Below are 72,089 nucleotides of genomic sequence, written 5' to 3'. Positions count from 1 at the left end.
CTCCTGATCCTGCAAACTACTGTATCTTCATGTAAAGCAGGTTGCAGGTTCAGGGCATTCCTTGCCATGTCAAATAATCATTAGCTTTTCAACAATATCAAGGGAATCTTTTTTTTTTTTTTTTTTTTTTTTTTTCCTGCTTGCTTTTGCGCACTGTAGGGCACTTGGATGCTCATTAACATACATGTCCCTTCCAATTTCACTCTCATTTGCACTATGTTAACAGCTACTTTTTCATCTTTGCTGAGACAAACGATGGCCTTTGTAACCAGGAATAAAATTAGTCGTAAATGAAAACCTGTTTTAATGAGGCCAAATTGTTATTTAACTCCAAATATGTACAATATTTTTTCTCTAAATCTCTTTAATTCCTCCCTAGTATTAATTATATCTTGTCATAAACAGGCCTCAGAAATGCTCTCTCCTCCAGCAGAATTCAAAATAGAACCTTATGGCAGAGCACCATATTAATAAGGTAAAAAAAAGGCAGGGGGGAAACTCCTTTTGTCTAATTTTTCCAAAACTTCTCATTAAAATATGAGATCACTGGGATTGATATTGGCAAATTTGGCAGCTCCTCTATATTTACTGAAACTATGACATAAATCAAAACTGAGACTCTCCAAGAATGTGTTATTTGTTATCAGAGTAAGTATGTGTTGGTGACTCACACATGAATAAGGTACTCCTGTTACAGCTGTTTATTAGAGAGTTTTCTTGGCTTCAATTTCTTGCTCTGCCACTGCCTTGATTCATAACCTTAGGGAAGTCTCCGTGTTTTGATTAATTCAAATGATGTGCATATGTATATATCTGTTTGTACATATATAACTATGTATATAGTCATTTCCTGCTAAAATGCTGTAAAAGATGAAATGAAGATGACCTAGAGACTCTGTTTGTTAGCATGCCTTCTTTATTTAACTGTACACGTAAGCCAGAGCTACTCAAGCAAAATCCAGGCAGGTACAGAGTTACCATCCATGGGTCAACCCAAGTTTTTAGGTGAAGGTAGGTCGGAAGCAGCAACCATCTATCATATCTCTCCCTCTCACCACCACCCCAAAACTAGTTATTCACAATAATAACAAGAAGGTATTGTTTCTTAATTAACCCAGCAGTTCTTGCCCAGTTACGGAAAGAATTTGGAAAACTATGTGTTGTTATAGTGCCATCTGGTGATTCCCCTACACAAGTGGGTGAAGGTCTCTCATCAGGCACTCCAGCAGCATTATTACTGTTCTGCATTACTTAGCATACTTCCTTAGGTATCTCGGCATGTGTGATTTTTTTTTTTTAAACTTTTTAGCATTTTAAAGCAGAGGAAACTTCAACAAACAGCAATCAAAACATTTTCCAAATGTACTCTTAATCAAGTTTATTAGTAGCAGTTTGATTTTAAGAAATGGAAGGCAAAGCAGTACTAAAAGCAGTGTTTCCTAATCATTCATAATTCATCAGGAGCCTGACTGTGCTGGTGCTGCAGCCGTGCACAAGGGTGTGTGCTCTTCTTGGTACACAGAAAGTGCTATAGGTATGTTGTTGGTATCCCGTATGCATTTGTGTGGCACCTGGCTTTTTCAAGGTGGCAAGCAAAAATTATCAGCTGCCGCTCCTCGTGAGTTACGGAAGCCTTGTCGCCCATGTTACTTATGGGAAAATGGGTTGGAGATGCTTGTTTGAGATGAGTTTTAAACAGAACTGGGATTAGAGACGTGGATGCCAGTTTCTCTTCTCTTGTCTGAGAGCAAGATGTGTTGCCCCTCAGGATGTGCCTGTTTGTGGCACAATGTGGTGGTATGATGCTGCTTTGGGGCTTGGCATGCCTCTGTCGTTGGCTTTTCTGGTCACTTTGCCTATTTCCCTCTCCCCAGACTGGGAAGGATGATTACTTTGTTCCTCTGTAAGAGTATTTGTGTATCATTTTGCTTAACAGAGTTAAGGGTTTCCCTGACCTGGGGTTTTTCTGAGACTGGTCTTACATGCAGTGTTTAGTCCTCATGCTAGTGTGGAGTAGCTGCTATTAAAATGTAGGACTAAATGAGCTTCTGAAGCTTCAGATCCTTGTCTGGGGTGTTCACATAACCGCAATAACTGTTTCCTCCACTTCTAGAATAGATCAAAACAAAAAATCCTGTTGTAGGCAGAAGACCAGTTTGCCCTCTAAAAACATAGTGTGTGTGTGTGTTTTATTAATTGAGGTAGAGACATATAAAATTCCAAAGGTTGGATTTAATTAATTATTGAAAACCAGTAACAAATTCCTTGTTTCCCTTCCATCTTTTGGTAATCTATAGGGGAAGGAGGCCATTTCTCTCTCTCACTTGCTCGCTTATCCCAGAGGAAGTGCAGTTCCCTCTTCTACCATTCAGGTGTTAGCCTTTGTCTCCTCTGAAAAGTAACTGCTCTGTCTGTCCTAGATGTCTGCAGCGCCAGCTTCTTTCCTTGTGTTCAGCTCAGTTCCAGCCTGCTGCGAATGGGGATTTGAGGCAAGAGGTGTTTCTGGTCTTTTCCCAAATCCTTCTGAAAAGTCAATCAATGTCCACTTTTTAAAGAGTCTACAGGTGAAGGTATTGCAGCTCAGGGTGACAATTCCCACTGTTCCAGGGAAATGGCATACAGTTGAAAACACTGTTCATATAGTTGCAATCGGTATTAACCACACGGCATTTTTAGAAACACATTCCCAAGAGCTAATAAAAATATATGGTATATATGCTTCAAAAAGTGAAGAAAGCAGTCAGAAGCAAAGAAAGTGTGATATCTGCAGGCAGGGCCAACTCCGAGAAGAGTTTGCTGTTTAATTGGCCAAGTTAAACAAGATACAATTAGGTCTAACCTGGTCCCCTAGGATTCATAAAGCCTTACTTGGAAGTTTTGGGGAGATGGTGGGGAAGCAGTGGCTTTAACTGTATCTTGTTTAACTTGGCCACTCTAATCACACTTCTCTGACTTGGCTTCTTTCATAGATGTCACACCTTTGAACAGCTGACTAGCCTTTCTTTTTTTCCCTAATGTAACTTTTTCTGTATATTAACTGCTCTGAATCAGATAGAAACCATATTTGTACAGGGAGGAAGATTTAAAATTTATTATATAACCAGATATGAACAATATTTTAAAGATAATGGCTCAGATTCTCTGCAGTTTAAATTCTGGAGAACAAAATGCTGGTCAACACCAGCCAAGAAGCAGCTCCACTGATCACGTGGAGACTCATTGCATGCTTCTGCTTTGCCCAGGGGCAAAAGCCGCTCAAGTCAGCTGGTAATCGAAATTACTGATGCATTCACTTTTCCACCAGCAGAAGAATGTGGCAATCCATATGTGTGATAGAAGGTGAGCGCTATGGACTTATTACTACATGTGTGTCTACCTGTTAGATATGGCTGAGACAGCTAACACTAGAAAAGCAGAGCTGGGTGTCAAAATGCAAAAATATTTAGGCCAGTCCTCCAAATGCACTTCACTGCAGCTGCTTTGCCACACTCTGAATTTCTCCATGTGCCTGTGCTGCTGAAGGTCTTTGACTATCCAGAGGTACAAGGTCTTCCGCAGTGCTCTTCAGAGATTTCCTGATTCAACCAGCTCCTGTCTCTACACAGCAACTGGATATATTTTGGGAGATGTCGTCTGAAACAGCTTAAGCCGTGGGGGAGAATGGAAGCATGAGACTTTTGGCTAACCTTCTCCTAGGGCAACGTCCTCACCATAGGAGGCCAGAGAACTGTTTGTCAGGAAAGACTCTGAGCACAGCTGATCCTGCCTCAGGGCAGGGCTCTGGACTAGGGTCTCTTGAGCGCCATGAAAAACTGTGGTTTTAAGATTTCTGGGTAGAAGTATTTTGACTTGTGACTTTTTTTGTCCAGTCTTTCCTTTCAAAGGAAAACTGATAAATTCAATCTTTCTTTGTAAGGAAATTAGTCATAGGAAAACTTCAATGTTTCTAACTGGTGCTGTTTTATAAGGGAATAATAAATCTCATTGCAAGACCAGGGATCAAGATCATAAATTCCTCATGCCAGACACCTGGTTTGGGGCCTTTTAAGGCTTAGGGTGTCATTTAAGGCTATAGCTAAGCTGAACTAATCACCTATGAGCTGCTCAAAGGGGCAGTGTTACTCCTCCCTTACCTCTCTTGACCCTGGCTACCCATGCCCTCCTATCTGTCTGAGCCTACAGTGAGACACCTCGGAGGGCTGAACCAACACTGACTGCCTCTCTTCTTGTGACACAGTTAGTTTTCTCCCAGCTGAGCCCCTTAAACCAGCTCACCGTGAGGTCAAAAGAAAGAAGAGCCAGCAGCCTGCAGACATGAGCAGCCGGGAGGACAGAGAGGAGAATGCAACTCCATGGACTGCTGTAACATAAAATAGGGCACTTCATTAAGACTGTTAGATAAATTGGGCCCCGACCATTTGGCAAAATCTGTGTGCAAAGGTCTCAGTCCTTCAGGGCATAAAGCAAGGCTAGGCTGTCTCCTCCCAGTCTCAGTGAATGCCCATCCATTTATTGCCAGCAGTGGCACAAGCTGTAGGAATGAGGCAGTTTGGGACTGAAAAAAGTGGTGTGTTTGTTCTCCTCTCAAGAGTGTCTTTTTTGTAACATGCCGCACGTTGGTCATGTGAGCCAAATAGCCAAAGGTAAAAGAATTTACAAGCGCTGCTGATAGAACTGCGTTTATAAAAACAGAGTGTCTCTGGATTTTTCATTTTCTCGTCTTTTTTTCCTTGGGGGGAAAAAAAGAGGTAGAAGGAATTTAAATATAAAGCCATAGAGATTGTGAAATTTAGCACTCAAAAGTGTTCTGAAAGTTAAGGTTTCTCCTGCAATGGTAAATTGGCCATGTGATACCCAGTGAGTATTTTCTATTGTTTCCTTGGGTTTTGATGGACAGGTATAGTTTTGGATAGATTTGTCATTCCCAACAGTCTTGCTAGATGGTTGTGTGTGGGTAGATGTGTTGCAATGAAAATGAAAGGCCAATATGCTTACAATGTATGTACACAATGCCCACCTCTCCACTAAGCCTCCTAGTAAAACAGGGTTTCATGAAATTCTCCTAGATGTGCCTAGATAATTCAAGCCTGTATTTTCATACCATGCTTATTCTCGGGAAGGGAAGCACTTGGTGGCAGGCCCCATTTTTGTTGGACTCAATGCTGCAGCTCCCAGCTCCTTCTATTGTTCCTCTTGTCAGTGGCAAACTTTGGGACCTCGACTTAGAAAAGAGAAGAAAAGCACTCAGCTGAAAGCTCCTACTCAGTGGCTGGGAAGGGGGGAGGAGAGGGCTTTTGAGTTGCCTTTTTTTTTTTTTTTTTTTTTTTTTTTTTTTGTTTTGTTTTGTTCTTCTGGTTCAGTGTAGCATGAAGCGGGACGAAGGGAGAGGTGACGGGAAAGCGGCAGAGGGGTGCGGGGGTCACAGAAGCATCCTTCCAGTGCACCATTGCCGCCTGCTCCGGAAGAGCCTTATCTCACCGGCCCGGATCAATTTGACTAATCTATTTTATCTCGCCATCTAATCTATCTGTTTCTGCTGAGCTATCCATCTGCCTCATGGTATTGATCCCAACAGTTTTGTAATTGTATTTATAAAATGCCCTTTCACCCTCATGGGAAAGGGGGATTTCGTGTAAAGGCAGATGGGGGGGCAAGGGCTGGAAATCGCACACTCCATTGCTCCTGATGGCAAAGCCCCTGGCACCTGCTACAAGCCCTCCATCCCTTCATTTCTTCCTCCTCATGCAGCCCTTCCTCATCCCCCCATCATCAAAGCACTGGAGATGAACAGGTTATCAGGCCAGGGGAGTGCAGGGCAGTGTGCAATGGTGGAGGAATGACTGCCAGGAGCAAGGCCATTTGCAGAAAATGGAACAGTGTCCATCTCCAGCCTGTTGCAGAGGAGCTTGTTCCAAGCTGAAATACATTTATTTCCAGCAGTTAGCTAGAGCAGGCTGAGACTGACAGATCATCTGAGGGGAAAAAAACAGGGTGAGGGACGAAAGTAGGATATTTGTGATTTGGAAGGAAAAGGCTTTTTTTCCCCACACAAAGTCAAATTTAATCCAGAGATGAGCAATGACAACTTCCAAGTGTAAACAGATCCTTAGAGATACTCACGCACATCCTCTGGATAAATATCTGCACAGCAACAGAGCCGCCTCCTGACTGCGGGAACCGGCTGCCACGTGAAGTCCTCAGCAGTTTGATGTGATTGGCTTTGTTTGTTCCTATTTAGGCAGGAACCCATTCTCTGAACGGGGTTGGACATCTTCTCAACTATGTCTTATTTAGAAATCAAGACATATTTCAGTCTCAAATTTACCTACACTGGCCTCTACACTTTAATAATAATCAAAACTGCTATATACCAACAAAGTTTCCTGCATGATGAATGTGTGTGCGTGTCTATGTCTATGTTGTCTTCTTATTTTCCATCTCTGGAACATATCACGTCTCACCTCCGAGATATGCAGGCAGAGTAAAGGACACTGGGGTCACACTGGTCTCTGTTTACAGACTTCCTTCCAACTTCTACATAATCAGGAAGTGGTTTGTGATTAGCCTCATTTTTTTTCATATCAGTGTAATGCTTTTATCATATATTTATTGTGCATGACAGTTTATAGTGCTGAACAGTGAAGACCTATCCTTTCTACTCAATAGTATTTCCCTGGGTGAAACACAGTAACTTCTGAATTGCACAACGGAGAGATGTCAGGATTGCAGGGAACGCTGCAGGCATTGGTGAGCATAACCCAAATGGTTCCCAGTTTGGAGCGCTGGGAAAGGCTGGTTCACAGGGATGCAAGAGCACCAGGCTGCCTTGTGCAGCACAGCATGTTTGCCACCCTCTGCTGCTGCTTGCTTACTAGCAGAGGAAAAAGCTGTTAGGAGATAGCCTTTGAATCTAGGCTGCAGCCAGGCAGTGTCTACATGAGACTCTGCTGAGCAACATAACTGCTAGTTTGGGATCTGAAATATCTTAAGTTATTGCAGCAAGGGATCCTGAGCAAGCTAAAAACACTTTCAGTGACCATAACACCTAAAAGCCCCTTTTAAGTGCTGTCAAATCCCTTTGCTCATAGAAAGATTATACACCCATTAAGGAGGCTGTTACCCCTCTCCCAGCTCTCAGCAGAGCCACAGAAGCTAGCAGTGAGTGCAAAGCCAGACCTCCTGACTACAGGTTGGGGGGATGGTGCTAAAGGGCTATCTCCAGCCCCGTAGAAGATGCTCACATCTCTATCTTTTTATGACTTGGTCCATCCTCAGTTATCTGCCTTTCATTAGCAAGGGTAAGACTACATTTAAAAACATTATTAAAATGTACTTGTTGCCTAAAACTGGCATTTATAATGTAATTTCATTAAGTTTTATATTGACAGTGTGACATTTTAAAAGGCCCTTTCTGATTAACAAGGTTCAGAATTGCTCCCCTGGTTATTGTTTTAAGAGTGAGAATAAAATACTATGGATCTTGAAACAGCCAAAATCATAATTTTCCAATATTATCAGCGGCCTTGTTCTAAAGAAGTGGAGGCTGTGATCAGCAGACCCCTCTTGTCTTCCCCTGGTGACTCAGCAAAGACTGACAGCTGTTTGAGTCTGGAGGGGGGTACAGCTGACAGGGTGGGACCACGGCCAAATTACACTTTGGCTGTTCCTGCTTTCATCTGAGCTGCAGGGGCTGTGGCAGTGCCAGGCCCCTGCCTAAGCCATGTCCCACATTCCTACCTTTGCTGTCTCCAAGAAGTTCAGAAACTTCCATTGAGATGGGAATTAGTGTTTGCATTCCTGCACCCATGGGCACCTGTGCCTTTTACTCCCTTTCAGTTCTCACTATCTCTCTAGGCAAAACCAGATTGGATGTGCTGTATTTTCACTGAAGACCTCTCCTTGCCCCACGTTCTGGCAATTCACCCACAAACAGCAATGTGAGACCCTCAGGATGCCTGAGTGAAACTCAAGCTCTCCAAGCAGCAGCATAACAGTGAAATAACAGATTTACTGGCCAAGTGGAAGAGCAGACACAGGCAAAAAACCTCATTCTGTGGGCTGTGCAATGGACTTGGTGACATTGACACTGAGCTCTTGTCAGAATTGCTTCTGTGAGTGATGTGAATCACGCCCATGCAGGCACATCCTGGAAAAGGAGATTATTTCTGATTTTGTTAGAGGTGGATGGCATATCTTTATCCAAATCACACTCTTTTCTGTGCCACACATAGCAAAAACTGGCAGGAACACTGTAAGTCCTCTCACTGTCATAGCCATGTATTTACGTATATTTTAATTGCAGATTTCTTATCTGTTTTGCCTGAAGTTGATTTTACTGGTTTGGTTCACCTGACCATCATCACCATGTTCCTTAGGGACTAGCAGCATATCATCACGATCACGCTGGCTCACCTGGAGGAAGGCTTTGGGAGCAGGGCACTGAAATACATAAAGCAGTGTCTGCTCTTTTACTTAGGCAATAAATCTATTGCTTTATTATTGCTGCTGGGAAACTCAGAGCCAAATTCTTTGCTGGCAAAACATTGACTTCAGTGGAGTTTGGCCAGCAGAGAGTTTAGCTTCCTGTTTTTGTTCCAATTCAAAGAGTGTGCTCAGCCCGACTGTTGTTGTTGTTTTGCTTTTTAGCTGTTTTAATTTAAAATAATTATGTGTTGTGGGTTGTTGGGTTTTGGGTTGGGTTGGTTTTTTTTTTCAGCAATTTCTTCTTCATACATCACGTTGTTTGTAGCAGTTAGAAACAAAAAAATGATGATATTGCTACATATCCTCTCCTTTGTTCAGGACTTATGAAACTCAAGATCTCGTCCAAAGGCAAGGCTTAGCCCAGGCTAAGCACAGCTTGGTGTGACCTGCTGCCCAGGTCAGTGGCAGCACTGCCAGTGGGTGTCTTCAGCCCGGGGACCTGGAGATGTGTCTGCAGCTGGTTCTTGCAGGAGACTTTGGGCACTCATCTGTTTTTTCTAATACCACAGCAGCTCCCCAGTAACCCTCATCTCAGCCCTTCAAAGAGTGGCAGAAATGTAACCTGTGACTTGTTGGGGCAAGTCAGGTACCTGGCATTAAGACACTAAATTGTTTGTTCTGAGGGCTATTATTAACTCGCCCTTTGTACAGGGATTGGCACCAGAGGGCCCTAGCTTAGTTGGGCCCTGTAGCTATTCCTGCAGTATAAATGTTATTTATACAGTGCAATTAAGCTGAGGTTTGATGTAAACTGCTGCCAGTACTAGGGTATGTACCAAAGTGAAAGGAAGTCTTGTGAGACATTTTGGAGAACCAAAAGCACAAAGTTTTAAATGCCTGTTAAACAAAGAGACAGCTTTCTGGGAGAAGTGCAGCATTCCAAATAGCAAACGATCTGGTTTCAAGAAATAGCTCTTTTCTGAGCAAACTAATTAAATGCAGGTGTAAGTCAGAGACAGGAGCATGGCTGTCTTGTCTTGTCTGGTGTTCTCTTAGCTGGTGGCAATGCTGCAGGCTCCTCTCTTCCTAATCCTGGTATAACGGACTTAGAACAACTCCTGTGTTCTAGCACACCAAAATCAACGTAGTCAGCAGTCTGTAAATGCATGTCAGAGAAGGACTAAAGCAAAAGCACATGTATATTACACCTTGCTATTTGCACAGTTCTTGGGCTGGATTCCCCTGGGGCTTTCACCACTCCCCCTGCCCAGTGAAAAGACTCAAAGGAGCAGGCTTGTCCCCCATGAAGGCGCTGAGCACCAGCTAACCTGCTGGGCTTCTTCATCTTCTCATCTTCTGGAAAAAAGCACACAGCTGGAATCCCATGACACAGGCCACATGAAATTTTGGAGTATGTTTTCACTGGTGCAGCATTGATTTTAGCTGGATCAATATAAATATTACTTTAGCTTGTAACTGCTAATTATATCAACATAAACGTAATTTATAGTGATGATCAGAGTCCTAATGCTGTGCTGCTGCCAACCCTCACCACTGATGCTTTGAGACATCATGTAAACCTAGCCATTAGCAATCAAGTAAATGCTCCCATTACACATTAGTGATACTGGCTAAAGAACTTTTTAATTGACTTCTTACAATTTATGGCAGATGGTGCAGACTGTGTGCTTAAATTCAGAATTCTTTTTCCTGTTTTCTATCTGCTGCTGCTTAGATAAATGCCAGTCTTATACTATATCATGTAACGTTACATGCTTGACATTGAAAAGACTGTGGTTGTTTCACTTGGAAAGAAGATAAACAAGAGGGCTCAAGATAAAAGTCTATGGAAGAATGAACAGTATAGAAAAAGTTGAATGGGAGCACCTCTTTCCTATCTGCTAAAATAAAAATGCTGAAATAGTCATTGAAACCAAAAGGTCGTAAATTCAAAAGTGGTAAAAGGTTTTTTCCCTATAAACAGGATGTGAAATCTTGATTACCAGAGAAAATCACTAAGGCTGAGAATTCAGCAACTTTCAGATAGGAGTTGCACATTTGTATGCAAAAGACTATCAAGAGAGGTTATACTTAAAGATAATGCTCCCAGGAAGGAATATAAAGCTTTAAGGCCCTGTGGCTTAAACTGCTTTTGAACAAGCAGGAGTTAGCATGACATCTTCACAGAGGCTGGATTAGACAATAAGGGTTTCCTTGTCCCTTTCCACTGAAGCATCTAGCTATAAGGAGAATAATAATTTTTTTTTTTTTTTTTTTTTTTTTTTTTTAAAAAAAAGAGTAATCTAATGGCTTTTTAGTCCTGGATGGTTTTAGGTTTGAGAAACATACTGGCATTTCAGATGTTCCACTGCTGAATGAAAGCTAAGGAAAGTTTCCTGTATGGGGGATTTCCAGCACTCCTGTCCACAAAGAAACTCCTGGAAATATCTATGAAATAGGGTTCTTGAGTTGCAGGGAGAATATGGCAGTAAGCCACAAGGCAAATTATTGTTATAAACTTGGGATTTGAACATTAGGGGGACAGTAAAATAGTGCCTAGGCTACTGTGGGTTAGAGGCAGCACTGAAGAGTGGGTAGAGCAGGGCAAAATCCCACTGGATGAGACAACATTTCTAAATATTGTGTAACTCTGAAGTAGGGGAGCAGAGGTAGGTAACATCTTCCTGTGAGATAAGCACAGGGGAGGACTCTGCCCCCACCAGGGATCTCCGTGCAGAACTCATCTTTCCCTTTTATAAAAGGATGTTATAAATTGTACCCTTAAAAAAGAAGCGATGAGTATGAAAGCATCCTTGCTAAAGAGCCCTCTCAGATTAGTATAAATCTTGATTCCCTGATAAGATTTATTTCACCAGTTTATAGGGTGTTTATTGATCTGTATTTGTTTTGTAGAGGACTCTGCTAACCATGGTTTCATCTACAGTTGAGGATTCAGATGAATTGATTAGAAATGTACCCAGATGAAGCTGTTCGCTTTCTATGGTTTTGTCTGCATCCCTGTCACACAAAATAGTCTGTGTGCTAAATGGCAGCTAGATCTTGAGATGGCTCTGTTTTGGCAGATTTTCAAAAAGGTTTCTGTGTTTTGCCTACCTGATTTGCCATCTGTTGAATCTGATGACATTTGTTAGCGTGCAGCTGGTGGAGTGAAAAAAAGTGCAGATTACAACTATGTGTGCTGTTCTCAGGTGGTTGCAAGTGTGTGTGTGTGTATGCTGCAGATACAAGTCAAATTCCTCCAGAAGTGTTTGTCCCGGTCTTGCTGACTGGGACACTCAAGTACGTAAGCACATATGATTTACTCCCAGTTTAATTGTACTCGCATTGGTGTTCAGATAGTATTCTGTGCTCGGGTTTAGAGCTGAAGATTGCTGCTGTGAATAGGGCAGGTTCACAAATGCAATCATTTTCTGCATAGCAGGATGAACTTTATGCTTCAATTATCTGATTTCCAGGTTCCAGCACCTGTTGTTTTTTAGGTCTAAATACCCTCTCCTGGCAAACAAGAGTTCAAACAAGAAGGAAGTAATCATTGTAACGAATCATAGTAAGCAACATAGGGATTTTAACTCCTTCTGAGTAAGTTTAGCAACATTCAACAGTCCATGTAATGGCATAAGACATTTGCCATTATAGTGAATTTCTTGTTCTGCAGATATAAATCTCCACTTGCAGCAAAGTGACAAGGTTAAAGAGCCCTTTAGATCATTTTGCATTAAGCATACGCTGGCAAGCGGATTAGAAGTATCATGCATGCAAAGACTAAGACAATAGTGTTGAGAAGAAAATATTGTTTTTAAGTCAGATCACAGGTATCTTAGCCCTTCCTAACACCCAGCCTACAAACCCACAGTTTTGTGCAACTTAGGGGGTTTCCCCTGGAAATAAGAGTGGTAACCATATTTTGATTAAGTTTGAAAGGAATCCAACACTTACTTTTTCATCATCTTTGTGCTTCTTGATCTATCTAATGACCTTCCTCAAAGCTAAAGCTGTAAAATCGTGTTGCAGCCCCTAGTTGTGCTTGGCCGTTGCTTGGATAAGAAAGTGTAATGGACGTAAATGTCCCTCCTGCTAGGCAGCCACTTCAGAGTAATTTGGGCTACAGATTTACTCTGTGCAACTGAATGATTAAATTATGAGTGAGACATTCTGTTACAAAAAAGAGTGGCACCCTCAAGGCCTTAGGCTGATACATTCACCATAGAAACACGAAGAGAGAAAAATATTTATTTCATTAAAATTAAGACTGTTTTTCACCATGACATAACCTTAAAGTGGAGAAATTCACTCGTTAAAATAGAACAATTTAAGAACAGTTAGTTCCACAGCATGATGCACCCCACAATATTATGCGAAATTATAGGTTAAGAAATGTTGCAATTGAAATGGCTTAAAAAGCTTTAGCATAAAGATTAATTCCTGACTTTCCTTGTCTTCATTCAGAAGCTCTGAAAGGTTACAGCTGAGTCAAACAAAGACCTTAGATGCAGGATAATACAGATGCAATAGAATACTAAGATAGTGTGACAAGAAGATATCATCTCCAAACTGGCTTATTCTTTTATTTTCTTTTTTTTTTTTTTTCCCCATAACCTACAAAAATTGAATTGAACTGCAGTTGAATTGATCTGGAAATTAAAGAGAAAATTTCAAGTGTCCAGTGGACCTGCAGCCAGTGTGAAAAAGTATTTCTAGTATTCGTAAGGAAATACTGAAAGTAGAGTCTACAAACTGCAAAGCCTTTCTCTTCTCATCCAACAGTGATTCTCATGCACACTGAATCTGGAGGAACAGAGTAGGTTCTCAAATGACTTTCAGTGGAGTGACCACAACACTGTTCTGGTATTAAATGAGCCATCCCACGATTTAACCAATTCATACTGAATTTTCATGGGAGAGGATCTGAAGACTTGTGGGATGATGAGAACTAAAAGACATTGGGAGAGGCATTCACTGGAGTCACTCACACAGACTCACCAGACTCGTGAGTTCATGAGACAGAGGTCATCTTAGGTTGACTGCTCCTCCTTCTTTCCTGCAGTTTTTACTGACCTGAAGTTCCTCCTAGCAATAAAGAGACTGAGAGCCTGGAAATGAACTGGGGTTCATTAGCACCATGTGATCTGTAGGCTCCTCAGACCCAATGGCCTGCAGGCCATGACTTGGGACTTGCAAGGGAACCAGAGGGAAAGGAAGCCAAAGCTTTGTTTATACAAAAAACTTCCACCACTTTCAAGAAATCAGTTTAACATGGATCTAGTTAAACCAGTACAAACATCTTGATTAGATGCACACAAACCGATGTAATCCTTTGCTTAAATCAGTTTACAGTGATTTATCAATGCAAGCTAAATACAGTGTGTGTAAGGATTACACTGGTTGAAATGTCTGCATTAAAGGTATGCACCAATTTAATTAGATTGATTTTAAATAGATTTGATTATGTAAATTCAACCTTCCGTAATTTCATTGGTTTATTGATATCGTAGTTAATTAAGCAGGAAAGGTAGGTAGAAAGAAAGAAAGATCTTGTTTTAGAGTAAAAAGACATTCATGAATAATTTATTCTGTTTATAGATATTTGATAGAAATACTATTTTGATTTTACAACTTCTTTTCTTTACAAATCTAATGAAATTGTTTTCATGCCAGTTAGACACATCATACCAATATTAAGGGCAGGCCTTGTGTTTTTATGTCAATGTGGTTAATTTGAGACAGCTATCACAATGTAAATACCTAGAGGTATTTACACACAAGGAGCCAAGGTCAGTTTGAGTGCAGACAAAAAATTGCCACAGTCCTGACAAGCTCACAGTATAAGTACAAGATGAGGCAGAAGCAGGCAGATGCTAGAGCCCGCACAAACCATTGTATGGTATCGGTCAGCAAGGTAGGCAGAGATCTCAACTGTAGTCTAACAGTTACCAGGTTTTGCATAAATGTCATGATAAGGGTTGTAAATATTAGAATGGGGCCAATGAGATGTCAGTGTGGATTTTTTACTGGAGAAGGAACTCCTGGAAGGAGTGCTGGTTTGAAAATTTACAGTCTTTTGATACTAAGCATGAGACATTAGTGTGAGGACAGTCAGCTCGAACACAGCCAGCCCATATTCTGTACAATAGAGAAATGGAAAACAGTGGAGGAAAAAGAGATTAGATCAAAATAATGGTCAAGGATTGTTGGCTCTCTAGGAACATCCTGAGTGAATAAGAGTGAGGAGGCCAGATAAAAGGATGTTGCAACGATGCAGATGCAGGAGAAGAATTGTAGCAGCATGGCGTGACACAGAGATACCATGCAGAGACAATGTACGTGCCTCGGCCATAGGCAGGAAACAAGAATATAGAGAGATGCAGGCTGAACACAATGCCCAGGTAGCGGTATACAGGTCTGAGCAGAGGCTAACATGGCAATCACTACAGTGAACAAAAAGGAATTTTTTTTTTTTAATCAGTTGATTTTGAAATGATAGCTGAGAGGTGTGAGCAACAGGGTGGCTATGGTTGTGAGGGTGACAGACTGGGACAAGAAATAATGACCTGTGAATTGCCCTCAATCATGTGATTTATGGATGGCTTATGGGTCAAGGAAGCTCAAAATGGAGCAGCTCCCCGACCTTTGGCCAAGAGGAAGGTGTTAGAAACTCTGGCAAGAAATATTTCTCCCGAGTGCAAGGCAGGGAGAGCATCCAAGATGCAATTAGAATAAAACAGCTGCAGACAGTGGTTGGCTGGATGCATAGGTGATTGTATTTGGAGCAGGGCAGGAGGAGAGAGGGCCCCTACTCAAAGAGGCAGAGCAATCAAAAGTCAGGGTGCTTCCTAAGGTGGGGTTACTAGACATCTTTCTTCGGGGAGAGGAAAGAGACAGACAACAGTGAGAAGATGGCTAGAGGGGAGAATGAAACACTCCTGTGTTTTAGAAGGACAAGAGGTTGCAGAGGAGGAGGCAGAAGGGAAGGTCAGATGGTTGAAAAGTCACTCTGTTTTCACCACTTTCCTCCAGGGAGGCTGGGGTGAGATGCTGAATGGCAAGGAAAGGGCAAGAAGGAGGAAGGGAGAGTTTGAGACCTGGGTCAAGAAGTGAGGTGAAGAAGCAGCTGACACCGCACATCATCCAGTCAAGCTAAAGTAGTGGAGTGATTTCACTGGGATGATCACTGATGTTAAGAGTTGGGAGGCTGTGCAGATTTCTTCGGGGAGAGATGTGGCAGAGTCACCTAGAAGGGAGTTTGGGGCAGCAGGAGGGGGCAACAGCAGGGGTACAAGCAGTAGCCAGGGACAGCAGATGGCCATGGGATGGGGGGGTGCTAAATCTGGACTTGACACAAATGGGGAGGAAGGCACGTATAGATACTGTGAGTTTGCAGTGGCAGGAGGGTATGGGGAGAAGCACATGGTGGGTTTGTGGGATCTGCTGGTGGGTCAGGGTGAGGGGGGCTCTGCCAAAATGAGGATTGACATGTGGACAAGGCTGCGAGGAAAGCAGTCACAGATCTGAAGCTGATGTCTGTGGCTATGAATCTTTCCTCTCCCCTGCCTGCATGGAGATGCTAACCCAGTGTGATTAAATTATCTCAGATTTCCCTGATTTGGAGGCAGTTTCCTCTTCCTCGGCAACAGTGTGCACAGTCATCCCTCTAATTACAGCAGGAGGGCTGTCATACTCTGCAGGCACAGAGCTTGCACCCTTTTGAAACACGACACTCCAAAATCAAAGCTTGCAAGGGTCCTTTTTAATTAGTATCACTTCATACTTTGGAGGTCTATCTCCACATCTTTAGCTTCAACGAGTTGTAAATAAACACCTTGGAAACTTAAATTAGGTGTAAACATGATTATTCTGCGAAACAAAAGGTCTGAGAGGTGTGAACTGCTTTATATGCTCCTGGGAGTGGCTAAACCCGACACTTAAAATGGCAGTGTAGAAGTCAGCCTTGGTACGGGCCAGAGCTGATTTTAGCTGAAGGCTTCGGTTAAAGCATGTGCCCCGCGGCTACACGCTGCCACCCCAGAAGATAAAGACCCCCTATTTAATGCCTCCAGTGCCGCTGCCACAACCTCCATCTTCTTCCCAGCTGCTCAGGCACGCACAGCCCATCCTGATGCCTGTGGCACACTGAAAACTGGGTGACAGCAGAGTCCGGTACCAAGCAGAGGGGCAGAGAGAGCATTGAACCGGTGGCGTTTCACAGGTGAAGGCCGGCAGCGGTCAAAGCGGTGTGGGGGTCCGGGGGAGATGCGCAGGGGAGCCTTGGCTGTGCCTGCCTCCCTGCACTGGGGTCGGGCTGGACCCCTGGTAGGAACAGGGCAGAGCAGTGGCACCTGCTGCTGAGCTGCGGGCAGCGGCTTGTTTGTTTTCAACGGGAGTTTCATTTTCCTTCTTTGCTCCTCTTTCCTCCTTGTGTTTAGACTCTGTTTTTCAAATGTGTCTCTGTTAAGGCTATATTTAGGGCTTATTTGCTAAGCTGGCACTGTTTAGGCTCCCTCGGATAGATCTTCCTGGGGTTTTTTATTTTTATTTTAAGCCTTTGATACCTTTAAACGTGTAAATATCTGGCCTAATTGGAATGCCTAAAGAGTCATTTCCCAAACTGCCAACATGTTAAAATCTGTTGATGTGTGCAGTCCCGAAGTTACCATGGCGACCACCTCCATCGCCAGGCAGACATGCCAGATCCCCTTCAGCTTGTGGAGGGCATCCCTCGACCCCAAACTTTAGGGAGTATATTTATTTCTAGCTCCTGACGCCTAGCTTGCGGGACTATATCTGTCTTCTGCTGGTGATCAGGAAGGGAAAGGAGCCCTGGCTGGCTCCCGGGCTGGGAAGAATGCTCATACCCTCAGGTCCCACTGTACAGGTGGCTCAATCTGAGCAGTCCTAGAATGGCATTACCATCCATTACCCTGGCTGGGACAGGACACAAGCATGAGTCTCATGGGATAATAAGATGTATCTGAATTTTGGTCACAAATGGATGGGAACCACCTTGAGTAACTGAGAATGTCGGTTCCTGTGTGTTAGTGGGTGCTGGACAATGGCACTGTGCGATGGGGAGAGTCTCTAATTGCTGTCTGGGAGGTGCTGTGTTCATCACCACCACTGCTGCCAGGGTGTCTGCAAAGTGTCGCAGGGTATGCCTCCCCATGGCTGGTCCACCTTTGGTGTGAAAGGACAATCCTCTGAAAAGCCTGAGTGTATTGTGGAAGAGACACCGTTAATAAATACCTCTTTCTAACAAGCAGTGATCACCTTTTTATCCTTCAGTTTGTTCTTCAAGGCAGCTCTTTCTAGAGCAATTTCCACAAGTCTGTTTTTCTTTGCCCCACAAACTATAGTTACATACTACAATAAGGGTGTATGTGTGGGGTTTCTATTTTTTTCCTTTTGTGGTAAAGCATCATGTAAGGAAGATGATATTTGCAGTTACTTTCTCACATCCTTTTCTCCTTCTTTAGTCTCAGTGTTTCTACCCCCAAAGGGTCCACAACTCTATTGCAAGAAAACATTTAGAAAGGGGCTCAAGCATGTGCTGAGAGTTTTCTGGACTGAGGCTTCCATTGGAAATACACAGGGATGGACTCAGAGCTGACATCCACAGTTTGCTGCAGTTTCCAGGGTATGGGAATTTGTTTTCATTTTACATTTGAATGAAATCCAAGAAAAGCAATGTGGCCATGCAGAAGGCTTTGCCTTTTGCCTTGTTGCTTCTGTGAAACTTGTCTAGGCTTTCCGTAGAGAATGAACAGTTTTTATGATTACAGTGTCCAACATCAGACAAAACATATAAAAACTTTGTGCGTTTAATAGCTTTGGTACTCCCACCATCTCTGACAATTGCAATCCATTTAATAACGTAGTTTATTTTTAAAACGTATATATTTATTTATAGATGCATGTATGTATCTGTATATACGGCCCCACGTTTTCACAGCTGGACAGATGTAGTATCAGTCATTGTGAAAGTATGTTTCAGCAACAATCACTCTTTCCTCCTGTTTAATATCCTCTCCAGATCAGTTTTGCTAACATCAGCATTCAAAAATCATGTCAAAAAACCTCCCTGCAAACCCATGCATTTGCTTAAAATTAATAAATATTTATTCAGAAAATAAATAACAGGCTAGTTTTAAAGTTTGAGTTTTGCTATTAAAAAAACCCAAAAAACCCAAACCTGCACTTTGAACTTTCAGGTTTGCATGAGTCAAGTTTAACTCTGCAAGAATGAGGGTTAGAAATTTTAAATCACCAGTATTCTTGTGAAGAAGAATGACTCGAGCCATGAGTGTTAATAGCATTTTGCTCTTGTTCATTACGGGCAGCTCCCGATAAAATGTTGGGGTGACAGTGGCCCAGAGTCCATCTGAATGGGAGGACTGCAACCCCTTCAGCATCTCAGCAACTCAGAAAATGCTTTTTTCATGCTGCCTGTACCAGTGCACTTTTGTTAGTCTAGTTTATATGATGTTTACTAATCCAAAACTCAGTAATGCTCTGTAATAATTAACTTATGTTAAGGATTGTGGCAGGTTCTTGACGAATTAGCTCTCTTTAACTGTGGCCACATCAATATACGCTGGTAGCATGTACGGAGGAGCATGTAAGAGCACTGTCCCTTGCAGCCTGATCTGCTCTGGTTTGCCTTTTGACTCCAGCATGAAGGGAGAAATTTATGCTGGTTTTCAAAGGACCTACTCAGCTGCTGTGAAAGCAGTGACTAAGGTTCACAGGAAAAGACAGCTTTTCTCTTCATGGGATTGGTGGGCTGGCCATTTTATACCTTCCTTTAGTGGTCTCAGATGCCTTCGCAGCTAGCGAGCTCTTTCTTACACTGTCCTCTTGGTGGTTTATCAGAGGTCTGTCTTCTCACGTCCCATAGCCTTAATAAGCACTGCTTAAAAATTTTGTTCAAAATTCCCTAAAAATGCCATGTCAGTTGGGAAATGTAGTGCACTCTTTTCCCAAAGAGATCCCAAAAATTCCAGCCACTCCCTGGGATAAGGAGATGCTTCTAAGGTAACAGAGAGGCCTTAGGCGCAGGACATGGGATGTGCTTTCTTCCTTTCTACTCCCAAATGTCCATTCTTACTTTCTTTAGGGTCAGGCCTGTAGTTCCTGGCAAATCAGGGTGGTTTGGAAGTCTTTCAGCTAATGAAAGGGAAAAAAAAAATCAGCTGTACTTCAATTAAAGAAGAAAGAGATGAAAAGATGTTTTTCCCCTTCACTAGGAATGATAATTTAAACTATAGTTCTAGTCCTAAATATTTTAATAAATGGGCTGCATGAGCTCAACATGCTACTGACTCTTCCCTGTTCCAGCTAGTTTCTTGCTTGCACAGCCGTGTAAAAGGTACCCCTCTGAAATGTGCATCTCTGTTTTAGAAGGAGCTGGTTTTGCCCTCTCTGTTTAGTCTTGATCTCCCTGACATAGGCAGCCTGGGGAGAGGAAGCTTTACTGCCAGCTCCCTGGCTTTTATAGGAAGAAAGAGACCTGGCTTCTCTGTTCCTACTTTCTCCTTGAGCTCCAAAAGCAAGAAGGATTGCACGGTTATCTAAGCCCAACTAAGCCCACAGACAGTTTTATTTGTCTATCCATTACCAGTCATCCATCATAAGTTAAGGCAGGAAAGGACGAACAAGTTGATTTTCTATTCTAGCCCTTTTACTTCCCTGAAAATTTTCACTCTGGAGGGGGAAATGGAGCATTTTTTTCACAAGTTTCAAACAAAAAAGGAGAAGACAGTGCCTTTCAAACCCCTGTGAACATGTGTCAGAGATGCTATGTAGTCATGACACATCCTTTTCAATCCCGTGCAGGTGTCACGACCCTGGGGTCCCTGCAGCCCCAGCTCAGCCCAGATGTGGCACAGCTCCTTTGGCAGAGCTGTGCTTGTGCCTGTATACCACATAAATATCAAGCTCTGACACAGTCCCATGTGCAGGCAATGATGTTCTGTGTGACCTCGGGTGACCTGCGGCTCAGCACTTTCTTCTCCTGCATTTTCTTCTCCTGCCCCTTGGGTTTCTTCTCCCACCTATTTGGGCTCCAAGTTCCCCAAGGCAGAGGCTTCTCTCCCAAGCACGCAGAGTGCTCTGCACAGAGGTGGCTCAGTACCGTCAGGCAAAATTATTGCAGTGGAGAAGGAGCATCTGCAAGCCTAGTCAAAAAGAACACAGCTTATTTTGCTCTGGGAAAAAAAAACCCACCAAAATCAAAGGATTTTAATAGTGTTTAAGTAATGCTTTTTTAAATGTGGAGATACTTGTTTTCTCACTCATTTGTAACACAACCTATTACATGTATGACAGTGCAATCCATCATAAACGCAATGAAACATGTAAGGTGGGAGGAGGAACTTCTGACATGTTTTTAATAGACATTTCTTCCCTTCCCCCTCCAAACTGAAGGTATTTGTTATGACTTTTACTTAAAATGGGGAAAGGGGAGAGGGAAAGGAGTATGTTCTGAATTCACTGGAGAGGAAGGAAGATTTGTTTTATTTTATTTTAGTAGCTCCAGGCTGCCTTTGAGTAACTGGGTATTACAGTCCTGGTGCATCTCTAATTAATAAGATCAACTGCCCCTGAATTTTCTTTTACAAACTAATTTAGATATGTCAAGGCTGCAATTATTTTGAGAAAGATCTGACTCTTTGCTTATTCATCTTTCCTCCTACTCCCTGAGAAAATAAAACTGTCAGCTTAAATGCCCTTTGAAGTCTGTTTTAGGTACTTGATTGAAAATTAAATACTGCCCTGCTGCTGTTAAAGTGGTCGAGGATCCTGCTCTTTCTTTTTTCCCCTCACCCCCACCCTGCAATTTTCAAAGGATAACGAACCCTGAGATCTGGCTTATTTCCAAATACAACCTAGCATTGCTGTGGTCAGCTGGGGCTCTGCCACCAGCCGTGATGGATATTATGGGTGAGATGGTGGCACAGTTGAGGTTGATGGCAAAGCACCCAGCTTGGAATGTCCTCCGGCCCCAGCTGACTTCTCAACCTCATGCAATCAAGCTCTCTCTTAGTCCCAGAGAGCCCGAAGGTTTATGCAGAACGGTTCTGAAAACTCATAAAGATCAAACCATTTATTGGTATGAGTGGTTTACTTTTATTTGGCAGTGTTTGCAAAGCCAGGGCAGTGAGGGGTGCTGGTCGTCAGCCCAGGCTTGTGTTATAAAAGTTATTGTATGTCAGGTGCCTCCCAAAATCCTACTCCAATAATCTCTGCTTGCTGGAAGCCTTCAGAAAGAAAGAAATAAGGGAGGGGAGAGGAGACGAGGGGGGAGAATTTGGGCTCCCACTTGTTAAATCCGATCGGTCAAGCTTTCATCTTTTGGCTGAGGCAGTGCAGCTGGAATAGTCCCCCCGGGATGCTGAAACAACAGGCCTGGCCTGGGCTACACGCTTGTGCCTTGTAGGGATGGAGCAACAAGGCAGGGCAGCAGTTCCCTAACCAAATCAAAGAATGGGATCAACTAGCAGAGAAAAACTATCCATGCCTGAGTTTTACAACAAAAGCTAGTTCTTGTTACAAAAGAAGCTGAGCCCCTTTAAATGAGGAAAAGCTACCTGGCTGTGGTTTTGTTTTGATCAGGCTGTGTTTCCTATTCAGGCAGAGTGACTGTCTGCCATCCAGGGTGAAACGTCTGCCCCCTTCCTCCCTGTCTCTCCCCTCCCAAATTCAAATGGAATCAGCAAAAAACCTGGCACAAGGAACACTAGCAGGCAGGCAATTCTCCAACACCCCATCGAGCATCCTCCACCCTAACCCCTGCCTAGCATGGTTTATGACTTAGACTTTATTTTCTGTTGACAAAGACTTTTCTAGAAAGCAATTTTTTTTTTTTTTTTTTTCCCCAGAAGCTGACAGAGCCTGACTGGAGCGTAGCAAGCTCTCAGCAGAGCTTTAGCTGCATCAGTTAATTTATTTGGAGGTTTCAACCTAGCATTACATTCAAGGTGATCATAAATGCCATCTGGCTGGAGTGGCAAGATGGGAATTTCTAGCCTAGTCCCATCTAGCCCAGGGTTTGTTATGGAGAGAAAGTTACAAAGGGGGGACTGTGGGATTGATCTGCAGAGTGGTGCCATCGTGGGGGGACTCCAGGCATGTCTGAAGTGAAAGCCTGGCATCAGACCCCCACTAAAGCTGCTGGAAATAACTTAAGAGCTGTCCTTCAGTGAGCTCCAGGAATGTTATAACCTGAACACACGTGGGCTGCTGGTAGCCAGAAACTAAAACACACTAGATTTTATTTTTCTTCTTCAGATCCAAGAGTTTCAAGGCTGAATTAAGGTGAAGAGCAAGGATGTAGCTGTAAGAAAACCACGTTTACTTTTTGAGTCTGCATTGGTGTTTTACCTGTGTCCAACTCCATATAACAGAGTGGGAAAAATAGATATGAAATTAATATAATATACATGTATATTTGCATAGTGTATACAATATGCTACCTATGTAGCATCCATGCCCATACGGAGCAGAGTTAAATGTAAGCCACGTGCTATAAAATGTGTTACCGATGCAGATGGCACAGTGAGTGGTTTCCTATACTCGAATCATAGCAACCACGCGCTATGTGGAGAAACTTAATATTTAAAGTATGCTGACAGCACTTGGCTCTGGAAGACTAGACAGCAAAGCCCTTGTAGGATGCTGTTGTGCATTTAGCTGTCGAGTCTGTCATCATCATCATTTACTTTCACTTGAAATTTTGTCCCTTTATGCTCTGTATTTCGAACAAACAACATGAGAATATCAATAGTGTTTTGTCATGATCACATTTCATAGCTGCAAATGTATTTTAAATACAGAAGGGGACAGACAAGAAAAATGTTAGTATGTAATGTGTGAAGACCACCTTCAGGCATATCCACCCTCCCATTCCACATTTTCACACCATAATTCTAGTCCTGTCCATTGCAAGGTACTGCGATATCACATTTCGTTGAAGTCAGTTTTGCCAAGTGAAATGCAAGTCTATTTAGATGCATTTAGATCGATTTTCTCCCCCTCTACTCTGCTTTTGTGAGACCCCACCTGGAGTACTGTGCCCAGCTCTGGGGTCCCCAACATAAGAAGGACATGGACCTGTTGGAGAGAGTCCAGAGGGCCACAAGGACAATCAGGGGCCTGGAGCCCCTCCCTTATGAGGACAGGCTGAGAGAGTTGGGGTGTTCAGCCCAGAGAAGAGAAGGCTCAGGGGAGACCTTATAGGGGCCTTCCAGTACTTAAAGGGGGCTACAGGAAATATGGGGAGGGGCTCTTTATTGGGGACTGTAGGGATAGATAGATTTAGATTAGATATAAGGAAAAAATTCTTTGAGGGTGGTGAGACACTGGAACAGGTTGCCCAGAGAAGTTGTGGCTGCCCCCTCCCTGGCAGTGTTCAAGGCCAGGTTGGACGGGGCTTTGAGCAACCTGGTCCAGTGGAAGGTGTCCCTGCCTGTGGCAGGGGGGTTGGAACTAGATCATCTTTAAGGTTCCTTCCAGTCCAAACCATTTTATAATTCTATGATTTTCACCAGTATTTGTTTCCAATTATAACAACATAGCTACTCTATTGAACATACTACCCTATCATTGTTTCTCAGTGAAGCTAATATTTTTATGTCTCAATGCAAATAGAAAATAATGACGTTTATAGGCAATTTTTGACGTGAATACTGCAACTCGCCATTTGTTTGAAATGTTTCTTTTCCTCCTTTCTGACTATGATTTTTGGAACTTAAACTCTAGCAAAGTGTCATTTTCCTATGCTTGCACATGGTGGTTTGCCTGTTGGATGGTTACAGAGCAAGATCTCTCACAAGAGTTGCTGACACAGACCTGACCAATGCTAGAATGAAAGTGGCCTTGCAGTTTATGTTACAGAACATTACTTTCAGTCATTTGAATCGTTCAGTAAATATTTTCCATTTTGACAGAAACTTCACTGTGTTGACCCAAAACATTCTGGGTTTTGCTAGGAAACGGCGATAAAAAGCACGTCAGTCAGGATGAAATTTTTCTTCTCTAACCTGTCTCCTCTGTTCACCCTTCCCTCCTTTTTTTGTAGGGAATTTATTTTTGTGCATGCCTTATACATGCCTTAACAGCTATGCTAGGAATAGTGCAAGGGAGCTGAAACTGCTAGGAAAATCTCAGCCTTTTCATTTCCTGAAGTATATTTAATTTCAGGAATATCATCGGTGCTTTTGCATTTGACTGCTTTGAAAAGGAGCATCTAAACTTTTTGTTCTGTAAAACAATGTGTTCATCAAGGCTGCCATGGATCACAAATACACGCATACACACACAGACATGCACATCCCTTTTAACTTTGCGTTTAGGCCCGCTGTGATTGAAAGTGAATCATCTGAAGTGACATTCTTTAAAGACCTTAACAGCTCAGCAACTGCCATAGAAACGGAGCCACTACGAAAATGAGAGTTTCCGACCACGTGCGCCTTTTAGGAAGAAGCATACGCTTTGCTCAGGGCTAAACCTTGAAACAAGCTGGGCCACCATCAGCCAAGTATTGTAAGCCTATGCTTGATTCTCCTTCAAGCAAAAAGGGGGTGCACAAAACCTCGTGCAAAGGGTCCTCATGAACACATCACTATTTTTGTTGAACTTGGTAAATCATTCCTGAGCACAGTTACTCCCCTTCTTGGAAGAGCAGGCTCTCCATACTTCTTATGTGTCTAAAAATAATATATAATGAAATATACATTTGTGTGTTCCTGTAATCTGTGTCTTAGGCTGTCATGTATGTTATCTTTGAACATCAGACTGTGCAAGTTATTTTTGTCCAAATTTTCTTCTCTTTATCCCATTCCAAAAACAATAAACAAAGCTCAATGAGGAGAAGGAATAATAATGTATAACTTCCCTATAAACACATGGGTATCATTCTGCCTGAATTCCTCTCCTGCCTAGCAGCCACCCCAGAGCTTACCTCCTCTCGCAGCTCATGGTGCCTCCATTGGATTGGACTTTGTCTTCCAGTAGGAACCAGTGGGTGTTTATACATGTTGTTCTAAACTGCCTTGTACGAGGTTTTGTTCAGCTGAAAGCATTTTTAAAGCCATTGAGACACTTTCCGCCCATGCAGTCCAGCTAAGGCCACTGCTATGCCATGTAGGATGCCCGTACGATGGATGTAGTATTCCTGCTGCCACCTCTCACCTCTCAGGGTTGCTACTGAAAAACCCAGGCGGAGGGTTATGAGAGAAATGTTTCACCTTAAGAAACAAAAAAATTTCTATCCTTCCCAGGAAGGAAAAAAATTGAGACACAACCCAAACCCACTGCCATGGAGGAGCCGAGCACCCAGTAAGAACCCAGCAAGCTACATCATGTTCCCATCTTGTCGAGAAAGGTACATTTTTTAAGCTGTATTTAGAAGATGTCAGCTACAGCATTGCCGTGAGATGCACGCAGGACAAAAATAGCTGCGATCATATTTCCTCCTGTTTGCCTCGTAGGTGAGGAGATATGGGAAGATTTCTCTCTCTGCTGGGGTCACAGCAGTGCAGTGTTTGTTGTCTTCTGCCTACTGTCATGTGCCCCATAAAAGCTAAAAGAGTCCTTCTTTCTATTGAAAGAAGTACTTGGCATATTTGGAGCACATGCTGACACCAGTTGCTTTTCAAAGGCTCAGTAAATTCCAGCTCACTCTTCTATCCCATTTTCCATTCAGAGACACAGCAAGGGGCATTTGGCAGACCATGAAATAAAACTGCACGTGCTGTAATCCTTTTCAGGGTGAGGCTCAAGCTCACACTCCCTCTCCTTCCTCTCTCTCCTCCCTTTCACTCCCAGTCTCTTTCTATACAAGTGTGACCAACTACAGGAGCACCTTGCCTGGATTAGACAAGGTCATTGGAAAATCTAGGGCCTGTTACGAGCTCAATAAGCAGCCATACTGACCTTACTAGTTTTGATAGCACAGGGGTTTAATTCTGTCCTATGACCTGTCTTTTGCTTTCTCCCCCTCCTTCTGTTGCTACCAAGGTTAACTCTTTGCAGGCTTAGGAAAGGTTGGCTACTTTGACAGCCATAACAGAAAAATACAGTGTCTAAATCACTGTATTGTACTTGAGACAGGCAAAAAAGGCAGCTCTGTGATTTGTGACTGAGCTCAGCCAGGTTTGCGGTAGACGTGCCGAGTGCTTCAGTGCATTCCTGGATTAATTTGATATTCCTTTTTGGCACTAAAGGAGCCTGCTGCCCCACTTGGAAGATAAAATCGTGAGACCAAAGAGCATGTTTCTCAGCTTCAGTGTCTGTCAGGTCTTACTCTGCAAGGGGACCTTTGGAGTGCACCAGTGCAAAAATGGTACATTGTGAGGCAGTGAAAGTGATCCTCAGGAAAATTAAAGGGATGGAGAGACTTTGCACCGATAACTTCTGAGCTTTAGGGACCAAACCTACTTAGTTATTTTAAATTGGCTTTGTTGCGTTGACTTGGTTTCTCACTTAGGCTTAGTTTCATGTGTTTCTGGATCCTTTAGTTTTAGGCCCCTGAGAAAAAAAAAAACAAAACAGTCTGATTTCCCAGTGTCTATTTTCCTCTGCAAGGTTCCACCCATCTCATGGGTCAGTGCTGCCAGCTACCAGCTTGCTCTTCCCTCTCCTCCTCTCCCCTCCTGCCTGCCTCCAGCCATGTGCCCCTGTTCCCCTTCTCAGCTAATACATGGGCAAAACGGGTGCTGGAGGCACCAGCCAGGCAGTGGGAGCAGAGAGGGAGAGGTGGAAGAGGAGGACAGGCTTCCCCATGTGGTACTGGTGAGGTGTTGGGTTGGGTTATCCCATTGGAGCCATCCCTTGAAATGTTGATAATTTATCACTGGATAATTGTTTGCATTCACTGAGCCTACCTACGAATGAAGTCACTGTTGTGCAGGGTGATGGAGAAGGTCCTTGCCCCAGAGAGCTGAGGTAAAAATAATCCGTGGATAAAGCAGCTGCCAGGGGATGCACTGTACCATGACCAGGGCAACCGGTAGGTGAAGGAACAGATCAAAAGAAAATGCAGAAATGCCTATGAGGAAAGGGAAGACTCAGGAGGGAAGGATGAGTCAATTACCTCAATACCAACCAAACTATTAGAAGCAGCACTTTTATTTTGAGTAAGTAGCTTTCCAGTATATGACCCTGGCAAAACTTTCTAGCCTGATTTCTCTAAATTGAATTCAAAAATCCATTCTTGATTTGCTTTCAGAAGCTTGGAGAGAATTCATATCTAGATGCAAACTTCATGGCTCGGTCCAGTCCTTTCTGCTTCTCTGTTTATTTAGTTTCCAATTTATAGCTTTCAGATGTGGGCAAGGGATAAGGGAAAGTTGTTTTGTTAACTTAGGCCAGTTTTAACTGTCTTCCTGTAGAATAGTCTTCAAATACATATTTGCACTTATTTGTTTTGGTTTAGAAACTTACAGAAATAAGCTAGCAAACATAAATACATTAATGAAAATAAGCCATATTTCTCCACATACCTCTAACCCAGTCTCTTTATACCCAGAAGGCATATAGTTTCTAGCTACCCCGATTTTTAACCTTGTGACATTAGAGAAGCACAGAGGCAACAGTGATGAGCCCCAAGGTGTGTTTACTTAATGTCTTTGGAGGTGCTGTAAATCCATGCCTACTAGTGTCTCCTGTAATTCAGAGGATCTGTGTGGAAAAGGGAAGTGAAAATGCTGATCTCAGCAAATTTGGTATAAATTTGGGCAAAGGATCAAAGTATCTGCTTTTATGGAAGCCAGCTCATCAATCCTTATCTTTCATGAATTTTTTTTTTTTTTTTTTTTTTTCATCATTGTTGTTAAAAACATAAAATAGAAAATAAACACTTTATCAGTGGCCAGAGCATAATTTCCACCAGCACATGAAGGTTTCTTTGCCTTGGTCTTTTCTAACAACCAGTAAATATCTGAACACATCGTTGTGCCAGATAAAAGAACAAAGTAATAATACTATATGAAATCAGCCCAGGCAGCTAGCTAATGAGTTGGCTTTCTTTTCTTTCAGAACTACTGGAATCAAATTCAGTTCTGCGCTGGTATTTACTGTCAAGTGGCCTACTTCAGATTTTAATGATCTCTTGAGACCCTGGCCTGACCCAAAATGTTGTTACAACTTGGCCCACCCTAGTATAATAAACTATAAACGTGTCACATGGTGCCCCTCATTCAGTAATTAGAAACGTCCTAAGACCAGTGTTAAGTACTGTGCCTAAAAACAGGCTGAGCAAATGCCAATTTACAAGGGATTCATGGTCAAGGTGCTGAGTGAATTGCTGGCTGAAGAGGCAGGCCACAAAAAAGAAATGAAAAGAAACCTTGCTAATCTCCCATTGGGAAAATTGCAGCAGCCTCCTCTCTGCATAATCAACAGCTGCAGGAGCAAAAGCATTGCTCATCTGTTTTCCTAACAAGTGGAAAATGTATACTGTATGCATCATGGAAATGGAGAAGATATATAGGGGTATAACGATACTATAGATAGAAAACATTTATAAATGGCTAGTTGGAAGTTACTTTTCAGGCAAAGAACCAGGGAAGTAAGAGATTGTTGCAGAAATGTGCCAAAATATGCTTAAAAAATCGAGGAGTAATGAATATACGCTCTTGTGACTGTACATTATGAATGTAGAATTAATTTATATTGCATTTCAGTAATGTTATACCCTACCCCACACTTAATTATACTAGATAAATACCTGAAGTGAGGAATGTGTTGCTGACACTTACAGCCGAGGAAGTCTTTTGTCATAAAAATGACTGAATTTTTGCAAGGTGGAGACAGCTTTAAGTATTTTCACAGTTAACCCAATCTCTGCTGCTATTTCTAAGTAGACTATTAACACCTACAGTACCAGAGGCTTTTCTGCTTGAAGACCTTGACACTTAAACCCCACCTCACATCTTGAGATCAGTGCTGATTAGTGATGCTGCACCTTTTTTACCCTGGACTGCTAAGCCAGGTCCAAAAGTTTTTTGTCAGACTACGTGATGTGTTTTGTTTCCTTTCTGCTCCATTTGAATACCTCCTCAAGCCATGGACAAGTCAAGTCCCTCCATGTTGCAGCAGTGGCATAAGCAGCAGGGCAGCTATGAGGGGGGAGGCTGCTCCTCTTCCTCCCTGCTGCCATGTCCCCCGGACACAAGCTGCCGTCGTGTGCTCTGGCATGAAAGCAGTCCCCAAAACCTGTAACAGTTTGAGTAGAACTGCTTTTCCATTTTACATCCTCATTTCAGGAGGTTCCCTGGTTCCACAGGATGAGGTGATATCCCAGGTAATGGAAAATTGCCAGTAATATCAACAGTATAGCTCTTACCTGGGAAGTCAAGAAGATGCATTCACAGGGCCCCTTGCAAGCCATCATATCCTCTGACAGTGGAGAGTTAACTTCATTTGTCATATCATTAACCCCACTAATCCTCTAACAACAACAAAAAAACCCTCACAGCAAAAGGGACTGCTTCTAAATATATTTTTTAAACCCTTACAACCTAGATCAGGAACAAATCCTTTCATGCATCATAAGGATCTTGCACATGCAATTTATTATTCCTTTTTGCATCACCTCTGGGAGCCAGGGAGGTGGGTGCAGGCATGGCACTCCCCTACATTTGGTGGTGTAAACCTCCAAGAGGGCTTGGGACAGGCTTGCGAGCAGGGAGGAGGAAGCAATTGGAGGGAAAAAGGCAGGTTTTAAAGCCTTCACAATCAGTTGTCCCCCAGCTTGGTGAGTGGTGTGTGATGGAGAGCAGGGCCGTCGTGCCTTTCCATCATTCTGCCACTCAGCTTCACAGGGGGAGCAGGAAAAAGCCTCTGCAAGCCTTCAGCCAGGAGGCCTGGTTGTGCATCATTTGTCAAGCTGCAGCTTACGCTGCCACTTTGAAACCCTGCGGGCAGGCCTGGCCACACCAGTGTTGTGGAAAACTTGGAAACTGCAAAGAGACTGTTTGTTCTCATTGCCCTGGAAAGTGGAGCCCCTAGGAAGAGGCTGCTGCTTTCCAAAGTAACCCTGTTAGGAGCAGTTACCAAAAAAGGAAGATAAAATAAGCATGTGATAAGATTCATGTAAATCTCCCATGACTATTTAGGGATGCAGCAAAAGAGCTGACTTAATGCATTAAAATATTTTTTCCCTTAGTAGCAGATAGATTATGGTTTGAGTTCAAAAATAAAATCACCATGTGCAAGGTTTAAGTGTGCAGTAGATACAAAGCAGCTCTTAACCCTGGTATATAATTAATGTTGTTGAGTTCTTGGGCCTGTTATGCGTCTGTCACCCTGGCATTGGTGGGATGGGTTTGATCCCACAGACGTGGGATCAGAAACCTTTCCTAAGCTTCCAGAAGTTTTTCTGCGACCTCTTGATGACAATTTTCTAGGAAGAGTCTTTCACAAAAGAGCTTGTAAACTGATACAAAGGTGAGTTGGTGGTTTCCCCTAACAGTATTCCCTGCTGTAGAGATATTTAGAGCTAGGTTTTGATGTGGTTTGATTTTAACAGGCCACTTGGTTTGGAACTGGTATCTTTTATATGATCTAATTGCATTTATTTTGTGATAATTCTATGAATAATGTTAGAATTAATATCCATCAGATTAGTAACTGCTCAGGGTAGTACATAATCCACTTTTAATTTGAATGAGGGGATTTAAAAATCTCTACATTTTACATCATTGCCCTGTGGGTTTGGTCCCTTTCCCAAGGACATCATTCAGAGTGGTATCAGAGACTAAAAAGGTCACTGGTAGGACAGCTTTTGTCTGCTGGATGACACTGAGTTGGCACACAGATGTTAGGCATTAGCTGACTGAAAAGAGGGCGGACACGGTGATGGAGAATGAATGAACGCATTGAAATAACCCAAATTCAGTCTGCAGTTGGCATCTCTCTGAAGCAGCCAGCCTCAGGAGTTTGCTTGCAGGTCTGTCCAGATAACCCACTGAGAAGTCTAGAAACTCAGCAGCCTCTTCATGGGGAAACAACCTCAGGTACCTTATTTTGGGATCACCAGAAACGCAGCATGGCTAGAGGAGAGCCATACATAGCTTGTGTTTCCCACCCTTCTCCATATTGCCACTTTCTCCATTAGCTACTTGAAAACAGCAACATGTGCGTCCGAGTCTAACTGCATGCCATCATTCTCAAGTAGAAATCATTTGCAGAAGTACTATGTAAGAGAAATACCAGGTTATTCCCCTTGTTAGAATGTTCCAGAGTTGGAATTAGGTGCATCACCATCAAGTAGGTCAGATGCATCCCCAGCTCACGGATGCAGATGATAAGGTAGATAGGAAAAGGAAGCAGTGGGTTACACAATATGTGGTTTTAATGGATGTTTAGATTAGCTGTAAATGTGCAAGCGCATGTTTGTTTACAGTTACCAGGATATGAATCAAAGAAATAAAAATAGCAATGCATTAAGGCTTAGAGAACCTCTTGGGAAGAAGCAAATTAATATTTTTAAATGTAAATATTTTGACCCAACCTATTAGTCATCGTCTTGTGCTACAGTGTGAGAGATCTGAGTCTTATGTGGTAACTTGTCTCCTGTTTTCTGCAGGAACAGCACATTGTGCTTCATCACCAGCACCTTGTCTGACTGATTAAGTAGTGCTATTTTTCAGGTGACAAATATTTCTCAAAAACTCATGCTTTTCAGAAAACACATGTATCTTCAAACTTCACAGTATTAAGTAGCACATAGTCTCTCCCTGGGTTATTATGTTACCCTGTTAAAAATAATAAAATTAAAACCTACTTTTTCCCAGAGTTTCTATTGTTGGTGTGTGGCACTGCCCTCAGTCAGCCAGTGAATTCCCAGTCTTGGCTCTTCTTTTAATACCTTTACTGCTATGAGAAATTGCTGGAGACAAGCGTACTTCATTAAATCAGTGAGTTTCCTCTTTTCTCTCTACTCGTTATAATTCCCATGGACTTTAGCTCAGATTTTTAAACAGGGGTGATGTTTAAAAAGTTTAATAAATTATTACTAGATGTCAGGACATTACAGGCATCAGAAGCATGTTATAGATTGTTAAAAAACATTGTCATTCAAACATGTCAACATAGTCATCTGTCAATTTCTGAGATACTGTACCATTATACAAGTGATATATTTTATCCCAACATCTTCCTAAGATATTTACAGATATAATAATACTACTACTAAATACGAACTATATTTGTAATTATTTATCAAATTGTTAGAATTGTTGATAATTGGAACAATTAGCTGTGCTAACAGATGTATGTCAAGAGAGATGATTGTAACAATTTTGTTTCTTTGGCTCTGGCTGGCTTTTCTCAAGAGTTCTGCTAAGCCAGAGGAATCATCTAGAGTTTGCACAGAGGTAGCCCCTAGTCATGGTATTAAAACATTATAATTGAGGGAAGAGTGCGCTTTCTTGCTTTGTGCCTGCTCCCTCAGGTAGAATTAAAGTCCAGCCTGAGTGTTGTTTCCTCCTGCTTTGTCCTTTGCAACTTACTACTTATCATATGTACAGCTCGCTTTGGGTAGCACAAGCCTTGAAGTAGACTCTTCTGCTTACTTAGCACTGTTAATTAAAGCAAGTCTATTAAACGAGTATACCAGTGCCTGCACTGGGCTTCTTATCTCTATGGGAGCAGTTCAGGCTATGGATGATGTCTCTTTGTGAGCCATGTTGCTTGGGCAGCACACAAGGGCAAGAGCTGGAAGTGCCTGGAACAGTTATTATAACCACGCACATTACAGTTTAGACTTAAAATCTGGGTCTGTAAAAGAGGCATTGCTGGGGTGTGGTGGCCCCAATTGTTGGAATTTCCTTTTTCCATTGGTCTGAAAAAAGTATGAGCCCATGATATGAAGCCTGTCTGCTTCTTCCATTTCTGCTTACAGAACAGCTATTATGAGGAATGTAAAGAGTTTTCTTCTAAGGAAGTAGTTTAAAGAGGTTTATAATACTTGTAGATTTAAATTTTTTATATGCCCCCAGATATGCTGTAAAGAATACATTTTATAAATGGTAGAATAAATAATGGAATTGTGAACAAAAAAAGCAATGCGTGTCACAGCTGTGTGCTTTGCCAACCTTTGTTTTGAGTGACCCATTCAAGGAGAAATGAAGCAAAGACTCCTTTGACTGGGCTCACTTCCAGTCATTTGGCATTTTAACTATATTTAGGCCAACTCTCTTTCTGAAAGTTTTAATTCTTACAGAATTTATAGACAAAGAAACGGCAGTAAGAAGGAGAATAATACAGTAGCTATATTGGGCAATAGAGTGTTACCAAAATTTTTGCCTATTTAATGTCTTTGAGCTCTAATTTTTTTTTTTCCTTAAGTCTTTCTTGGGTACCTATCAATGTATGGAAAAAAGAGAAATTTCTGTATTTATTGAGAATCTTGCTTTAGTATTAAAGATACTTTATTTCCATTGTCTACTCCTGACTGACTGTTAGTTGACTAACAGTAGACTGACTCTGCTGCTTTCTACCCATTTTTTACTCTTTCTCAGAGACACACAATGCTACTTATTTAACTTACTTTGTGCAAGCTTAGTTTTTCATCTAAGAGGTTAGAGAACTGTACAATCAAAGTACTGGTATTGAAAATTTTATTGGAGATTCCTGTGGGATAAAGGATAAAGCAGTTGGAGGTCGAGCTACATCATATGAGAAGGTGAGAAAAAAACAAGAAAGTTTAAAAACTGGTCTACTATAGATCATTATTGACCAATGCAGGAAGTCAGATGTGTCACTTAGCTCCAGCCACTATATGAAATCACATTCATTTTACCACAGCTCTGAAATCTCCTTCCCAGAATGCCTCTCTCTCTTATACTGTCCCCCAAAGACTTTGCCTGTCTTTGAGGTGACATGTCGATTTCCCGTAGGAGTTATAATTCAAATGAAATCACGTCACAGTGACACCAGGACAATTAAATCATAAATAAAGGCCATGACATGTATTTCTAAAAGCTATTATGAAATATATATAGACATATAATGTGCATTAGGTTGTTATTTAAAAGGGGTTTTTTAAAAGCTCAATTTAAGTCGAAGTAGATTGCCCCTATTTACTACCCTTCCTTTCTAATCTCAGGGTTTAGCAAACATGAACCTGTGTTACTCTATTATATAAATAGGAAGACTGAGATATTAAATGACTTTCTCCTGGTCAGAGAGCAAGGGGCATGGGAATGTTTCAGATCTCAAGCTTCTCAACTCCTCTGTCCTCTCCGTTGCATTGACATGTCTCCATAATTCCTTATTTAGCTATAGGCTAGAAGTGATCAGGGCAATCCTTTACTAAATCTAGAATCCTACCAATTTATTCCCATTAAGGCTGTTCTTCAGCTCTTACAAGCACCCTTCTCGACCAAAAGTACCTGGGCTAATTGGAGGCTTTACAGTATCTGAAGCAGATTCTATTAAAATTAGACATGAAATGGAACACAGTTACTGGCATTAGTAGGCATTCATTTTGTGGGTCTAGAGGCGGCCAAACCACACACCATGCCCAGCTCAGTAAAGAGCAGCACAGGACAGAAAAAGGGAGAGAAAAAACACTCGCACAGCTCTTCCCGTGGGGAATTAGAAGTCTACATGGGACATCAGCTGGTCCCAGATCCTCAGGAAATGGTTTAAGCTTTATTTGTTGCCATGTAAATAATGCAGAATAATCCCATGCCAGATGCCATCGTTTCCTACCACATTTTGAGTAGGAGCCAGGCTGCGTTACTACCATTTAAGAATGAATGCCTCTGAAGGAAATGTTAGCATTTTCACCATAGTGCAAGGCTCAAGGCATACAGCAAATGTCATGGCTTGAGATGACATGTGACAATGATGTCATGGGAGGGGAGAGTTAACTGACATAGACATATGAAAGTTTGGGCTCTAGATTTACTGTTCTGAAGCTTATCTTTGTTTCCTAATCCATCTGATTATCTTTTCAAGAGTATTTAATTTCCTAGGCAAACTTTAATTTATTACATTTTTTCTCTATCTCTGAGTAGTGAATGGTAAGAAATCAACAAGATTAAAGTTATCTCACAAGAAGAAAAAAATTACCCATCTGGTGATGACCTGGAGATACAATTCCTAACTGGCAAAGGCCCAGAGGAATTGAGACTCTGAGTCCGTGGGGTTTTAACAACGGGGCAAGTGGGGACATGGAGAACAGCAGCTGAAACTCCGTGGGCTCACATTAGCCTGGAGCATATTGCATGTCAGCAACACTGACAGATGCCACAGGAATTCAGCACATTGTAGCTCCACCCCTGCAAGCACTTAGGCCTGCACTTAAGATGCACGGAGGAAGGGTAATAAAGCTCAGAGTATGCAAAAGACTTTATGGAAGAGAGACATTTTTTTTCACCCAGAAACAGGCTTTGCTGCACAGATTTTTGTGCCTCAGAATATGAAGCAGCAGCAGAGTTAAATGGAATCATATTAATAAGCATGGATAATCCCATCATCTGGGGCCGGGCTGATGGCAAAGCAGCTCTGAACACAAGCAGATGAGTGAAATTTTCCTGCAATTAATTGGATTTGATTAAATTTCTCATTTAGTGGCTGGAGGAAAAGAAACACACCAAAGACAGCAAGTTTCTTGCTAACCTGGAGCTTTGAGTAATAGATGTGGATGTGGGAAACTGGGTTCCCCACTGCATTAGATGGGAAAAGTGTTGCTCTGAACATAGAAGCGCAAGCACAAGAACCCAGTTTCTCATGACCTTTTTCCTTGTACTGACCTCCTCCTTTTCTGAAAGACAAGACAAAAATTTTGACCCCCAAATGGCTGTTCTGATGCAGTTATATTTCCATTTAAAAAGTTGAAACCTTTTAATTTTTGTTCCCAGGAAGGGTGAAAACCAATTTCAAGGCCTTGAAAGCTACTGGGAAATGGAGCTGTCAATCTCCAGCTAGCTTTAGATTATGATCTGTGAACTCAGATGGGGGCACATAGCCACCAATACTATCCTTGTTCTTGCTTACATAGGGCTGTGCTCTACTCAGAAACACTGAATCTTGATTAAAATCGCTTACAGCCAGGTCCTGAAAAATCCCTAAGTGAAACAAGCAGTTGCTTTTATCATCTTGCTAAAATTGTGCATTACACAGGGAGTCTTATGTGGATACTAAATATGGCATAGATTTGCCATTTGATGAATCCTGAACTAGTTTTATACTAAGTGTCTTGTCTTAAATGGTACAAATTGAGCCAGGTTTCAGCTTCATTTCTCATCTGTATCATCAAACTATAATAGTTACCTATTGGAAACTTGATTTGTTTTATACCAGTGACTTGAGTCCTTTTTAGTGCCACTTTGAATAAAAAAATGAAAAAAGCAAATGAATTTTCCATAAAAACCTGACCATATTTTGCAAACATTCCCATTGCAACATATAGATCAGCTTTTTCAAAACCTACCAAAAGTCTCAGTGAGCACTACCTTACATATTTTTCCATCATGGTTAACACCAGTGATGTAACAACAGTGAGAATCAACATCTGCTAGATCACCTGGGTTTTGTCAGATTTGCACATCAGAGTGTTTAATTTGAGCTTTTTGTTACGGGGGTCCTGCTGTCTTTCCAACAAGTAGCAGTTTACATGATGACAGGGAGTCCAAGTCTCATGCATGGCTCCTAATGGCTCAGACATCAAGATCTCAGCATCAGTACATTTACTTCCTGAAATCTTGTAAAATTTCAACACAAAATTTAGTTTATGTTGAACTGATTTATGGTACTTCAACAAAGGACAATTAAGAGAAGCAGTGTCACAGCTTGGTCTTTCATGCACATGTAAACACATAAAGTCAAGTACATAAAACATGTACGTGTATACATGCATGAGCACACCTAGCCACAATTTCTTAACATCACAGAGTTTCTTAACATCAGTGTGACTTCTGATTTGTACCACATATATATGGATCATTTCTAAAACCACTGTAGGATAACATAACTTGCAGATGACAAAAAAATGCTTTTCATTTGCTCTTGGTTTCTCACATGTCCCAGTAAACCAAACTGCAAACCACATGCAAAACTAGCCATGCTGCAATGAAAAAACTGTAGTGAAACTTTGAGGGGATCCACCTCAAGAACTAGTACTCTAGTTTTGAAGGTTTCCCAGGCCAAAGGGAGGATTGCTCCTGTGTTAGCCTAGTGGGACACTGACAAATGCTCCAGTGGTACCCTGGTTACTTCAGCTTTAATCCCCACCATCTCAGCAAGCAGTCCACAGCCAAGCTCTCCAGAAGGACACAATTTCACTCGCTAGTCTAGGCTGTTCCCAATATCCATCGACAGCAGCGTGAGGCAAAGCACCTGCAGCCAGAACTGCACCTTTCAGGTCCCTGCTTCGTTATCTGTCTTTCCTGTCTGGCTGCTTTATTTGTCGGCTAAAAACTTCCAGGGTTCACCCTGGTACAACCAACCAGGCAGCCAGGCAGCATGCAGCAACATCCAGCTGCTTCTAGATCAAAATCTGGCAACATCTGCTGCCTCCCAGCCACTGGCATGCCAGTGGGACTGCTCCTGCTTGCTGTCATCCTCCTAAATTTACAGTGAAAGAAACACCTTCTCTGTCTCTCTCAGCAGTAGATGGGGGCACTTCAACCATATGGAGATGGATGTTATTCTACCACTGAAAGGCACCTAGAATGGAAAGAGCTATACTGGCAAGGATGTGCCTTTTTTCCTTGTAACATTATGGGCAACAACAGCCCATACAGGCAATATAAGCTAAAAGCATAGTTTCTCATCTGTTTGTTTGTTTTCCTTGTATAGCAGCTCCCTGTCCATTACAGACGGTACCATTATCCTTTCTTCACAGCCAGGGATTTACAATGCACAGATTTAAAGAGGAATCCAGGCTACACTGAAATCCACAGATGAACTCCCAGGCCTGACCTTGGCAGGGCTGGGATTTCACCTAAAATGACTTGTGTGATGTATCATGCAGAAAGGCTGTGGTGTATTATGGGATTAAACATTGGTTTGGGGAAAAGAGCCTGTTTAAAACATTTGTCATTTTGAAAAAATACACACTTTGCAGAAATAAAAAGCTTTTGGGTCTCATCCTAATTTTGGTGGTAATTTGTTGCTAAGAGATTGTTATGTTTTGTTTGAATCTGTTTTTCTGAAATCTATGCCATATTGTTATTGTGAGAAACACCTGAACTTCCTCTTGCTTTTCTGAGTGAACGTAAGGACAATTGAGTTGAAAAGGTCAGAATAAAAATATGTCACCTCAGCTTTTCAACATGAAATACTCTACTTCACTACATACAAAATTAAATCATTCAGACTTTCTGAGCTGCAAAAAATTCTCAGCATTTCTGTGCTCCCAATTTGGATGCAACAAAGTTCCCAATCATACTTTTTTCACCTTTTTGCCCCAAAACCGGGATTTCTGGTTTTCAGCCAGCTTGGGTAATGCGTCACTAGAGAAGAGTCACTAGAGAAAAGAAGGCGACGCCAGAGAAGACCACCCTGGCTGAACAGGGAGCTTTGGCTGCAACTCAGAAAATTAGAGTTTACAGCCTTTAGAAGAAGGGGCTAGCCATACACAGTGATTACAAAGAGGCTGTGAGGTTATGCAGGGTGGAAATCAGAAGGGATAAAGCCCAACTGGAAATTAATTTGGCCTCTGCAATCAAGGATAACAAGAAAAGTTTCTGTAAGTATGTCAGTAGCAAAAGAAAGTCCAGGGAGAGTCTCCATCCCCTGCTAGATGCTGGAGGAAATATGGTAACAAGTGATGTGGAGAAGGCTGAGGTGCTTAATGCCTTCTTTGCCTCAGTCTTTAATAGCAAGGTTAGTTGTACTGGTGAAATCCAGCCTCCACAGCCAGAATACAGAGACTGGGAGAACGACCCCCCTGCAATCCAGGAGACAGTCAGTGACCTACTGCATCACACAGACACACACCAGTCTATGGGACCAGATGGGATACACCCGAGGGTGCTGAAGGAGCTGGCTGAGGTGCTCACCCAGTCCACTTTTCTATCATTTACCAGCAGTCCTGGCTGACCGGGGAGGTCCCAACTGATTGGAAATTGGCCAGTGTGACGCTCATCTATAAGAAGGGTCGGAAGGATGATCCGGGAAACTACGGGCCTGTCATCTTGACTTTGGTGCCTGGGAAGCTTGATGGAGCAGCTCATCCTAAACACCATCACACAACACAGGAGGGACAACCAGATGCCCAGGCCCAGTCAGTGTGGGTTCATGAAAGTCAGGTCCTGCCTGACAAACCTGATCTCCTTCTACAACAGGACGACCCGCTTATTGGATGAGGGAAAGGCTGTGGATGTAATTTACCTGGACTTTAGTAAGGATTTTGACACTGTTTCCCACAGCATTCTCCTGGCAAAAAATGACTACTTGAGGTTTGGACAATCGCACACTTTGCTGGATAAAAAACTGGCTGTATGACTGGGCCCAGAGAGTTGTGGTGAACGGAGTTAAATCCTCTTGGCGGCCGGTCACGAGTGGTGTCCCCCAGGGCTGGGTTTTGGGGCCACTCCTGTTTCACATCTTTATTGATGATCTGGATGAGGGGATCGAGTGCACCCTCAGTCAGTTTGCAGATGACACCAAGTTGGGTGGAAGTGTTGATGTGCTCGAGGGCAGGGAGGCTCTGCAGAGAGACCTGGACAGGCTGGAGCCATGGGCTGAGGCCAACTGGGCGAGTTTCCATAAGGCCAAATGCCGGGGGCTGCCCTTGGGCCACAACAACCCCCAGCAGCGCTACAGGCTTGGGGAGGAGTGGCTGGAGAGCTGCCAGTCAGAGAGGGACCTGGGGGTGCTGATTGACAGCCGGCTGAACAGGAGCCAGCAGTGTGCCCAGGGGGCCAAGAAGGCCAATGGCATCCTGGCTCATGTCAGCAATAGCGTGGCCAGCAGGGACAGGGAAGGGATCTTACCCCTGTACTCGGCACTGGTGAGGCCGCCCCTCGATTCCTGTGTTCAGTTTTGGGCCCCTCACTACAAAAAGGACATTGAATGACTCGAGTGTGTCCAGAGAAGGGCAACGAAGCTGTTGCAGGGTCTGGAGCACAGGTCGTACGAGGAGTGGCTGAGGGACCTGGGGGTGTTTAGTCTGGAGAAGAGGAGGCTGAGGGGAGACCTCATCGCCCTCGACAGCTACCTGAAAGGAGGCTGCAGAGAGCTGGGAATGAGTCTCTTTAGCCTAGTAGAAAGTGACAGGACATGAGAGAATGGCCTCAAGTTGCACCAGGGAAAGTTCAGACTAGATACTAGGAAGCATTTCTTTACAGAATGGGTTGTTGGGCATTGGAATGGGCTGCCCAGGGAGGTGGTGGAGTCCCCATCCCTGGAGGTGTTCAAGAGTTGGGTCGATTTAGAGCTTAAGGATATGCTGTAGGTGGGAACTGTGCTAGGCGAACATTTAGACTAGATGATCTCCAGGGTCCTTTCCAACCTAGATGATTCTGTGATTCTGTGACTATCCGGTGTCCTCACATTGACACATGAAGGATCCCCTCTCCATTCTGTCTGGTTACCGGCTGGCTCTGGACTTACCTCTCATGAACTGCCTGGCTGGTGCTCACCCTTTGCTATGATACACCAACCAAACACAGTGACAGGGACGTGGGTTAGACCGGTTTGGGTAGCTGTCACATCTTGCCCCTAGAAGGTAAGGAAGGAGGCGTGGGAGGCTGTGTTTCTGGATGAAGAGGTTTGACCATTATTCCTTCGGGATAAACCCAGTCTACCAACTTATTTCATATCGGTTAGTGCCAATCACTTGCAGCATCTACGAGGCTGTGAGAGCTCTGCTGCTGCAAGCCTGTGTAGGATACAGCCAGCTGACCTTGAGGTGAAAACCCCTCTATCCCATTATACACCCCCTGAGACACCCAGGCCCCCTCTACTTTGGTTCCTCTGCTCCCTGTCATTTATTTTCATCTCTTGTTTTAATCTTCTTAGCATGTCATGTGTGCCTGTCAGAGATGCTTTCTACACAATCTAGCAAGTACATTAATACGGTTTGTTCATCTTCACTTTTGGGTATCAGTGATGCTTTTTGGCTATTTGTCAGCCATTTCTGTTTCAGCAAAGTTCATCTTTCACTGTTTCCTATAATCACATTAGCAGGACAGACATTAAGTAGAAATGGTGGAAAAGTTCTGAGAGGGGCTGGGGGAAGAGAGAGCAGCCCGATGGAAATGACTCTGCTCTTTCTTTGTAAGAAAAAGGTGGCTAGGGGAAGAAGATGATATCTGGATTTGTTTTCACACCAAGGCTGAGAAATATATAAACCAAGCTAAGGAGGAGTGCCTTTAGCCCTACTAAAGTCTGGATGCAAATATTCTTGCAGAAATGGCCCAGAAATTGTACTTTGCAGGTAAAGGGAGTGGGGGGGAAACACGACACGATGACCCTCAGAGCTCAGTTACAAGAATGCAGAGCAGCTGGGATGAATAAACCTTGTCAGTATAAAAGGTCTTATTCATTAAAAAATGATGGCTTTCATATTTGTGGGGGAGGTCTGTGTTAGGGCTTTCTGGGCTACTGCTGTCCTTAAGCGAGGCTTCTCACTGCAGCTGGCTTTGCCCAGAGTGGCCCTGCAGAAAGCAAGGTTCTCCTGAGGCTGGCTGTGGCAGAAGCTCCAGGGCTCAGTTGCAGTAAGGCTGAGATTGCTCTGCCACCCTGTAGGTTCAACTAAAAGACCCTTTTGGTTGTTTTTTTGTGTCTGAAAGGATCAGCTTTGTCCCAGGTGAGGAATGTTAGCTCTGATTCCTCTTGTATCAATCTGTCCACATCTGTTTAATTGTATATGCAAACTTGAGGTTTTAAATAAATAGCAGTACACCCTTGTTTCATACCAAATCATGTATCTGAATAGATAAACAGGTTTTTGTTCTAAACTGGAATTCATAACACATTAATGGAAGCCCTGTTTTTTTACACCTGCAATCTTTGGTAAAGCTCTAGATATTTTCTTCTCAAGCAGTAAAACTTACAGCTGGAACCACTACTTTTCCAGCTACCTACCTACTTCTACTCATTATGCTAGGAATTAGCTTTGTAGGATCTTGCTGTTGCCTCTTGATGCTTTAAGAGGCAGTTCTAAAATTTATACTTTATTCCAAGTATTTTGTCAAAGTACATGATACCAGTAGATAACAACATTACTGCTGTTTTACTTGCTCAGTTGAGGAGAGGTGAAAAATAGATAACCTGAGGAAAAAAGTGGATGATTTTGTATGTTTTTTTTGCTTGTGCTGTGTAATTGCTGCAAGCGACTGACAGTGATACAAAAATTGTTGTATTCTTGTTTAAAAATTTAACATGGGGGAGTCTGTCATTTCTGTGCAATGCTTGATACAATTCCGAATTCTGCTCCACCAAATCTTGCATAAACACCTAACTGGAGAATTTACTTGTAGTGTATTTTTTCCGGGTATCTTCAGTGGTGTGGAAAATAAGCCAGTTCTTACACTCTGCTGATTCTGTACAACTGGTAGTGCAGTGGGCTGTATCTATTGGTGTGACTCTGCCCCAGGGTGGCTCTGAATGCCAGCCCTTTGCCGTTCCCGCTAGGTTTGAAGCAGGACATAGTACACCCTGGCATCCTGCTGCTTGCTGGCAGCTAGACCTTAAGGCAATTCCTAGACTGCTCTTCTGCCATCTGTCTTCCTTATTTACAGTAGGTTCTGACTGAGAGGAGCTCCAGATAAGGAGGGGTTTTGGTGGGATTAGTAGGGAATGAGTTTGAGAGGGGCAAGCAGACAATCAAGATGGGGGAGGTTGGTGTTAGCAGGGGGCTGGTAGGAGCAGAACTCTGTTCCCTGAGGCACCAGAAATGAGAAGGCAGAAAAAAAAAACGCCTGAAAAGGGAGGAAAACCATAAAATTCATGAGGAAATTGGGACTGAAAAGGAGGGGAAGGGCTGCAGTTGGGAATTCTGCCAAATGTTTCCAGTGCAAGTTGCATGTTGGTAGTGTTGTGAGGCCAGCAAGGACCTTGGCCCAGAAGTACAATGGTCTCCATCCTGTGCAGCCTGAAACTGGTAACCACACAACATAGAAACTGGGCCATAGCTGCCAAAACTTAAATATGCAGAGTTTGGTATTATTTTTCTTGTGCAGATAGATTATTCTGCCTAGAATATATGTTTTTCTTAACAAAGCAGTAGGGGTTTTTGTGTTAAATAATGTCTTGTCCTGGCTCCTACTGCCAAAGATCCCACAGGGTGAATACACCTTTAGGTACAGCAAGAATCAGGATAGTAAAGAAGGCAAGGAAATATTGAACAGTTGTGAATCCTGGTTACTCTTTCTGCATCTTTTCCAAGTGGGAGGGGCAAATTTGCCCCTGGCCTCAGTCTATGAAGTCAAGATGAAAAATTTTCTGATATGAATCTGAAAAATCTTTTCCAGACTTTCTTACTAATGTAGTAAGTTTTTGTTTGCTTGGGTTTCTGTTTTTTCTTTTTAATGTGTCCAGCATTGAAAATTTTATATGCCTGAGTACAAAATCACACTTGTCAAAGACAGTATAATGAAAGCCACACTTTCACCAGGCTGATGAGATAAAATGTAAGGAGGAGCATGTTAATACGGTCACAGAAGTTTTGACTTGTATATCCCCTCAATCATTTGCATCTATCAAGTCCGAGTTTCATCTCTCTGAGTGTTAAGAATAAACAAAGAATGTTGTGGACAACCACAAAAGCCTTTTAACATAGGTTTAATTACCAAGCCCAGGAAGATGTTTTGGCTCTTAAAAGAAGGTAGTAAGCAGCACTTCATCTGAAATAGGTTGTTTCATAGCTGAGAAGAACCATGCACAAAAAATTTTTTTATTAAGTTAGGAAGAACATTAGCATAATGGAGGTTGTTATTTTTATATCATGCATTTAGATTAGTACTGAAGAAAGTACTTAAATAACTTCAGGTCATTTGCAATGAGGAAAGCACTTATGCACATTATATAACTTTATGCAGGTATTAAAAACATCTCAGGTCTCTGGAGCATTTACTGAATCAAACTCAGTATTTATTAGTAAATTGTATGAAAAGCCACTTTCATATACACACAGCTTGAGTTCTCTAAACCCAGATGTGAACTAGAAATATTTCCATGATTCTTGCATTTAATTGCATGATAGAGAAAGAATGAATGGTCGGAAAGAGAATAAAAACAGTCCCCTGTAGCATATTACCAGCTTTTGAGCCCAGAAAAGGAGATTATGCGCAATAAATAGACAGGACAGTCTGATGTACTTATTACACCAAGAAATGGAAAACTGATATGGAAGAGAAAAATGTGGGTTCTTTTAAACCTTTGTCTTGGGAAGCTTTAGTTGTTTATCCAGTTAACTATTTGAAAAATGTCTTAAATCAGGCTTCTGTCCAATCTTCAGTGCACCTTTGTGCAGTTTGAAGGAATACTTGGAGTGTAACAGTATCATTTACAGTAATAAAGGGCCACTAAGCCTGGCACTTCAGAAACTCAGATCCCCTTCCTCTTGAGCGGTTCTTCATCTTGAGTAACAACCTATTAAGTGTTGCTTGTAATGTGAGTCAAGGCATTTCTAAATACTCCTCGATTTTGATCTTTGCAGCTTCTACTTCAGTTTTCAAGGGAAAACATTCATGTAAAATGATGCCCTTTGACAGATGCAGGGAATGAATCAGGCGGAATAATACCTGTTACGGTGTTATTCTAAAGAATATGAACTTCAATATCAGCACTGACCAGTCTGGAGGAAAGAAAGCAGGAATTGTCTAAGCAATGACAAGTATATGGATTTGATCTTATTTACAAATCAGAGAGATCAGACTGCCCTTGCTATAAAATCATCAGCTGGGGGAGTTAGCCCAAGCTTACTTGGTTCCCCCTAAATTATTTTCCAGTGTTGTAAACCTGTGTGTATACATACCAGCCTTTTAAGTCTCCTTGAAAAGGGGAAAATTTGGGTATACCACTGAGTCATTCTGTGCCTTTTTGGTTTAATAAAACCCCACCAAACTTTAAAGGTAAATAAAGAAGCAGGTCATCCTGTGTGTTTATGTGGCACTGAGTACAGAGGGGTCACAATTCAGAATGAGGTCAGAGCAACAGAAACTACAGCTAGAAGAGAGATGGTGAACAAAGTTACTTCTGCTTTGCCTGTATGCTCATGTATTTGTTGCAAAACATATGGCCTGATTCTTCTCTCATGCCTATATAGGTATAAGAAATCTCCATAGTAAATAGAACAATATCAGAGGAAGGGAGGAAACAACCAGTCTATTTATAATTGCTCTGCTACCAATATACTCCTTCAGCAGCTCGCCCAGATTAGACATAATTGTGTATATTCTCTGAAGAGTGGTTCTGAATCCTGTACCTATAATTTTGTCTTTCATCAGATGTTTTTATAATGCAATCTGTATTAATAACTGGATTCTACATATCCTATTACATGGATACTTTAATATTAATTACTTTGACCTCTGTTTGACTACTGGGTAAAGGGACAGAGGGCTTTTTCCAGGAACATAATCCTTCTTATTTTTCCAGTGAAATGAATTTTGTTTAGTTTTGTTTCTCTCCAATCATTGGGTCCTCTTATAAGAGGAAATGATCTTTCTGTGTGAGCTTTTTTCCCTTAAAATCTCCCCCCCAGACTTCTTTTCTATCGAAAGACAGAAAAGTAACTCTGGTGTGCTGAAAAAAAGCTAAAACTCAGGTTCCTGCAAGCACCCTGCCAAGCTGCAGTCAGCTACCAAACAACACAACTACCTGGCTTTACCTTGGGGCAGGCAAGGAAAGGAGGTTGCACAGTGCCTCTTTCTGCAGAGGATTTAGCTGCTATTGGCATGCAACACATGTCAACATTTAACATGGAGCAGCATCTGCACCTGAGCATGACTGCAGAGGAGGCAGAAGAGGCCAGTTCATGCTCTGCCAGGAGACCCGCTCCCTGCTGCTTCTGCAGCAGGTCAGAGAGGCAGCTGCCTTGCTGAAACCTCGGGCCTTCCCTGCATTCCCCTTCCCCTTCCCACCTTCGTTCTGCCTTGCCTAATTACTGTATGAGCTCTTCAGGGCAGTCTGCCGCCATGTGCCTGGCACAGTGGGGCTCTGATGTGGGTTAGGGCCCTGGGGCACTAAATGCAGTGGAAGTCATTAATAGGTCAAGAAAAATATTGTTGAAGCATGCTGTAAGGCTGGAGAATGAGCAAACCCCTGAAAATTCCCAAATGTTTGCTGGTCTGAGCTTGGAGGTAACTGTTCTTTGAAATCGAAGATCTTGGCTTAACTCTTTGATGTTGCTTCTTTTTCCTGACTGAGGATCAGTGGTTTTGGCCAGCCCTCCCACTGCCCTCTTCTCTTCCCCTCTCTTGGGGAGCAAATGCTTTATTTTGTCAATAAAGCATTTGCTTTGTCATAACGTCAGTGATTCCCATATTGGATGTGAGCATTTGAAAAACAGCGAACAAAAAACATTGTAGCTAAAACCTTTACAATAACAGCATCAAGGCAGAGGTTTCTCTAGCCTAACTGGAAGTGGGGACAAGGAAGGTGCTGCATTGCAATGACTGAGTTACGTGCTGCATAAGCAGGCACTCATCTGCCAGTACCCATGAGGGAACTAATGTTCCCTTATTCCCCCAATCCCTCCACCGCCAGTTAATCTGTGCCTACCCTCTAATTTCCTGGCAACTGTTCTAATGTACAGGCTAATAATGTTTGCAGCAATCCTGGGAGACGTCAGTGTGCAGGCTAGCTATGGGGTTATAGGTTCCAAAGGAGGATTAATTAGGGGAATTGTGGCATCTGGAAGGGGGGAGATTTTGAGAAGCCCCTCATCCAGGTGGTGTGAGCAGGAGTTCAGATAAACACCCAAACATTTCTGTGAAGAACTGGAATGCCATCCCTAATTGAAGTTCAACTGCTACTAAGTCCCCTTGATAATTTCTCATCCTTTCTTCCTCAGACTATCTCTTTTGTTGTTATTTCCAACTATAACTTAATGAAAACACATTTGAAAGTAAAATGATGGATTTCTCAGGGACTCTGACCCTTAGGGGCAACTATAGCAATACTGCAGAAGGAGCTGAGTACACAAGCTTCTGTTAATTAGAGCAGAGAGAATGATTCATAGGAAATAATTTATTCAATTAAATTAGCTTCTCTTTCTTTTGCAAATTATCTATGAAAAGTTTACAATTTTATTGCATTCAGCTGCTAGACAGCGAATGATTTCTCTGCATGTAGTTGACCCCCACATGGTTTGAAATGTAAGCTCTGGCTTTTAGTTTTTCAGTGGACAGAGGTACTGGAGTTGGTGTTCTTCCTTGATTAAACAACTGGCTTTTAATATGTGCCTTGAAAAACTGATGTTCATTGTTACAAATGCAGAGGTGACCTTCCATGAATATTATTAACCGTGGCATAGAAATAGCTGTACCGGTGAACCCATTTGCTAGAACAATGATCTGGAAAGTCTGTCCAGCACTTCCCCTCCTGTGTCCGACATGGTGTGCCTTTGTGAGCCTTCCCCTCTGGTGTGCTCAGGGAATTTCCATTCTCTCTCCTTCACCAGACCTGCGCAGAGTCCTTTGCTTAAGCTTATCTCCACATTGAGGCAGCCTCTCCAGAATATCAATTGTCTGATCAAAGCAGCCATGAAGCACAGTTGTTAAAGTCAAAGTCATAAAATTCATTGCCAATAATCTCATGCCTACTTGCTGAAGTCCTTGTCAGCAAGGTGGATATTTGTTCACCAAGAAGCATTCATGATGCTTACTGGTTTTCACAGGAAAGATTACAGAATACCTCACAACCACCACAAAATCCTAAATCATACCTGTAATGCCCCTCCACCACCAAGAAGCAAACAGCCCTCCTCCCTAGCCTTACAGCATTTCCCTTTGTCTGACTTCCACACCTAGGGTAAGTGAAACTCACACAGACCTTGGGTATGGGTGACTGAATTCCTGTATCTGTCTGTCCAGGTTTAGGACATGGTCATTGCCTCCAGTTGACTTCTGCTGCCCTGAGAAGAGGGATGCATGGCAAGCCTGACCCATGGCAAGCAGACTTTTCCTGAGGTGCATCCAAGCTTGTGGGTTGTAACTCTGCGTTCCAGGTAACATTAGTTTTGGTAACACCTTTTCTCACTCCATCATCAAAAAGGGTTTTTAAAGAGCAGTAGTACTGCATGAAAATGAGTGCAGGGCAGCATTCTTGTAACAGGTGTGTAATATTTCAGTAATAGGCTTGTGGGATGTTTATTCACTTGCCAAATTCATTTATCAGGTATTGGATTCAAAGGATTTCCCAACAGGATATCTTCAGAGATTAGTGAGCTAGGCAAATGTGCTTTGAACGAATGCATCCTTTCATCAGGCAGTCATTTGGATAATTCCAGCACCAACATGCTCACTGCTGGAACGGGTCAGCTGGTAACTGCATTAACTATTTTTCCAGCAGTCAAATGTATCTATCCCTTTAGATCCTACATGGGTAAAGTTTTGCCTGTGACCTGCTAGTCAAGCGGCACCTGTCCATCCTTGCCCGTACACGTGCAGTTTCAGCTAGCCCAGTGTTGCCCAAAGTAACCTTTCTCACCTGGAAAGAGCTGCTGTATCAAAAAACCAAAAATGTGCTGCGAGACTTGGTCAGCACAGGTTGACCATACTTTGTTTTGGAAAATAATTGAATAAAAATTACTTTGAACATATAAGAACATTTTATTTCAAAGTATTTTAGAATAAAGTACTCTTCGTTTTCCTTTTCTTGTCCTTTAGAACGTGTTTTATTTTGTTTTTAAAGTTGAAAGTTAAATGAAACATACTTTTAGCAGAAGAAATTTGTCAGTTGATTTGAACTTTTTTCCCCTCAAAATTTTTCCTAGGAGAAGTTTTGAATGGATTGTCATTTTGATGGAGGACAGAAATTAATATTGAAATGAGAGGAATTTTCATGGTTTGAAAAGTTCAGAAGTTCAGCATTAAGATAGCAACACTTGCAACAAATATAACGGAACCCATGTTTTATCAGCAGATTAACAAAGAAATAACAAAAGTTTTGTTAGTCTTGTTCCAACGACTAAATGGCTCATTCCTTTTCTTATCTGCTGTATCCTATAAAATTTCTGGTCTTAAATTCTGCAGTGACTAATCATGGAAAAACCTAATCAGCTTGGCTTATTAAATGGCCAGTTATCTCTTAATAAATAAAGTTTTCTCTTTTTAGGAAGATCAGCTGCCTGGTCTATGAAAATGAGCTCTATTTGAGATACCTGAAGTGGAGAACAGTCATTCTTTCATTGATTTTTAGAAATATGGGTCACCACACATAAGGTATCAAGCTTAAATCTTGTAATGACTTAAATGTGGTTTTTCTGTGCCTTGAGCTGTAGAAGTACAACAAAACCAAGGATTTAAGGGTTAGCACATTATTTTTTCAACCTGCTATTTGCTTTTTTGTCAACTTTTTTTGAGCCTTTTAAATTGAGGAGGGCTGAAAGACCACTTAATAAATTAATTTGGAATACACCAGGGTTTTCCTGCCTTATGAAACCAAATCTTACAAGGTCTTCGGCATGAAAGGAGTCAGGGCCATGAAGACAGCACAAAAGTTAGAAGGGCTTTGTGAGAAAGAGAAAAAGAACAAGGATGGTGAAAGCATTTGTAGAACTGGGAAGGTGGCCTGGCATGCTTGTGGTTTTCTTTCTTTTTCTGTGGGACATATTTTGTTGTTATTTGTAAAGCATAATATTTTACTGTCAAAGCAGTGGCACCCTCCCAGCAACCCCCTTCCCTTGTTTGCCTCTTTTGGAGGTCACTATCTGCTCGTGCAGACTATTGAGTGGAGGACTGATGTTCGCTTCCAAGAAGAGACAATAAGCCAAATCACTTTCTTGTATTCATTATAGCAACTCAAGAGCAGATGTCTCTGGCTGTAAGGCTTGAGTTGAGTTCTGCAGGCCCCAGGAATGGTGAGGTATGATACAGATCTGTGGTTTGGGCTTGGTCTGCTCCAAGGACATGTGCCAGCTGTGTGCTCTGCATCTGGATTCAAGTTCCCATTCCCCAAAAAGCCCTGCTCAGAGCTCAGGGATGTTCCCAACCGCAGGCTTTGCTTGTGCCCATCTCAGTGTATCAGAAATTGCGTGGGAGAGAGATGAGACTTCCATGCACTGTTTTGCCATGGTGATAGTGTGAACAGGTGGGACATCACCACCTCATCTTTCCCTGCCAGACAGCCCATATAGGGCCACAATGTCTTGACGCGTCCCACCATGATTTGCCCCAGTGTCCCCAGCTGGGCTCTGCGGGAGGACCAGGACCTTGCACCCCACGTGCCCAGCCACAGGCAACTGTCAGGAGGCAGAGGGAAGGATGTTGGCAGGCGTCCTGCTTGCCATCATGAGCAGGCTCCTCCGGATGGCTCTGGCATCTAAACGTCTGTGTGCAGGAGCCCTTCAGCAGTGAGGAAAGGAAAGCCAGACTGCACTGCTGCTTTCTATCAGGGAGAGTTTAAAAGTGACTTGCCGGGCTGACAGAAGCAGCAGCTGCAAGGAAATTTCCCCACACACCCCCTTCTTTTTTTTTTTTTTTTTTTTTTTTTTTTTTTTTAATGACAGCAACATTTTAATCAACTTGGGCTGAGCATGGAAGTCTGAGTGGGAGGAATAGCTGGGGAGGGGAGGAGGAGCAGAGGAATGTCTGGCTGCTGGCATATGTCTGAGCTGAGGGACACTCTCTGCCTAGGAGGACAGTTAACCTACACAAAATGTTCTGGCTTCTTGCCCGTATCAGCCACATCATGCTGCTCCATCCTTTTGTGCCAGATCCCTGAGATGGTGACTGTCACTGACAGAGGGAGAGAGAAGAAGGAAAGATATAAAAGATGGGAAAAAAAAACCCCAAACCAGCAAATGCAACACCACAACCCAGTAATAAGCTTGTTGTCAAGCCCAGGTTGCGCAGCAGTATGTTTCAGGAATGAGAGCCAGTGGAAAGGTAGTAAGGCAGCTGTGTGCTTCTGTAGAATGAATCAAGGTCATGCTGAAGGCCTCGGAGAGTAAAGTCAGCAGAGCTCCACAGAAATGGGTCTGAAAGTATGGCATTTAATAAGGAACCTGAACTCGTACAGTCTATCCATGGGTGAACTGAGTCTAGGACTGGGATTTTTTTTCCTGTTAAATTCAGGTGGAAGAAAGGTATCGAATTCTAGAAAAGAAAAATTCATAGTCAGAAATGCTTTGATAACACGTTTGTTTATACCCATAGACTTTCTTATACAAGAGATATTATGATAGCCATTTAATGAAAACTGATCCTGGTCTTGGGTCAAATCTCCTGGTCTTGCTAGGCCATGACTTTTGCCACCTCCTCCCTTACAAACTTCATCTTCTGAAGAAGGCTGTTAGCTTCCACAGATAAGAAGCTCCCTCTCCAAATTATTCCAGAAAGCCAAGCAGTTGCTCTCCACCCTCACACTTTGCATGTGGTAGTTCACAGACCCAAGTCATTATCCAGTCCACAAAAAATCTTTTATTTAATAATAAATAATAGCAACACAATTGCTGTTTCCAGGTTACACCACACAGCTCTCACAGACTTCTCCAGCACTAGTGAATTTGCCGGGCATTGTCAGCGCAGAGCAAAAATGTCCTTCTTTGGCCGCAAACGTCTTCTCTGCCTCTGTGGCTTGAGTTTGGAGCTGACGGCTTCCCCCTACAAAGGCAGCTCAGGGAAGCACAGAGGAGGTACTGCCTGTGCTCCGTGAATGCTGGGGTGGGAGCAGGGGGTCACAGCAGCTTCTCAAAGAGTGGGGGGAGTTGCAACTAATCCAACAGCAAGTGTTCAGAAGTGAAGAGACTGCTGCAAAGCGCATCTTAATAGCTAAAAGCTGTGTGAGACTTCACTTTGAGACCTGGCTGCTGATCTCATAGCTTGCACTCAAATTGTGCTTTCAAGCTGTTCTCTGAAACCACTTATCTACTTCAAAAATATTTTCAATGGAACCTGAGATTCTCCAGTAGCTTGAGTTCTAAGGAAAAACACCAAATGTAACAAGATTCAGGTCAGAATAACACGTTATTCCAGGATATTTGAAGATGAGGGAAGATATCTAAGGTCATTTGAATGAAAGGACTCAAGGTGAGGAGGCTTGAATCATTTCACCTATTTTATTTAGACTTATCACAGAAAAAGAAAAGCATCTAGGGACCATTATTGTGACTTTGAAATCTGCAAAAGCCACAAATCAAGAAATTTCTTGGAAGCGAATAGACAAACAGTTGGTTAAAGCACACATTAGGGGAGTACAGAACCGCAGCTGCTTTTATTGCAACCACCACCCAAGGTATGGTTCTTTCCTTGAGCCAGCCTGTCACGTGAAGACAGTGCCAGATGCCTTGCGAAAACCCTCTCGGTGCCTCCGTCTCCTGTGCCGACAGCCTCTGAAGGGCAGCGGCGGGGGGTGGGGTGGACAGGGGGTTACAGCAAACACCTTCCAGCTGGTTGGAAGCTTTCATCTGCTCCAAATGGATGGTAGGGCTGCTTAAATAAGCTGTGTATTTATCTAACATATCCTCAGAGAATTATAAAAGTGACACTGCTGTACCTCAGTGGAAAGGCAGCAGAAGTTGAAAAAGTAAACAGAAAAGCCTGGTGAATGGATTTATAAAAGCTTCAGACCTTTCTGCTTTCTTACTGTAGATCCACTGATATCTTGCTGGAGGTGAAACACATGTGATAATCATTTGGCATGCAGATATATCTGTGGTTGTTCAGGTGCCAGGTTAACACCTAGTGTTATGTGGGACATAAAAGAAAAGTGGGGGGCAGAAAAGTAATTTCTGTGGGTTTTGCCACTTGTTTGGGGTTTAGGTTTAAAGAATCATGAAAGGTTTTGTTTTCAGGGCTCTATTTTCTTCCCACCTCTCTACTGTTAGCAATATTATCTCTGTCAATTTTGTTGTTCAGCTGTCTCTAGTGGAAAACTTGCAGGCATCAAGAGTAAAGGTCCTTCAGGTTTTACCTGGATATTTTAGCTCTTGAATAAAGGCTCCTTTCTCTCACATCCGTTAATAAAAAATACTTCCCAAAGCCCTGGAGCTTTTAATAACTGTATAGATATTAGAATAGGTGGAAAATTTTAACAAAATGGAGAGGATTCTCCTTGAAGCATTTTTCGCTGTGAGTGCTACAGACAGCTCACCCAGCAGTTCTCTCTGTCCACCTACACCAAAAAAAGCCTCTGGCAATGGAGCAGGCTGGGGTTCCTCAGGTCGTAGTGCGGAGATGTGCTCAGCCAGTGGCCTCCTTATAGCCCACCTCCATAACCAAAGGTAGAGGTGGAGAGGTCTGTTGAAAGATGGTAGCGGTTGGGAATGACATTCATTGCACCCACTTAGTCCATCAAACTCAACCCATGAGTCAGGCATCAAGACCACACCAGTGACTTGGCTCCAGCTGGTCAGTGGAGATAAGCTGCTCATCCTGACATGGACATGGGTCCTTCTTATGTTAAATACCCACATTGGAGTGGTGTGACTCACTCCCCACAGGTTGCCCACACCCTGGACATTGTGTCAGCCTAACCAGCTGGTACTGACTTGCTGCTTAATTTTAAAGTGGATTAAGTTTTAGACAGTAGGATAAATCCCATCTCTGGTTTCTGAACAGTCAAAGCAACAATCAATTGTTAAATATTGGGGGGGTTGTCACACTGACTTTCTAGCAATCCCTGTGGTCAAAGTAGACTCCAGCAATTAGATTCCTCCAGTCCCCCTGACAAAAAACGTCGTATATCACACCATTTAATGGTTAATGTTGGACCTCCAGAAAGAAGTACCAATGAAAAATAAACCTCTGTTAAATCTTGGTAACTGGGTTTAGTGCTTATTAATTAAAGTTAGACACTGAAACGATCTGCATTTTGAACAGGATGTATTTAGGTGTGGCAGAAGTGTGAATATCCCATGAGGGGTGTTACACCTCCTTCAGCTGATGAGGGATATAAGATCAGAGTTGCCCTCATGGGTATGTGTAGCCATCCACAGAGCAGCCTTTAGACAGACATCACTTGAGGACATCTCTCATTGAGACACTAGATGTGTCCGAAGGAGGATACAGACCCCTGGTAAAGCAGAGCAGAGCATAACACTTCCTCATTCTGTGTGAGATGACATCTCTCATGCTCACCTGGCATCCTCAGTATAATTCCTGGGAAATGCTGTTGTTATGCAGCTAGTAACATCAGTCTTATACAGGGATACTTCCTGGAGTGTGGAGGAGAGAATGATGTATGTACTTTTCTGCCTAAAAAGAGGAAAAATTAAGAGCTCAACTTTACCTGTGCAAATTCTCTGAGAAGCAGTTTACACAAGTAGCCTCACTGACATGAGGAAAGCAAGACTATCTTTTTTTCTGTAGCTCCAAAGAAGTAATGTCTCCTTGTTCAAGGAGGACTCAGAGCATGAATGTGTGTCTGCAGAGCATGTGTGCTGGGACTCAGGTTCACGTCAAGTGGGGATCTTTGTCTGAGGGTGGCTTTGGACCACATATAGAGGCTTTACTGTAGAAAAGGCAGGAGCTACTATTATAAAGCAGGGGTTTCATCTGCTTGTTAAAGTGTTAGCTATGATGTTTTGTTTGTTATTTCATGGTTGTCTTAAAGGCACATTTCTTGGCAGTCCTTACAAAATGAGCTGGAGTCTGAGTCCACTTCTGAGCCTTAAACCCTACCAGTCTCCCTGGCTCATTCTCCCAACAGAGAGGAGGGATATTTTCACCATCTCTGATTCAGTCTTTGGCAAGAATGAACAAAACAGACATCAACATCTTTGGCTCATCCCTTCCAGGTCCACATTGTGGATGCACCAGAAGTATTCTTGAGAGTGTCCCGTATTTCCTTTGGACTCCTTTGGATACACAGCAAGAGGCAGGAGAAATGTTTGCAAGGCAAATGCTTTCTGATGGGCCTGCCCCAAACTCACCAGTTACAAGCCATTTGTATGGAAATGACACTACAATTACTATCCTAGAGCTGCATCCAACGTCAGCTTCTGCCAGCAGAAGATATGGGATACCAGATGGCAGAAATCCTACCCGAGCACCAAGCGGTTTAAACTGCTCTTTTTGCTAGGAATTTAAATGGTCCATATGCTGAAAGTATAATGCTCGGCTGCACCCTGGCTGCCTAGCAGAGGTCTCTGCTGTCTGGGCTAAAGGGAATGAGCAATTAGCTCATAGCAACTAGGAGTTTATATTCCCCCCTTACGTCCTAATGTCAGACTGTGCTACAGTCATACACATGTTAAAATGTCTAATCACGCATCCAGAGGATGGGTCTCTCATTGTCAAATTGGGGTCAAATTGTCAAATTGTGACAAAAGCTTGAGAGAAAAGCAAAGACTGAGAGTGGTCTAGGTGTCCACTCTCTCCTTTTTCTCAGCTATCTGCTTCTAGTATCAGCTGGTGAAATGCTGAACTAAGGGATTCAAAGGGCATAGTTTGTTGTGGATTTCAGAGGAGCACAAACACTGCTCTCCAGGGGATTTGCAGCCTCCAATCTCCAGGGTCTGGTGAGACACCAGACCCTGGAAATTGGAGCCTGCCAATCCTCCCCCAGAGAACTGCTTTGCAGAAATCTGCACAGTGCCTGGAACAGAAGGTCCTCAGCTCTGGTTACAGGTTGCTCACCATGGGGCAGCCAGGATGGCCTCACTTTTCCATCATCTGGGTGATTTCATTTGGTTGCTGGAAAGGGCTTGCTTCTCCGCTGAGCAGATCCCCTACTCCAGGCACCCTTCATAAGTCATCTTCCAAAAATCTGCTGTCAGCCTGACTGGCTGAGGCTGTACCCACTCCAGGGCAGTAATGCCCTTTTTTGTGTGAAAAGGTGACCAAACTCAGTGCTTCAAATGAAAAAGTGCCCGACCTCGTGCAGAAATGTTATCCTTTCTCCTGATTTATAGCCTCTTCTCTGATTCATCCTGTCTCCCCTTGCCTTTTGTGCTGGGGTTGAACTCTGGCCGGATGGCTTGGAGGGCTTCGCTAAAGTAACCCTTGGAGAAAATTCCTTTCCTGGTCAGCACACTCTAAATTACTTCTCTGCTTAAAATGTACTCTTGCTATTGTGGCTCACTGCCTCTAGATTTATTATGTAACATTTGTCTAATTTAAATTGCATTTTTTATTTACTGGCCCAGTTGCTTGAAAGATCTGCTTCACCCTGAATCCAGTTATGCTCTTGTTCATTATTCACTTTTTCTCTCAGTTCTGGCACTATCAACCAATGCTGGTATCTCACATCTGACATCCTTATCTAAATAATTTACATACATTCAATGCATTTAAAAGATATGGAGGTCAGATTTTTAGAAATCTTGCAAGGTCACTGCAATTAAGTCTAAGATGTAATTTGTTTTTTTTGCTTGTCCTTTTCGTATGACAAATTGTATTTTGATATTCATAAGGAGAATTTTATTAGCAAATGTAAGAGTGCCTTGAAACAGATATTTTAATCATGCATGTAATTTCTTATGATTGTGACTATTAGTGTTTAGCGTGCTTGTTATCCTTGATGGTTTTTTGCCCGGAGGGTCTCCAGATGAACAAAGCAGCACATACTTCAGTAAATTATTCTCTCTGTATCTGTGAGTTACTGACCCTTTTAAAAACACTTTTTGCTAAAATATATATGTAAAAAATAATACAGTGTTTTTTCTAATGTGAATAGACAACAAGCATTTCCCAGTGCAAATTACTCTTTCTTAGCTGTTCTTCTCAGCCCTGTGTAAGGCCTAGATAAATTGTAAGGGGGTTCTAAGCCTGTAGTAGGAACCCAAAGCTCTTTGCAGGCCACACTTTAAGTAGTGCTGTCACAGTGAGCATTAAATCAAACTTATAAAAGGTTTCAGGCTTGTGAAGACAAGTGCTCCATAACAAGCATTTTGGGCTAGGTCCTCCCAAGAGTCTGAATTCTAGATGCTGCCTCCGCATCTCCTCACCTCCTCATACTGTGGGGTAGGCAAAGGCAGCCCAAGCCAAGCAGAGATATGAACAGCCTCATGCTGTGTAGACATCACCCCATGAAAACCTTGTCACCAGCCCAGTGCAGGAACACACTGAGCTGTTTGGTGCAGGGGCACATTACCAGAGGACAAACCTTCTCTATCAGGGTGAGGAGGAACCAGCAGTCATTTGCTGTCAGAAAGCCCCTTAAGTGCTGGCAGGTGACCATAAATGAAAGTTGTCTATAGGTTGCATATAAGCTCTGCCTGGGAACCAGCTGGCTTTTTTTTTGGAATTGACTGGGTGCTCCTCCTCTGTGGCCCCCTGTGTTTCAGAGGTGGGGAGACATGGTTCACAGGTTCAGTCCAGGCTCACAAACTCTCCAATTCCCCCCAAAGCAGTTCATAGGAATCATAAAACCTTGACATGCAGGAGACTCAACCCCCCTCCTATTATGTATGAACTTGTTTCCAGTGTTTCACTGGGCTCCAGGGCAAGTTTGTTCATTTCTACAAAAATTACTTCTCTTCCCAAATACAGCAAATTGTAGGCAATCCTTAACAGTAGATAGGAATCCATTTTCACAGGTATCAGGTCTTACATCTCAGCAGACTCCATTTTCACAGAATAAGTAGATAAAGGGGTTGAGGCTTGGAAACCTCCAAAGAAAGTAAATATTACATGATGGGAGACATGAAAAACTTTCTCATATATAGAAGATTGAACCATGGTCTCCACTCGCATCAAAACCACCGCCAGAAAGAACTTGTCGACCCAGATGGAGCTGCCACACAAACATGCAGAGGTTCAGGTGCCGGGCTGCAGGGAGTGCCTGAGCCTGTCGGTCCTGCCGGAGGGCAGCAGGGAGAGCACCCGTGTGTGCTGCCATCAGCTGGGTGACCTGCTCAGCCTGGTGGTGGAACTCAAAAAAGAGGTTGAGAGATTGAGAAGTATTAGGGAGTGTGAACGGGAAATTGATTGGTGGAGTAACACCCTAGCACCCCTGAAGCAACAAGAGCTAATGGAAGCTCCAAATGAGGCAGGTAATCCCTCATCATCTTGCTATCAGGCAGAAGGAAGGGCACTAAGAGATGAGGGAGGCTGGAAAGAGGTCCCTGCTCGGGGAGGCAGGACAATCCTCTCCCCACCTCCCTCACCCCCCATGGTGCCCCTTCACAATAGATTCGGGGCCCTGGAACTTTTGAACAAAGAAGAGAAGGAGGAAGAAAATGAGACAAATGAAGAAGACCAAGGTCCACCAAGGCCAGGTCACTTCAGACCAGGTATTAAAACCTGGTTTCTGAAAAGAACCCCAGAAGAGTCACTGTAGTGGGTGACTCCATTCTAAGGGGTGTCAAAGGCCCCATATGCAGACCAGACCCGCTTCATAGGGAAGTCTGCTGCCTCCCTGGGGCCCACAGCAACACCCCCTACCCTAGTGAGACCCAAGGACTACTACCCTCTCCTGGTTTTTCAGGTAGGTAGTGATGACATCACCAGGAGAAGGCCTAAAGAAATGAAGAGAGATTTTAGGTCCTTGGGAAAACTGCTTAAGGGGTCGGGGGCACAAATTGTGTTCTCCATCCCTATGGATGGGGGGATGGATGAGAAAGATTACAGGAGAATTCAGCAGATGAATGGGTGGCTCCAAGACTGGTGTTACCATCAGGGCTTTGGATTCTTCAATCTGTTGGTATACAGGGCACCTGACCTTTTGACATTAGACGGGATGCACCTGTCCTGGAGAGGGAAGGGGATTTGGGGGCAGGAGTTAGCTGGGCTCATAGACCGAGCTTTAAACTAGATTTGAAGGGGGAAGGGGGCAAAACATCAGCCCATCTGAAGTGCATGTATACCAATGCACACAGCATGGGTAACAAACAGGAGGAGCTTGTAGCTGTGATGAAACAGGAAAATTACGATGTTGTTGCTATTACAGAAACATGCTGGGATGTCTCCCATGACTGGAGTGTGCCAACTGATGGCTACAAGTCCTTTAGGAGGGACAGACAGGGAAGGAGAGGTGGTGGGGTGGCGCTGTATGTTAGGGACTGTTATGATTGCTTTGAGCACAGGTGTAGGGAAGACAGGGTTGAGTGTCTTTGCATTAGAATCAGGGGGAAGGCCAACAGGGCAGATGTAGTAGGAGTCTACTATAGGCCACCCAACCAGGACAGAGAGATGGACAAGATATTTTATAGGCACTTAGGTGAAATCTCACGATCGCTTGCCCTTGTTCTTGTAGGCGACTTCAACTTCCCAGACATCTGCTGGAAATGAAACACAGCAGAACGAGACCAGTCCTGGAGATTCATGGAATGTGTGGGAGACAACATCCTGATGCAAATGGTGAGTAAACTGACCAGCAAAGGTGGCCTGCTGGATCTCCTCTTTGTGAACATAGTTTCTGTAAGTATGTCAGTAGCAAAAGAAAGTCCAGGGAGAGTCTCCATCCCCTGCTAGATGCTGGAGGAAATATGGTAACAAGTGATGTGGAGAAGGCTGAGGTGCTTAATGCCTTCTTTGCCTCAGTCTTTAATAGCAAGGTTAGTTGTACTGGTGAAATCCAGCCTCCACAGCCAGAATACAGAGACTGGGAGAACGACCCCCCTGCAATCCAGGAGACAGTCAGTGACCTACTGCATCACACAGACACACACCAGTCTATGGGACCAGACGGAATACACCCAAGAGCGCTGAAGAAGCTGGCTGGGGTGCTCACCAGTCCACTTTCTATCATTTACCAGCAGTCCTGGCTGACTGGGGAGGTCCTGACTGATTGGAAATTGGCCATTGTGACGCCCATCTATAAAAAGGGTCATAAGGATGATCCGGGAAACTACGGGCCTGTCATCTTGACTTTGGTGCCTGGGAAGCTTGATGGAGCAGCTCATCCTAAACACCATCACACAACACATGAGGGACAACCCGATGCTCAGGCCCAGTCAGCGTGGGTTCATGAAAGTCAGGTCCTGCCTGACAAACCTGATCTCCTTTTACGACAGGACGACCCGCTTATTGGATGAGGGAAAGGCTGTGGATGTAATTTACCTTGACTTTAGTAAGGATTTTGACACTGTTTCCCACAGCATTCTCCTGGCAAAAATGGCTGCTTGAGTTTAGACAGTTGCACACTTTGCTGGATAAAAAACTGGCTGTATGACTGGGCCCAGAGAGTTGTGGTGAACGGAGTTAAATCCTCTTGGCGGCCGGTCACGAGTGGTGTCCCCCAGGGCTGGGTTTTGGGGCCACTCCTGTTTCACATCTTTATTGATGATCTGGACGAGGGGATCGAGTGCACCCTCAGTCAGTTTGCAGATGACACCCAGTTGGGTGGGAGTGTTGATGCGCTCGAGGGTAGGGAGGCTCTGCAGAGAGACCTGGACAGGCTGGAGCCATGGGCTGAGGCCAGCTGGAGGAGTTTCCATAAGGGCAAATGCCGGGGGCTGCCCTTGGGACACAACAACCCCCAGCAGCGCTACAGGCTTGGGGAGGAGTGGCTGGAGAGCTGCCAGTCAGAGAGGGACCTGGGGGTGCTGATTGACAGCCGGCTGAACAGGAGCCAGCAGTGTGCCCAGGGGGCCAAGAAGGCCAATGGCATCCTGGCTCATGTCAGCAATAGCGTGGCCAGCAGGGACAGGGAAGGGATCTTACCCCTGTACTCGGCACTGGTGAGGCCGCCCCTCGATTCCTGTGTTCAGTTTTGGGCCCCTCACTACAAAAAGGACATTGAGTGACTCGAGTGTGTCCAGAGAAGGGCAACGGAGCTGGTGCAGGGTCTGGAGCACAGGTCGTACGGGGAGCGGCTGAGGGAACTGGGGGTGTTTAGTCTGGAGAAGAGGAGGCTGAGGGGAGACCTCATCGCCCTCTACAGCTCCCTGAAAGGAGGCTGCAGAGAGCTGGGAATGAGTCTCTTTAACCAAGTAACAAGCGATAGGACAAGAGGGAACAGCCTCAATTTGCACCAGGGAATGTTTAGACTGGATATTAGGAAGCATTTCTTTCCAGAACGGGTTGTTAGGCGTTGGAATGGGCTGCCCAGGGAGGTGGTAGAGTCCCCACCCCTGGAGGTGTTCAAGAGTCGGGTCAAGTTAGAGCTTAAAGATATGCTGTAGTTGGGAACTGTGCTAGGCGAACATTTGGACTAGATGATCTCCAGGGTCCTTTCCAACCTAGATGATTCTGTGTGATAGCATGCACCAAGCGGGTATCTCCATGGCTTGCTTACTGTACATCTCCTCACACCAATTATGTCTCTAAAGTGGGGAAGTACTGTCATTCTCACTGCATACATGGAGTCATTTGATGGTGGACAGATAGGGAATGTGTAAGAAAGCTAGAGAATAATGAGTTCTGGACTAGAAAAAGCAAGATAGATGGTTAAAATGTGTTATGGATTAGAGAATATGTTACCAGACTAGGAGACTGGAGTGAGTTTTATCAGAGATTTATTGCATTTACTCTTTCTCAGCTTACAGTGGTGAAATAAAAATGTCAACAATTGACAAGGAAATTAAACTGATCCAATAGCTATTAACATTTTATACTCCTTAGGTGGCACTAGTCACAAAATAACCTTTGAGTAATACATGTGCTAAATATCAACAATAAGCTTCAGTATTTGTCATCAAATGTGCTTTAATACTGAAGCTACCCATGCACAGAAAAATAGAAGAAGTAATGTTTGCCAATAGCAAGAACACTAGAGATACCATGCTGAATACAAAAACAGCACTTCACAAGACCACTTTGGTTATTAGTAAAAGAAAACTATTAGAAATAAAATAAACATTAAAATGAGGAAACTAGAAATGATAAATTCTTGCATGCTAAATGCTCAGTGTAAAACTAAATGCATCAGGGAAAAAAAGATTTTCAGGAGATCTTTGCTAAGAACATAAAAGGTACCAGTGATGATAATGGCAGCAGAATCAGCAATAACAAATGCAATCACCTCTGACAGAGGAAAAGAGTCAATGAAACCATTAGACGATCAAGAAGCAAAAGAAGTATTCAAAGGAGGCAGGGTCATTACGGAAAGAGGAAATAAATTACTGGTCTCGGTGCTCACTACCTGTGAGACAGGGTCTCACACCAGAACTGTATCTGATGGTGAGGAGCCTAAGGAGCGATCTAAAACAGAAGTGTCAATAGAAGAGATAGTTGCACAAATCACAAGAACAAGACAGAGATCATTGAAGAATTATAAGGGAATTCAGATATGAAATTATTCAACAACTAATTGTAGTATGCAAGCTGTCATTTTTTTCCCCAGAATAATGTACAAATGTGTCACCAGTCTTTAGTAATGACTGTAGTAATCACTGGGAACTACAGATCAGTAAATCTCTGCTAAAGACCAGTCAAACTTGTAGAAACAATCATAAACAGAATTCTTAAACAAAAAAAAACCAACACCATACACATTGTTGGGGAAGAACTGCACAGATTTTGTAAAGTCTTATCTTTAAAACATATCAGAGAGACTTGGAGGAGCTAGCAACTACCTGAATAAATGTGATCCAGCTGATAAGTAATGAACTTATATTTCACAGTGCTTTTGACAAGCTCTCTCACCATAAGTCTATAAGGAAGGGAGGGTCTCATGGAGACCACAAGGCAAGGAACATGGAAGGGAGGAGGGTTACCAGACAGCAAAGTTCTTGCTTTTGCTTTTTCTTACTCTATGTATTTGTGTGTTTTCCAGCAAAGCTGATGAATGATGAAGTGACAAATTCTGCAGAAGAGATAAAATTTCTCAGGATAATAACATATGAGGCAACTTTTGAGGGAGAATATCAAAGAAGCCTACAAATTTGGGAGTGAAATGGAGCAGGTGCATGGGGAATGATCATTATTTCTGTCAGTACAAGACCCATGAGGTATCCAATGAAAATTATGAAGCAGAAAGACTGAAATAAACAAAAATGCCATAATGTATATATAAGCTCTTAAACTGTAGTATTCATTACCACTGGACATTGCAGAAGTCAATAAAAAACGGGTTCAAAAACAGATGAGGGAACTCAGGGCTATCAGTGACTAAGACACGCTGACCTGAATGAATTTCAGGTCAGACTCAGTATAGCAGTTTCAATACCAGGTGGAAAAAAGTCATGTTGCTGATGGTATGAAACGGTACTTCCTCTATTAAAGTATTCTTATATTTAAAATGTGTCCTTAGATGCTGAAGTGAGCTGTCAGAGTTTTGTTCTTGGCACAGCTGGTCAGAAAAATTGCAAAAGAACTATATTGCTATCAGAAATCAAAACACTTGACAAAAGAGGATTTCTTTCAGCAGACTCCTGAAAGAAAATCAGTGGGAAAAGTACTGACGATGTAGTGTTGAAACATCCCATTCTATTTTTTATTTTGAAACAACATTCTGCCTTGATTTTTTTTTTCACTTTGTATTAGCTTTTTTGCTACAACATAATATTAACTTTAAAAAGTCAAAGTCAAAACAGAATGTTTCAGTTTCCATTACAACAAAATCTGTCAATCAACTTGAAATATGTTGAGGTTTTGTTTTTTTTTTTTAATTCCCCTTTGCTGAGAATTTCAGACTTTAGGGGTTTTGTTGTGATTCAGAATAAAGTCAACTTTCAAAACCTGAAAGACCTTTAAAAAACAGGACTCCTGCTCTTTAAGACTTGGGCAATGTCACTCTATTTTCTTTCTCTTTCAGTTTGCTTATCTGAAAAGTGGTAATAATGTCATGGATCTATCTCTGCAAGGCCCTTTCAGACTGAGCACCGAAGAATCACACATTTCTGTGTCTGATGCTGACATTGCACGATCTCAAGAACCATCCCGATCTCACTGCTTTCAGCTGTGTCCCTCTTTCCCCTAGTCATTCATTCACAGATTTCAAGGGTACAATGTACAGCAGATTTCTTCTATGACAACTACCCATGATGTGTTTTGGGCCTTTCTTTTTTCCCTTCCCTTTCTTCCTGTCCCTGTCTCATGTTTTTTGTTTGCCTTTTTATTTGTGCAAACTGGGAATTGTTCCCTTCTGGGATGGGGGGAGGAGTTACTTTCCTGAGACCTATTGGATTTTCCCTTGTCCAAGATCTTTTTATGGTTAATGTCTTATTGAGTGGTGCATGCAAACTCGTGACAGTCCAAGCAGAGCTGAATCAAGTTTGGCAGGACAGTATGAGGAAGCTTACAGTGCTGCTGCTTGTTCTATAAATACAGAAATAAAAGGAAGATCTCATTCCCTAAACTATGCACATTACGTCCTCAAACTGGGGACTCAAGCATGCTTTGTGCTGTACATTAGCCATCTGCGCCAGAGGGAATGTCTTCCGCATTTTGTTCCCAGGATAGAGGCATCAGAATTGCTATGAGATAGCGTGAGGCAGGAAGAGTTTTCTGGGTCCTGGAATGCCAATAAGCACTTCAAACATCTTTCTTGGCTTCTGGAGTCCCTGCATCCAGCACCCCGGAGCGTGATTTCTTTTTATAAAAAGAAAGCCTGTGCTATTTTTCATACCAATCACATGCTGTTCTAAATGGCTTAAAAGTTTCAAGGACTCCAAATGCTGAAAAACATCTGTATGCTGATGTGAGCAGCATGTGTAAGGATGATTTAAATCTAGTTTTTATCCTATTTAACTCCCAGTGGCTTTTATGTTTTCCATAAATGGCTGAGAAAAGTTCTTGGCTGGAAAGAGCCATAAAAACATGTAATAAATTCTTTGTAGTCTCAATATGAGCAATTCATCATATTTTTGTTTGTTTGTTTTCTGGGATTTTGTTTGCTTTCTGTGACTTTGACATGTCTTGGATCTCTGATGAGTCTCTTCTTCCTCACTACATGCTGATCCACCTTGACAAACTGTCCTTTATGCTTTGGTTTCAAGGTAGTGACCCACATCCAGAACAGAACATCCATTGCCTGGGATGGCCACAAGGACAAGGGCCACTTATGTCCTACTGAAATGTGAATCTTCCTAAAAAATTCTCCTGTAGGATAATTATTTTCAGCAACCCAGAAGTCACAAGAGGCAGTAGGGCTCCTTAGCAAGAGTTTAGCAGATTACAAGTAGAAGTTTTGGGGTTTGACTGTGCCCTGTTGCTAACTTGGGAAAGCGCTCTGTGGCACCCAACCCAGTCCAGCAGAACTGCTGACAGAGGATTCCAGGTTCTCCTGAACAGATCGTAGTGTGCGTATTCACATCACATCTCCAGGGTCAGATTTAGTGATAATTTGACTCAAACTAATATCTACATAAGGGGATTTTGCAAATTTATCATTTCCAAAGGGCACATCTGCTAATATTCTATTATAATTTCTGAACTCCATTTCTTTCATTAAGGAGATAATTTTGTTCCCAAGACGATCATTAGCTTTTACCCATTTTGATTAATTTAATTCATATTACCAATAGCTACCTAAGGCTTTATGAACTGGATGAGAACTTTTAGCTTTTGCTTTAACTCAGTCTCTCACCATGAGAAATCTTGTCACCTCTAATTGCATTTAGAGGAATTTAAATTCACTTCCTTTGACATTTTTTTTCCAGATTTATACTGAGTAAAGTGCATGTTACTCTCTTCACAATGCTCTCATTCTGCCTTCATAAAAACATTAAGCATAGAGGGCTCATTGTCCAGGATTACCCCAAAATTATTCTCAGGATAGTTGATCCCAAGAGGTATGGGATTTTCTCAGCTCCCACTGAGCTACAGAGCAGCACTACAGATTTTCTTCTCCTCCTACCTGTTGCAGCAGAGTTTAGCCTTGGGCTCTTCTCCTCCACAAGTCTCCTTGGGTTTCTTACATCCAAATTTACAGCTATCTTGGTACATTTGTGTACAGGAGAGAGGAAGTAGCCAAGGGAATTACCTTTCACCCATGGAGGGGCCAAGGGGTGCTTTGTGTATGGCCCTTGGGGCAACACCCACACTTTTACAGAGGTAGTGTCAGATGCAGTTAGCAAATGAGCCAAACTGGGCTTCTTGGACATCTCTGGTGGCTACCACTTTCTCTGCAGCCCCTGTCAAGTAAAAGCCAACATGCTTTCTCTTTCCCCACTGTCACGTTTAAGCTCCAAGCACTGGCTATGATCATAAAAATATCAAATATGAGCAATTTATTCTCAGATCCTGATGAGGAATTGATAGCAAATCGTGAGTGTATGTTCCTGCATTCCCCATTTCTTTTGCATTTTTGCCTGGATTTGCAAAGGCTACAGGGTTGTTGAATTTTCATTTCTATTGACTGTCAACGGGAATTCATCCTAGTTGGGTGAAAAAATCACCTGCCTCAGGCCTAAAATGCCACTCTGCATGTTCCTAATTGCCTTGTTATTTGCAGATGCTTAGCTTCAGCTGTGGGGATTGTAGTTCAATTTCCTGATATTATCATTAAAACTGGTGGGTCATGATCACAGGTAAAACCATATGATATAGGAAAATGGCTTTCAAAGCCCTTTACAGTGGCAACTATAAATGGCAGAAATGTGGTAAATGTTTTGCATGGGCAAAGTACGAGCAGAATCTGCATTATCCAAATGGCACATCCTTGGAGACCACAGAGTTGCTATTTAGAGACTTGAAGGGTCACCAAATCCGGCAGGAACTGTGGGCACTGTAAATAGTACGGGCTGGGACTGATGTGGCAGCACTGGAGCTGAACACAGTGCTGCAAAACCTCTGGGATAAAGGCAGAAATGTGAAAAAAAAATAGGTCTGGATGCCGAGTTTGTCCCATACCATTGAAGCAAAGGTAGTTACATCACTGTTATGTGAATACTCTTGCTGCAGCGCACAAGTGGGAGGCAGACTGTAAAGTCTTACCTTGTTGTGTTCTGATTGTGAGCTGGAGACAACACCGAGTAATAGCACAGAGACGACCTCATGCAACAGCTGGCTGCACTGTACATACAGCACAAAGGCAGTAAACTCCTTATCTCACCAGCCTATAAATCTTTGTTGACCATCTCTGTACATGTTTCCATAAGACCATTTGATCTAATAGCCTTTTTAAAAATTTCCCTTCATTTTCCAGTATAACCCCCCAGTGAATCATTAATGTAACAAGATAAAGATCTCTAGCTAAGGAATTATTCTTATTATAAAGTTCCCAAGTTCTAGTAGTAAACCTCTCCAGGGTATATATTAAACCAAAAAGGTCCCACACAATCATTTAAATCTACAAAATTCAATTCATTTCTGACTCCCTCCAGGCACTTGTTTTATAGTGATCTAATAAAGGGGAGTTGTGGCTGTTAAATGATAAAGTCTCCAAAGGGGACGTGGGAACTCTGCACACTAGTCCCCAACATTTGCTGTGAAGCTTTATTCCTCCATCTTGCCCTCATCCCTTTTGAAAAGGAAACCTTTCAAAGTTTTGCGAAATGAATAGAGGATTCTGGTTTTAAAGAAAGGCAAAGTCCATAAAATTTCCTTACAAACATGTACCACTCAAGGATATAGGTTACAAAAAAATTAAGCACTTAATCATTTCAGAAATTATGTGTATGCCTTCCTCAAATCACTGAAACTGAAGATGGAGCAGATGCACGTCTGCTCTACTTACCTGTGCAGGAATGTACCCTGCTTTTTCTGCTACTTCCTCCAGTCTAGTTCTAAATTACCTGTGAAATTATCATTGGTGCAATTCTGTTGTGCAATAATGCACATAGACAGTGGCACTGTCTGCCCTGGCAGACAGTGTCTGATGGTTGTTTGGTTTTTTTTTTCCACAGTCTTGAAAATAGAGAGTTAGGGATAATAAAATACAAGCTCTCCTGATTGCATCAAAAGCATAACTGCAGGTATATTGGTATCATCCACTAAACTGCACTCAAGAGACATTGGAAGTTTTTGGTACAGTTCGAAAATATATTTACATGAGGCCTTGTGTTAGAAAAATGACTAGCTTATCTGATATTAAACACAACTTCCTACCTAATGCAAACTCAGGGCTAGGTCAAGCTTGATGCTACCACAGCTAGTTACAGTTCACATGAGAAACCCCAGGGTTCATCATCATCATCTAATACATGTTTTGCAGTATCCATTTTTGTCCATGCTAAGATATTATCTCTGTTCATTTTAAACTGTGTGGTAACTGCTGTATTTTGCAATATGCTCTATTTTCCTTGCAAAAATGAGGCACAAAAAACACAATTGGAGCTTCCTTCCAAAATGCAAAAAATAACCGTTTTGAGGTGGATCCACAGAGACCAGCGGAGAGGCAGCTTTATTTCAAAGGAAGCCAATTCAGTTTGCCCTCCAGTGCCCCCCCTTAATGCATTAAGTGTTTTTTGGAGTTGCCACTGGGACTGAATGGGTTTTTTTGGCCAAAGGCTGACTTTGTGAGAATGTTTAAAGAAATCATTATGTGAGGTTTGTCTAAGGTTACATGTTTGTTAATGTTTTATTGATTACACTATTGGTTGTAAATTATGTAACTTAATAAAGCTGGGGACTCTTTCTAATAAAGACAAAGAGGTTATTCCATTAACTGGCAACTTAAGAAAAAGAAACTTAATAATATAGCACATTATAAGACCACAGCCCAGAGACTGACAAATCCAATTCATCATGGAAGTAGCTGTGATGTTGCAGATACGGGGCTATGTCCTCACACAATTAGGCATCATGGGTCAAGTTTAAAAGAGGGTGAAATCTGCTTTCTGAAGCTGTGATGTGGCCATAAAAAGCAGATGAGAACAGTGAAGTAGCCTGAAAGGACACCTGGAGCTGTTCTGGAGCCGGGGCACCCTGCATACAGTTGAGATAGCACATGTGCCACTGCAGTCACATGTTCATGTTGTTAGCTGAGATTTCTTTTTGGCATTAGTTTTCCCAAAAACTGCTTCCCACATCTCCTTGGAGATGAACCTGTTTTATTTTATTTTATTTTAAAGAAAGCTCTCATCACCCAGGAAAAAGAATCCTGAAAATGCTTTTAAAAGGAAGTGAAACAGTGAGTTTCCAAGAGACTAAAGATTGCCTCTCCACAATTCAATCGCATTTCTATGGCTGTGGAGAACAGATACTACAGCTCCCCTTGGCACGTGTGGGATTAACAAGCAGTTGGTTGCAGAAGGGGGTCTAATATTTGTTGACCTCAGTTGCCAGACATGGGATTTGTTTTGAGAGCAGAAAAAAACATCCCATGTCAGAGGATGATGGAGCATCCAGCTGCCTTGGTAACCCTGCTGGTTTTTATTTAGCTGGGAGTAGAATTTCCAAATCCTATCTCCTGAGCAGTGTCCAGCTCTGGTCCCCTCTCATCTGCACACACCCTTGCCAGCACCCTCTCAGGTCCAGGCTCAGTAATTAAACACAAGTGTCAGTGAGGCCACCTGAACCACTCTTTGGGTGCTGGAAGCACCATCGGTCCACACAGGGCATGGCAGGCACCTGGATTTCTAATCAATGCAAGCTGGGGACTCTCCAGGACAAGCAGACCTCGTTTTGGCCCCTGGACTGTCAGCGCAACCATTAACTGATAACATGGAAATCGTCTGTCAGGCAACATGGGTCCCCCAGTCAGGAGGAGCCAGGTGTTGTTGGGAGAAAACACCTGGAATCTGTCTCTTGGGTCAATGAATTTGGGCAGCTAAAACAGACGTACTTGGGGTCATCTGGTATGTTTTGCAAATGTTGGGTCTTTCAGCTCTTGTCATTAGAAGCTTCTCATCTTCCTAATTAAACTCCTTATTTTCATAAGAAATTCAGACGTTGGGGCTAGATTCTGCTCACAGTTACATCTGTGTGAAGTCAAGGCAGTTACTAGGTGCTGCATGCATGGAGCAGGCTCTGGTACAATGGATTTGAAGTTGTGAATGAATCCTGCACGAAGGCAAATTTACATCGTTGGGAATTTAAGGGAAACTGCATAACAAAATTGGCTCTGTGTATCTGGGCTTGTTTTAGTCTCAGATGTGTTCTGCCCTACAGTATCCATTGGTACAAACCCACTAAGTTTGTAAGCAGCGTCCTAAACTGAATCCATCCCCACTACTAATATTTTACTCTTTCAATAAAATCTCTGTCACCTCAACCCTGGAAGAGTAACAAAAGTGTCACAGGCCAAGTATTAACTCAAAAAAAAAAATCTAAAGCTTAAAGGAAATGCCAAAATAAATTGAAAAAAATATATATCCTTAGGGATGATGATCCACTTTTATATGGCTCCGTAGTGAGGAAGAGGCCTGGCCTCACTAGTACAAAAGTGAGCACGCAGCATGTTTTAAACAAGACATATCTCTCAGAGTGAGCCTGTGTGCCAGCCGTAGTAAGTTTTATATTTAAAACTGAGCAGTCAGTGAAATGATGGACTGCTGATGTTCTGCAGGGCGCAAAATGAGCTCCAAAGCATATGACCCACATAACAGCAAATTATTCTGACTTGACCGTTACCCACAGGTAATGAAGCTAATGAGCTAACGAGGAGCTGCCAACTCAGTGTTGGTCTTGAGTGGGAGATGTTGGCTTGAACCCGTTCCCACTGCAGCAAATGGCAAGTTGCTTGGCTGTTAGCATGGGAGTGGCCTCAAATCCTTCATTTGTCTGGTTTGGAGTTAACCTGGGGCAAGGCAGGGGGGGACATGACTGCAAATAATGGTGGAAAGGATTGATTAAACATGAATTTAAAGTCATGTTTTCAAGCTGAATTACTGCTGTAAGAGAGGGAATCTCTTGGCTGATGGTTGTTTTAACTATATTGCCATTACTCTGAGTTGCACTGTCAGTGCTGCCAATTTAAGGCTGCCTCCCAGCCCCTATCATGTTGCTCCTGGCTTTCTCTAGGCCTCCAGTTTCTGACTCCAAGCAAGCTGGAGAGGAGAAGGGAAACCAGAAAAGTTGCTGCAGCACCAGGATGAGCTCATCTGGGTGAGCTGTACTCAATCATTGTATTTTTCCATCTCTCTTTTGTCTTGCAATGTGTCATGTTCACATCTAATTATCATCTGACAGTGCAAATGCTTGGTATCAGTTTAATATTTATTCCTGCGAATAACCCCTCTAAAATGAAAGGATTAGTGTTTGCATGATCAAAGCCACTGTAAACTCTGTGTTCTCTGAGGTGGCAAGTATGTTTTATATTTGCTCCCTAAGCTGCTTTGAACATGGTGGCCACTACAAAAATAATGCATAACAATGAGTTTTCAATAACAATACTTGACAGTCCTTCACTGATGAAAAGGGAAAATGTCTGATTCAATAATAATATTTTTTTTCTTTATGAGGTTGTTAAGTAAGCATGAATGAGGTAGAGTATCCTGGGTTTTATTGGAGGCATAAGCATCAGACTCATTCACAAAATGCTCCCCATTATTGTATGTAATTGAAAAACAAAAGAAAATAGTCTCTTTGGGAGTTTAACATATTTGATTTCTTTTAAAGAGCTAACACTGTGGGAGATAGGCAGCATTAATTCTGTGAATGCTCTTTTTAACTTGCATTATTTTTTTAATCCTTTCAATAACACAAGACTCAAAGTCCCTAGTTAAATGTGGGGTTTGTTTTGTTTTGTTGGGGTTTTTTTGTTGTTTTTAATTAATGCTTACAGTCCAATGTCAGGTCACTTCCTCTACACATGACTTGGATACTTAACTTTATTGCTCATTGATTTATGTTATGGTAGGACCTAGCATT

General features: G+C 42.7%; 1 long non-coding RNA gene across 1 annotated transcript; it reads left to right on the top strand.

The window, feature by feature from the left end:
* The first annotated feature begins 41,657 nt into the window (after positions 1–41,657).
* Positions 41,658–49,781, top strand: LOC113476662. The gene is made up of 3 exons (XR_003397761.1): positions 41,658–41,836; positions 48,447–48,574; positions 49,684–49,781. It is a non-coding gene; the product is annotated as an uncharacterized LOC113476662 (long non-coding RNA).
* The last annotated feature ends 22,308 nt before the right edge of the window (positions 49,782–72,089 follow it).

Source organism: Athene cunicularia (genome assembly GCF_003259725.1).
Source record: "Athene cunicularia isolate RWA chromosome 2 unlocalized genomic scaffold, athCun1 chr2_part1, whole genome shotgun sequence".
In the NCBI taxonomy this organism is placed as follows: Eukaryota; Metazoa; Chordata; class Aves; order Strigiformes; family Strigidae; genus Athene; species Athene cunicularia.
The sequence above is the reverse complement of the archived record's forward strand: the minus strand, read 5'-3'. Positions and strand labels throughout refer to the sequence as shown.